A 60,948-nucleotide genomic window follows, 5' to 3' on the forward strand; every position below is an offset into this window, starting at 1 on the left:
TCTGTATTAGCAGCTAAGATTTTACTGTGGAAAGAAAATGTCAACATAAACTTCTGAAACTGAAAAACCAAGAAGAATGACAAAATAATACAACAGAACATCACAAAACTATAGGACAACTACAAAAGATACCAGCGGTGTGTGCTGAGAATAGCTGGAAGAGAGTGAGTGCAGGCAATATTCAAAGCAGCAATTACTGAAGAACTGCTGAGTTGGTGTCAGGTAGTAAGCCGCTGGCACAGGAAGTGGAGAGAACAGCAAACATAATAAATTCCACACAAATAAACAAAACCAGCTAACATGTACACATCATAATGAAGCTGCAGAAAATCAAAATAAAGGGAAAAAAAAAAACAAAAAAGCCGAAAGGGGGGGATGGAGGTCTCCCTACCTACAGAGCAAGAAAGATAAAATTGACATTTACTTTTTGGAAACCATATCAGCAAGTAAGTTAAAATAGTAAAGTGTCGTCGAGGAAAGGCCACAAGAGGGAATTCTGTATTGAATAAAATTGCTTTTCAAACCTAAGGAGAAACAAAAACTTTCTCTAGCAAATAAAACTGAGGAAGTTGGTTGCCAAATGTTTTAGTCAAACTTTCTCTTCTCGGCATAGCATGATTGTCCCATCCCCATCATCACCATCCCTGAGCAGAGAGATATCCTTGCTCCTGGAATCCCTGCAATGAAATAAGCAAAGAGATTCTGTGTAAGGCAATGCCAGTAGACCTTTTGATACCACCTAGGAGAATGACAAAAGCAGAAGGCCTCCACATCCTCACCTGGCATTTCAGCCATTGATGCCCTCTGCCCTCCCTCCACACCCTTCCACTAGTCCTGAAACATGGTAGAATTCATAGGAAGTGGAAGGCTAGCTGAAGGTGGAATTCCATCTGATCAGCTTTGAGGAGGCCATCATATATGCTGGGCTTTTCAGAAGATACAGCTACTGGGAAGTCATCCATCCTCCCGTGAACAATGCTGATGAACTCATTCTTTCACTAAGCCGGACTTGGGTGAGATCATTACTTTGGTCTGCCTTTAGAGCTATATATGGAGTGAATAGACATTTCTTGAAGGTAAACTCAACTTGCCTTGAAAGAAGTGTTAAAAGTAGTTCTTTGGAGCTGGCAAGATGGCTCACTGTGCAAAAGGTGCTTGCCCTTGAGTCTGAAGACCTGAGATAGACCCCGGGAACCATATGGTAAAAGGAAGGTATCAACTTCTGAGAATTGTGTACATGCACATGTGTATACACACACATGCACACATACTCTTCACATATAAAATAAGTACATAAATTAAAAAGTAGTCCTTCAAAGAGAGAAAAACTGTCAAAAATTTAGATTTAGGTTGGAGATGGCACAATAAGAAATGGGATTGTTGCACAAAAGTGTGGGACTGAGTTTGAATCCCTAGAACTCACATAAAGCAAGGATTGGTAGCAAAATATAATCACAGTTCTCAAGTGACAAGATGTGAGGTGGGGACACAAATGTTCATTTATACACATCACATATATATGCACATATTTGCCGCACAAGTGCACATGCAAATAAATGAAAGAAGAGCATGAGAACAGGGACAATCAAATGGGGAAAATAGAGAAAATAGTAAAATTCCCTCAAATAAAAAAGATACCTGCCGCCTCAATTTTGGAATACTTTTGTTCTATTATTTTAAAAGCATGGGCAAATTAAAAAGAGAAAAATGTTAATTTTCTAGCTAATATATTAAGAGAAATAAAAAATAGAAAATAACAGAAGAAGGTAAAACAAAGGAAGGTGGTAGAGAGATAAGGTACATTTATTGCTAGTTGTTTAAGGAACGACCATACATTTTTCCATGATGTTACACTCCCATAGGTGGTCTGAGAGTTCCCCTTTCTCTCCATTTCCACTAGCATGTGGAATATGATGCTCCAAACCATGTGCAAGCATGCATCAATTCATTAATATTCCTTAAAGAGGAAGGAAGGAATGATTATAGCATGCATCAACTTCATGTGCAGATTTTAAGGATCAGAGAAATCCTGTTATCACTTTTCTTCCAATATTATCCAAGGAAGTAAAGTAAGAAAGAGCACAAGGATTGGGAAAAAGAATGAAAAGCTGCTATAATTCAGAGTAGATGCAATAGTTCTTAGAAAATATTCCCCAAATCTATAGGCACATTACAAAATCAGATAACAGAGTTTAGCAAATAATTCTGAAACTATATAAATATAGGAAATTTAATTATGTTCCCATAACTATCAACAGTGAATAAAAAACACAATTACTTTTAAATCACATCAAATAAAATTTGATACTAGATTATGAGTTTCTATAAAAACAGCTAGTTGCAATACCTGCATAGAACAGACATCCTAATAGGTTTCAGTCCTCTTACCCATTAATATGGAGTGACTTCACAAGATTCCTGCTGTGGACAGGATGATGGTACCTCCTTTCAAAATTTATGCTCACACTTGACCCCCAGTGAAACAGTATTAAGAGGTGAAAATTACCCCTCACCCCTTACCATTTAACACAGACAAGTGAGCTGACTCTCCCCCTTATTAGCTGCAATAGTTACGAAAGTGGGCCCTGCTCCTCACCTGAGCAGCACAGTAGAGCTAACCCTGTTAGCAGAGGCCTGGATGAGATACCCTGAGGGTGTGAGAATGGGATAGCTGGCCACATATCCTTCCTCTGCCATGTGGTGGTGAGGGTGTGGGAAAGATACCCTCCCCACCCTTTGATTCTCCCACACTTGAAACAGTATTAAGTGAAACAGTATTAAGAGGTGAAAATTTTCTTACCTCTTGCCCCTTACCACCTGAGACAGACAAGTGAGCTGACCCCCGCCCTTGCCAACTGCAGCACCCCAAAACGGACACTGCGCCTTGCCTAGGCAGCACCATAGAGCTGTTCTTGTTGGTGGAGGTGTGGATGAGCCATCCCTGGTGTTGTGAGCATGGGAGAGCTGTTCCCATTACTCATCTGTCATGTGGAGGCATGAGGTGAGGATGCCCCTCTGCCCACCCTGGCACTGAGGTCATAAAGAGGGAGAGCTGTCCCTGCCCCTCATCAGCTGCAGCACTCCAGAGACTGCACCTTACACCTCACCTGGACAATACAGTAGAGCTGGCCCTGAAGGTGTAGGTATGGGAGAACCAACCCTGAGGACATGAGAGCCAGAGAATTGGCCCCACCCATTGCTCACCCCTGCAAGGGGTGAACTAACCAGGGCAATGCTGGAGAGCTCATGCTGGTGGTGAAGACAGAGGAGAGCTGGCAGGCTAACCAACCCTGCAACTACTCAAGCCCAGAGCCAGGGTTATGTGTTGCACACCTCAACCTCCACGCCAGCTGGGATCTGCTGGAGCAAAGTGAGGGGGTGATTGGTCCTGTGGATTCAGGGCTGCAGGATCTCTATGGCACAAGGCAGCAAGGGGATGTCCAGGAAGAGTCCCAGTGATGGCTCAGCATTAGTGATGTAACGGAGACCAGGGACCTTGAACCAGACCCATAATACTTTGCAATGAACTCCTGTATCACACTGCAGCTTCCATGATGAGACTCTCCCTTTCTTCCCTTTATTCCCCCTTTTTTCTCTTAAGTTTTATTTTGTTTTATTTTGAGAGGAGTGAGATGAGTGGGATTGGTAGTCACAACGTGAAAGACACACACACACACACACACACACACACACACACACACACACACACACACAAAGAAAGTTTTTAAACATGAGGTGAAAACTGAAAGGTGATTAAATTCTGAGGTTTGTACTGTCATAAACATACCTTTACGTGAAGTTAGGTGGCAGACAGTGATCTCTTATTCTTCTGTCATAGAAGAACAACAAGTTTGGCTCCTCTGAGGATACAGCCATCTTAGAGGATGAATCTGGGCCCCCATTATACACCAGACCAAACAGTATCTTGATAGTGGAATTCTATGACTCCAGAACTAGAGAAATGAATTTCTGTTGTTTATAAGTCATTCAAACTGTGGTATTTTGTTATACAAGCATAAATAGACTGAGATACTAACCAGTCCTCTGATTGTTTTGATAAGAACTGGCTTTCAGTTTTAATACCACTAACCTGGAGTTAGCACAGAAACTCCATAGGTTAAGAGTTTGGTGCTACAAGATTGCTTTTGTCAGACACTGAGTACAAGTCACCTATGCTTCTGATGAGCTTGCAAACTGGAGTCCCACAAGTCCCTCTTCATATTTGATAATTTGTTGTGATGTCTCACATACCTCAAGGAAATATTTGTGCATATTTTCCAACTCATTAGAGAAGATGTTACAAGGATGCAGATGGACAAGCAGAAGAGGTGTATAATTTGAGGTCTGGAATAGTCGTGAGGGCAGGAGCTCCTATCCCTATGGAGTTGCATGTGGCACTCCTGACATGGATAATTTTGCGCCTACCTGAATGTTTTCTGAACTCCATCTGTTTGGGATTTTGTGAACATAGACATGATGAATCTAGTCACTGACTTTTGGTGATTTAGCTAATGTGTAATTCATCTCAACAGAGTTCAAGCATGGTTCTAATTGTATCTTGGTCTTTCTGGAGACAAACACCCATCTCGAAGCTACCTAGAAATTCCAGCTACCGGTTATCTCATCAAAATATAGAAGATATTCTAAACATCCCAACAAATTTAAGTGTTAAGAAACAGGAATGTAGCAAACGATGTTTCTAGCATCCCATCATTCAGAAAACCATATGTTTTAGAAATATGTTACTAGGTTCCAGACAATGACCAAAAAGGTATTTTTTCGTGGTTCCACATCAACTGAGTTCTAAACTAAATGACAAATAGTAAAGCAGAAGGATGCAAACCTTCTGAGGGTATTAAAGGCTACCTGTACAACAACATCACAAATGCCTTCAGATAGATTACGAGCCACAAATCTTTGAGACTATTAAAATAGTACTAGTGGTATTTATAGATTATATTACCAAATGTCTCCATTACAAAGCAGATCCCTTGAACATAAAATTTGGGAAGGAACTTTATCAGAGAATGAAGAGGTTCATGGGAACTATCTACAAGGTCAATGGAAACCTATGAAGTCCTTATTCCTTGGGTTTTTATCCATCATCATATTCCACAGCTTTTCTCACAACCATCAGCATCTTGTTCTTCAGATTTCTCAATGTCTTTCATTGCACTCCAGTTCAAAGGTGACTTCTTTCATTGTGATAATCAAGGCACCCTGTAGCATTCTTTCCATGCCCACCACACCAACAAGTCTCTATGCAAATGGCCCCATACTTACTGGTTTCTCTTCTCTGAGTTACAGATGATGCTTCTATTTCTAGCTAAAGTAAGTCCTCTACTTGTTCAATAGGTGCCCACAACTTTTACTCTGCCCCCTGTATCCACCTATCATTTACTCCCACAAACAGATCATTCTCTTGAGCATTCAAGTCATTCAGTAGTCATTTCCCCTACCTTGAAAATATTTTATTGGCTCTATTTAGAATGGACCTCAGTTTTGTTTCCCTTCATAGCAAAGTTGTGTTAGAGAAAACTATTTCTTCCTGTCTCTTGTACTGCCTCCAATTTCTCTTCTCCTTTTTCTTTTCAGCCATCAGATTTAGATATTTACCCTACACACACATACACACACACACAAACACACTGCCAGCAAACCATTATTATATAAGTTGTTTCTACTATGGAGTTCAAGAATGAAACAATATCTAGGAAAGAAGATGGAAAGTGCATCAATGAAGGAGGACAAAAACCGGGAAAGCCTATTATCCTAGAGACCAAGGAAGAAAGTAATTTGAAAGAAAAGAACATGGTAATCTGTTGCATGAATCTTAGAGAGTCTTATTAATAAAATCAAACCTGAGGCAAGTTATTGGGGTGAAATGCTGGATGGTCAGAGAGACTGAACAAGCCACAGTTATCCTCACCTCACCAGATCCTCAGCTGGTCTTGTTTCCTCAGACTGGAAGCTTCTGTGTCCTCATCCCAATGGCTCTCAGCTGAATTGCTGCTCAAAAGCCTGAATGCTTAACCAGGCCAAATGCTTAACCAGGCCAAATGCTTAACCAGGCAAATGCTTCTAGTTTCTGATCCTTTCTGCTTTCTACCACCACTCCCTGGGATTAAAGGCTGCTTTCTGGGATTAAAGGCCTGACTGTTTCCAATTCGGCCTTGAACTCACAGAGATCCAGAGGGATTTCTGTCTCTGGAATGCTATGATTAAAGGCTTGTGCTAACATTTTCTAGCCTAAGTATCTTGTGGCTTTTCTGTTCTCTGATCCCAGATAAGTTTATTAAGGTACACAATATTTTGGAGAACACAATACCACTACAGTAATCTGACTCAAACTGTTGAAGGCAGAATAAATTGAGAACTGGGAAACAACAATGGGATTAAGCATCAAAGGGTTCACTGGGTTCCTTGGCAAGAGTGGATTCCATGGGAGCAGTAGAATAAAAACCTTAATAGAGGCTATCCAAAAGAGATTTGAAAGTGAGGATTGCAGTGTGTGGTTCCTGTGCCCACCTGTTCTTGTCTAAGTCAGTTCTTGTCTAAGAGGCTTTAAGGACTTTCTTGAGTTACACACTACTGTGACTTACTGCACTAAACAGATACACAACTAAATTAACCACATGAAAAGGTACAAAGGGAGAATTGTAGGGCAAATCAGCTGAATGTCTCCAAGCCTTTCCATTTGGGTTCACACAGTACAGGTACTTTTCTGCCACAAGAGGCTGTGAGAAATCCTGCCAATTAGCCAAGCTCATGAGAGCCTCAGAACCCAGGACTTTTACTGGAGCTCAACCATGGAGACAGCTTCTGCCTGATGTGTACAAAGGTTCCAGTCTCTAAGAGTGAAAGAGGAAAAATCACTCAACACCAATCTTACATGTGAACAGTTTAGGTGCAGAGTGCCACTCACACTTTGTGGTGACTCTTTCTGAAGTTTCCCTTCCTTGAGAGAAGGCCTTCAGAAGTCAGGCCTGCTATGCCACCTCTGGGCTGAGGGAGAGGGAATCAGCAAGCAAAGATCATGACTTTCACTAACTTAGCTATAAAGGGAATAAGAGAAATCAGATGACAGGTGGAGGGAATATACTATGTTATTTTTAGTAAGAGTGAGATTACAGGGTGTGTGGATGCTTATATGAATAGCACAGTATGGAGAAAAAAATGTGTCATCTAAGAGAGTGGGAAACTTGAGAGGAAGAGAAGAGTAGAACTCAATGCAGAACAGAAACAAAAATCTGAAAGTGAATATGACCCATCATATGTTGTACTAACAAGAGTTCAGTATGATTAGAGCCAATATTACTAAATATAGAAAAGTCAATGGCTTCCCCATTTCAGAAATACAACACATAGTATCCATGTGAAATATTCTTAGCTCTAAACATATATGAAATATAAAAGATTTTATTGGAAACCACTATAAAATAGACCAGCATAAAATAGACAAGTACAAGAGGAAAAGTACATCAATCAATGTTGTTGGGATAAGGACAAATATTAGTGTTTTCCTGAAAGTAATTTAATCAAGGTTACTTGTTCAAATAAAAACTAATTTTAGAGGGAGGGAATTTAAAAGAATAACTAAAAAAACTTTTTTTAGCTAAAGAATCCCCAAGTTACCTGAATCAAATTAAATTTATTGATTTACACCAAAATCTAATTAGATTTAGCAGTAGTAAAAAAAAATGCAAATAGAATGCTTGCCTAGCATGTTGAAAGCCCTGGGTTAGCTCTCCAACACCACAACAAAATAAAATTAAATAAATAAATTGCAAAGAAAGAATTTAAGTGCTATTTTTCACAATTTTGCTTATTTTCATACACTATAAACATTAATTGTAGGGAATTTTAGAACAAACATAAGAAAAAAATTTAAAAACATAACTGGAACTGTCCAAAGATAGCCATTCACTGTAGATTTTAGAAATGCTCTTCCGTCCTTTTTACACTTAGATTATTTGAGTTGATGAATGTGATGAGCAAAAATTTTACAGAATTTAGTTAGCCTTTGTTCCCCAACAAGGTGATTCAATTTTTAGTTACCAAGTGCTATTAACTGTAATTAAATAAACTACTTTTTTTTTTGCCTCTAGCTCACCCACCATTTACTTTGCTAGTAATACGGGTGTGTGGAGATCTGCAGTGAGTCACTGCTTATTTGTTCCTCAGTTCCCCCACAGACAGCAGACTGGATGACTGTGTTGTTATATTAACTGCTACTGATACTGCATTTTGCAAAAGTCAGAAAGGGAAGGAATGAATTAGCCAACAAAAAAGGTGGTATTTCTGAAGAAAGATGAAGATGTAGTGAGCATGTCCTCTTGAAATAAGATTCAAAAAGAATGTACATTGACTGAGTCTACCAGGTTGATCTCAGTCCGTGGGGAAGGCTTTGCACTGGAGGAGGCGGGAATGAGGGGTGGGCTGGGGGGAAGGTGATGGGGGCAGGAGCGGGGAGAACAAGGGAATCCATGGCTGATATGTAGAACTGAATTGTATTGCAAAAGAAAAAAAAAAAAAGAAACCCCAGTGCTCAGAAATCACATCAGAACTGAGGAGTGGATGGGGAGTAGGGTTGGGGGAAGGTAGGGGATGCGTGGGAAGAGAGGAAGGAGGGGGAACTGTGGTTGGTATGTAAAATGGAAAAAAAAAATTTAAATAAAAATAAAAAAGAAATGGGCATTTTAATATGTATATTCTTTGCTAATCTAATAAGTAAACTTTTTATATTTTTAATTAAATTATTGAACTGAACTGAATTTGTACTGGAGCAGGAAAAGACCATGACCAAATTAAGGTTATCTACTTTAGAGATATTGCTTTATAGAAACAATATTAGAGTCTTACAGAATAGAAAACAGGGGCTATGTGAGAAGTAGGGCAGAGACTCTAGATTCTGTTTTGTCTTAGATGTTCTAGTTCTGTTTTGTCATAGATGTTCAGAAGGTCGTGATAAGCTCTATGCTAAATGTACCTTCAATATTGAAACCCCAGAAAACAAAGTAGGGATTGACAAATACTGACTGAGGAGTGGAATTTATAGCATGTACACATCATACCTGAGAATGGACACTGGAGAGAAAAATGTATAACCAAACAACATAAGTTAAAATAAACAGTAAATCAAACTTATTTCAAAGTCCAAGTTAAAAGTCATGGCTTTAACTCAATAGTACCTTCAAAGTTTAGTAAGGACTTCATAGTTAACTTTATTTTTGGAATGGCATCTTGCTATTTTTGAGATTTGGGTGGCACAGTTTTTAATTTTTTAATCTGAGAAAATTTTAATACTGAGAGAGTATTACATTTTCAATTTTTCTAGGTCCTTAGAAGGTCTGATAAACTCAAATCTTCCATTCCCACAAGGCATCTACAGAAAGGCACAGAACAGTAGCTGCTTCCTTTACAAAGGGCAAACATCACAGACTCCTCCTCTCCTTCATTCAGTATTGCCTGCCTACCCCGTGCTTAAGAAAATAAATCAATCTTGAATTCCCTTAAATTTTATATTACAAGGTGAAAGAAATGAAAGCTCATTATATAACCTGATTAATGTATCAATTATACTTCAAAGGGACAGCAAATAAGTTTATTGTGATCTTCAGACATTTTATTTCAGGAAATGATTTTTTTCCCTTTAGCATTTTTCTACCTAGTTCTTTCTGACTACCTGCCCAAAAGATGATGTAATGCTGAACCATTCTGAGTAAAATCATGATTTAGAAATGGTGTAGATTTCCACAGAATTTTCCATAGCCCTAAAAGAAACACTTCAACAGACATGATCTTGGCAGAAATTGCTTTGTAGCTAAGAATTTAGTCCTTTTTGTCAACCACATGATTTCACTTTTTTCTAAGAAAGTGTGCAAGTTATCCGAAGTCACTCTCAATATTTGTTGACAAATATCAGCTTCTCCTGGGAAAGGTTCTGCACCTCAACTCTAATTGTCAAGTTCGGCTTCAGAATTGACTTATCACTAACTAAAATCTTAAAATGTATGCTTTCAATAAGTGAATATAGTTATAGCCTTTATTCCTTTCTACACGAAAAGTATCAATGAAATTTCTAAAAACGGAAATAAAATCAAGATAAAAACATATATAGCCAAGGTTTGTATATATAGTTTAGTGATAAAGACACTAACTATCTCAGCATGTACAAAGTCCTGGATTCAACCCCCAATAACAAAAATATATTTGTATTACTTATTTTTATGCATCATAATGTTGGGATAAGTATTGTCCTCCAACTATCCACCTTAATCTTGCTAAGATGGGACACTGAAATTCTCAAGCATGTAAGATAGTGTTAGAGCCATGCCAGATTTCCCAGAATTCTCTTTCATCCTTCAGTTTCCATGTACTATTCCTCTATTCCATTGCCTTTATGAAATTCATTTTTTTTGTTGTTGTTGTTCTTTATCCTCTTCTTTATCTCCCTTGTCTTCTCTTTCTTAATGAAATAAAGACAGCATAAATTCATTCCTGTATCTACACACACACACACACACACACACACACACACACACACACACACACACAAACACACATTTCAAGAATTTAAAGTCATAACATTCGTTGTACAAATACCACTAGTAGCAATTATTACAAGCATAAATAAGTCACTTGAGATGGACCCTGGAAGGTTAAACTAGCTTTTGGTTCTAATCTGGTTTCTAATCTGCTTTTGGTCTGGATCAAGAATCCACCACTTCAGATTCCCACAGATCACCATGAGCCAAACTGTCATGTTTTCTCCATTACGGTGAACTAAAACATCTGAAACCAGGAGCTAAAATAAATCCATTGTGCCAATCAGGTATTTTGTCACAGCAATGAAAGAAAATTAACTAATATGGCAAATTGGTACCAAGAGTGGAACCATTGTTATGATTAAGCTGTATCACATTGTTTTTGAGCCTTTGGATTGGTTTTCTGGAAGAATGTAGACGACTTTGAAGAGGTGGACTACATGCCCTATGATGCTATCATCAGAACTTGTTGGGTGACAATGATGGCAGTGACAATGAGAAGACCAAAATGCCAATAGAAATCAAGACAATGAATACTTGGTTCATGAGTTTTCATGTGAGATTAGACCCCCTACAAGAAGCAGGACTAGAGGTCATTCATATTGTATTCTGACAAATAATCTGGCTAATGTTTCCAAGGGAGAAAATCTATCAATGATCATATCTAGCTGTCAAGTTTATGAATCACAGCAGTGATAGGCTTGGCAAGATATTCCCCAATGGTGCAACTGTGGCACTTTTATGTTTGGGGTAAAGAAGAGTTGTCTAATTGAACTTAAGTTCCACCCAAGAAAAGGGAGGCTATACTTGATACTGCAAATGTAGTCAGTGACCTTTAGCTGTAGAGGTCATAGAGCTTAGAGGAGAACCTAAGAATGTTATGGTTTTATTTGAATTTTCCTAAAGCAGTACTGTTCCTGAGTGTGTTCTAAATAGTTACACTTACACCCATAGGTAAGTGTAGCTCTCATTCCTTGCCAAAAACAAAGCACTTCATTTTGCAGCAGATAAGGATTATTATAAAGATCCAAAACTGGTCAAAATGCAGAGAGTAAGTGACCATGGGATCTCCAACCATAATTGGTACATCTACAAAGCAACCCCTATATATGTAACTCATGGAACATTGTGAAAAAAGGGGGCAGAAAGATTGTAAGAGCCACAGGACTGAGCTGCCTGTTTTGAGACAGTGTCTTCTATATAAGACAGAGAAGTTGCATGCATGAAATATCAACAATATGGTTGCTTAAACAAGACCCACATAATCACCACACCAGTCAACATTCCAACATTGATAGGGGAAATTTCACAATGCTCCACCCCAATATGTAACAATAATAATTATAGAAGAAGAGGTCATGAATTTGATAGGGAGTGGAGAAGAGACATGGGAGGAGTTGGGAGAGGGTTTGAAATGGTTTAAACACAGTACTTACGTTTGGAATTCTAAAACATTTTTTAAGTTAAAAAAATTAAGCCAGGTATGGCTATATTCTGTCTATGTTCTTACATTTTTTGAATCCAGGGGCAGAATATTATGGTTTTAATTGAATTCCACTGCCACCCTCACCCCATCCCATACACACACATAGGCTACTCTATTTTCAGGTTATGGTGCTATTTCAAAGACTGTAGAACTCATATGATGTGGAGATTGGTTGGAAAAAGCCAGGTCCTGCAAGCCTTTGAAAGTGCTTCCCAGTGTCATGGGTGGGTTCCGTGCTTCCCACTAATGCAAGCAGAGCCACAGCAAAATGATCACTTATATCTCCTGCATTATGGTAAAGTGAAATTTCTAAAATCCTAAGCCAAGATAAATCTTCCTCCCATCAGTTGCTTCTGTTGGTTATTTTGTTTTAGCAATGTTAGAACAAACCACTAAAGCAGTGGTTTGTTCTCTTCTCCACTTGCTTTTCTGTCTCCTAAGTAAAATTCACCTCTTTAACACTTGTACATGGTTACTCAGTATAGTGTCTGCTTCTATAGTAACCAACCTAAGTTGTTAGGGGAAGTAAAACAAGCAGTCAGTAGCATCTGCTGCACACTGTTAGTAAGACTGCGAGAAGGGTTTCCAGACCCACTACTCTTGCCACCTTTCTGAGGAATGGTCCTGTATAAAGCTAAGAATGGGCATCTGAGTTCTTATCTCATGCTTTCCCAGAGACAGCTGCCCACAGTAAAGTATATAGCCCTACAATCTTGATGGAAGAGCCACTGGGTGTGTGCTGGTTAGTTTTGTCAATTGGACACAAGCTAGTCATGTGAAAAGAATGAGGAAACCTCAATTGAATAAATGCCCCCCATCAAATTAGCCTATAGGCATGTTTGTGTGGCATTTTCTTAATTGTTGATGGATGTGGGAAGACCCAGCCTTTTGTGGTGGTGCCACTCCAGGGCAGGTTGTCCTGGGAGATATAAGAAAGGTAGTTGAGCATGAGCCTGGGAGCAAGTGTGTAAGCAGAAATGCTCCACAGTCTCTGCTTCAGTTCTTGACCCCAAGGTCTTGCCTTCAGTTCCTACTCTGACTTCCTTCAGTGATGGACTGTTACCTGGAAGTATAAGATGAAAAAACCCTTTTTTCTATAAGTTTCCTTTGTTCAATGTTTTCTCATAACAACAGAAACCAAGCTAGGATAAGGAGACAAACACCATTAAACAAAGACAGATATTTGTTCAATGCTGCCCCAGGCATTTTGTAAGAAAATTCTAGAACTCTAATTTTTGAGTCTTATTCATTTTACAAAGATTAGAAAGAGAACAGCATTAGGGCTCCTTCTTATTTTATTTTTTGGTTTTTCGAGACAGGGTTTCTCTGTGTGGCTTGCGCCTTTCCTGGAACTCACTTTGTAGACCAGGCTGACCTCGAACTCACAAAGATCCGCCTGCCCCTGCCTCCCAAGTGCTATGATTAAAGGCATGCACCACCACCACCTGGCCTGGGCTCCTTCTTATTAAGGAAATAAATTCTATTATGACAATGAATGGATACTAGAACAATCTAGACTTAGAATAATACCTCCCAGGTTCATGATAAGAAAGCTTATTAATTAAGTTCAGTTACCCCTTCTCAATTATCTCATAGTGCATTGTGTATTCCTTGACAGAGGTTTTGTTCTAAAATGGTGACTTAGCTCAGCTACTTGTTTACTAATTATCAGACCACTGTGTCTTTATCGTCTTGCCTTAGTCTGCCCAAAGTACCCTGTCAGTGAATAATCATCTGTTGATTGACTTGTATGGTGATAAATTGGATATTTGTTTATGTTCTCAATGTGGGTGAGCAGACCTCTTTCATCCATCAAGCTAATCACAAAGGCCCATGAACATCAGTGAGTGTGTCTGTCATATTTCCCCTTTCCTCCTTAGCTCTCCTGATGTAGCTTAGAATAAAGGACACATCATCTCTTGCTTAAACTTTTACAATACCAAACTCTTACCCACCACTGACTGTTTCCAATGTCAGTCTATTCTCCCCACTCTGGTCTTCTTAACACTCAACTCTGAGCATTCCACTCATTCAAATCCTTGTGTTTACCTTCACACCTCCCTAATATCATTTCCTCTCACACTTATGATTCTATTATATATCCCAACATTAATAAACAATGACTGAATATGACAAGTCTCAGTTTCTTTAATCGTCTACTGTCTCAGTCTGGAATATCCTTCTAACAAATACCAGCCTGACTAAGTAACTCTCATTTATTTCTCACCCTCAATGTATTTCCTCTAAAGCCTCCTATGAAGGCTTAGCATATCATCTCACTTCAACTCCAGTGTATATTGGCTTTGATGTTGGAACAACATTTTATCTTTGCTTTTCTTTACCTCTAAACTGTGAATTTCTCTGAAATTGTATTTCTCTACCACTCTATCTATTCTTTGCATTTCTGAAACTTGATAACAGGTGGAGGAAGCTTTGTGCAGGTAAGTCATCAGTTCATTTAAGTTGAATGCAAGAGTCAAATAGCCATTTCCTTGACAAATTAATTCATTCATTCATTCAATGATGACATGCTTTCTAGATATGGGTACACTACTCTAATGAGCTACTGTAATGGTAAGCCTAGTAAGACTTGAAGCCACCTGTGAGGCCAGAGGCACTGAAAGCCAAGCTCACTCACCTCAGCATTCTGCCTAAAGCCAACCATGTAAACATAATGATAAAAATAATAATGTCATCTCACATATTTATCACTTAACCACTTTTGAAGCACTTATGGGTTTATAATACATATATCAAATTTGAAATCATTATAAAAACTTTGGAGAGTCTCCTGGGTTATAATCATCCCCTAATTATTGACACCAGAGCTGAGGTTTAGGAAGATTAAGTAACTTGCCTGAGATGACCTGCCGCGATAGCACTCGAAAACACCCTGCTTCTTGCCCTTGTCCGTTCCACGCCTCTAGCCATGCACTTTGCTGCGCCTCCCAGTCTGACTGTGTCACCAGCCATGTGACTTGTTTTGGTTAATGGGATGTGAGTGGGTGCAAGACATTGAGAGGCAGGACGAGCCCTTGTACCACAGGACTTGTTCATTCTTGTCCCCATTCTTTACCATTGCTTTGGAAAGGGCCTGTGCAGGCTAGACTGCTACCCCAGAAGCAGGAGAAAGAACCACCTAGAACAGCTACTTGCCACATCTGTCATCCCAGCCAAGGCTTTATAGACAGCTAGGAAGAAAGCATGTAGGAAAATTCAACCAAGAATGGAAAACTTGCCCAACTTAGGCTTGACTAAATTTCCAACCCTCAGACTCATGAGATGACTATATGCTTATTGTCTTAAGTCACTGAATTTAGAAAGTTTTACAGAGTTATTTCAATAAGCTACCAGTGTATAAAATCAAAATTAGATGTAAAGAAGATAATGAGCAAAGTAAAATACATTATTTTTTAATTTATTTATTTATTTTACATCCCCACCTCAATTTCCCCTCCCTCTTCTCCTATTCCCTCCCCCCATCTCCCCTCTGCACACATCCCCCCCAACCACTCCTCCTCCATTTCTGTTCAGAACAGGGCAGGCCTCCCACAGATATCAACAGAACATGGCACATCAAAGTTTCAGTAGGGACTAAGCACCTCCCCTGAGCAAAGTATTGTTCAATTTCTCTTTGTAGTGTAGACATTGGCTAATCTGAGTAGGTGTATTATGCATTAAGCACATACACTAAGCATCAAAAGTTGAACATATTCAACTGCAATTGCTCTCACTTCCATCCATCTTCTGGGGATTGAACATCTTAATAACTGTTACTTATTGAGAGTGCAGAAATGTCCATAATGTTCATCATGTACAGATGAAAGCAACTACTCAAGGGAGGTTAGATGGAAGTTCCTGGGTCAGAAATGGCAGGAGAGAAGAGCTGAATAGCGGAGTCAGAAACAATTAAAAATGATTAGCCACCCCCAAAAAGGTCACAAGGCCAGAGGCAGGAACTAAAATATAGAACTGGATGTAATTTGGCCAACAGATTCAGGGTTTGGGGATAGGAATACAGGAAGATATACTATTTTACAGCTTAAATAACAAATAAAAGTTATAATGACATGAACATGACTCTCATGAAATGTATACAAGGTTTGTACAAGAACAAGCTGATTCCAGTTCATGAGAATGCCCCCTTGGTGTTCTGACACTGAAGAAAGAGATAGAAAGGTACAGGGCTGCATTGAATGCAATTTGATGGGGTCTTACAGATAAAATATAGTCCTTGGTGATGCCAAGACCAGGTGGATCAGAATAATGGGGGCCTTATAAAGTGGAGAGGACAAAAATATTTCATTGACACTAGAATGTACCTGACTTATCTCAAGCTCCTGCCAGGGTCAGACACATTCTTAGCATCAAGGTATGGTCATAAAGCTTCACACACCTCTCTAATTGTTTTGTTTACTTACAGTGTGTTGGCAAACTATATAGGGAAAACTGCCTAGGGTTGCTCAGGAGCAATCATGATAGTGATGATTCAGAATGGCTGTGGTTATGTCAGGCTGAATCCATGCAGGAGTCTTTAGTGGCCTTGCATGTCTTTTAAAACTTTGGGGTATTGGTAAAAATGTCTTTTGGTGTAAAGGTAATATTGAGTCACTGGGCCTCACATTCATTATTCTGAAATATCAATTGCTCTTCTGCTTCATGGGCATCAAATTCTACTGAAGTAAGCAGAGATAATCTCAACACTCTGTAGTCTTTATGGGTAATCTGAAGTAAACAAATGGATTAACTAAGACAGACTGAAGTCCTTGCATTTATATAGGTGGGAGTTGCAAACAGAAAAACTTAAGTGTTTTCTAAAAATCACCATTTAAATTACAGGCTAATGATACCAAGAGACTTAGCTTCCAATTGTTAAAATTAAGATTGAAACAGTCTATCACTAATGATATAATGTCATACATCACAGAATGACCATGATGAAATGACAGATAATACCAAGAATAGATAAGACTAAGGAATAATAAACCTCTGACAATATTATAGGACTGTAAGTTCACCAAAGACTACTGGAGGAAATCAACTAAGGCAGAGTCTATCTCTCATCAAGCACCTCTATTCCTAGATATAAACTCTACAGAAATACATATTTATGTTCACTGCATCAATATTTATAATTGAAAAATAGAAATAAACTGTTCCTGTCAATGATCAAATTGATGATAGTTTTTAAATATCGTATGTGAAATAGTACACAATGATAAACTAAAATATACAATTATGCTCATAAAGTAACAGAGCAAAAGAGACCAAAAAGAGTACACCCCACATGATTTCCTCTATATCTAATTCAAATTCAGGCCAAGTGAATACACACTGTAAGCAGGGAGAGTCTAGGTTCTTCTATGGAAACAGACAGTGGTTTCAAGGGTTGGAGGACACTGCTACTTGACCTGATCACCAGTTTCACAGATGTCTTTAGGGTGTGAAGATTCACTGACTTTTATACTTGCAACTTGTGCACACCTTTCCATGTGTGTCTACTCAATAAGTGTTTTTAAAGTTGAAACTAAACTACAAGTCAAACTACTGTGGTGGGACAAAAATGTAGTTGCCTTACAGTTGATGAACTAGAAAATTCTCCTTTAGTTGTATTTTAAAATGGAGACACAGACACCTCTTTGGTCTCCTTATACAAATGAGTTAAGAAATCAAGTGAGGCAATTGGCCCAAAAGAAACCTTGTAAACTATAAGAATGTACACTTGGAAATATTCCAGGGGAACAAAAACAAGTTTGGTTCTCATCCTAGTTTTTAAATGATTTTGCACTGTTAATGAGTCTCCCTGTGCAAATGATAGTCATTTAAGTGTTTTAGATCAAGTTCTATAAAAGCAGGTTTGTCAATTATATAACGGTCTTTAATGTACCTAGATTGTTGCTTTTGTTTCAGAAAACAGGAAATTGCATGATAGCTTGCAAATGGCACATTTAATTTCACAGGCTAAGGTCTACATACAGTGCAGGAACTCACATTTAATGGCATGAAATGATACATAATTTGATTCGTTCAGCCACAATTTTAGAAATTAATCACTGAGTGTCAGTATCTTTCTATCCTCCATGACTCACTGCGTCAAAAGAAAACTGGTCCTTTTGCCATCATTTTGCTGACTGTAATAGTTCATTCTTTCGATTTAGCATTTCAATCCAGTACCCAGCATCTGGAAACATTTGAAAAGGTCAGGCTGCAACTCCCTTATTCAATAGAGTAAAGTTTCAAAAATCATAATGAGCTTCCTTGTTGTACCTACTAACATGATTAGAATCACCTGTGGAAATCAACGGAAACTTTGTTAGATTAAAAATTGAAAGTTCAGAGGAAATTGGGATGCATGGCCTGGACCATCCTCTTTTCCCATTGATACAGTATCTCTGTACCACAGTTCTTCTAATGGAGCTCCATAGAACTTGAGGGATGTATAATTATTTAAGGAGTGAAGAACAATACTCTGTATTATAAGATGGTTAGCAGTGTGTTAGCTCTGTGTTCTTAAAACGGACACTTATGACAATCAACTTACTAGAAGAAAAGGTTTGTTTGGGTTCACAGTTTTGGAGGTTCTAGGCTGTGATTAGATCATCTGTGAACACTGCAACTCAATTACCTTCAGCCAGAGCCAAATATCAACTTGGAGGCAGGAAGAAAGTGAAACAGTGTAAATTTTCCTTCTGGGTTAGACCATTAAAGAGCTGCTGGCAATTTTGCCTTCAAGACTCCTTCAAGACATCTGTACCATCCTAAAACAGCTTCTAGACTTTTTGGAAAACAGCCTGAATGAAAAGTTTCTTTCACAGAGTGTGCAGCTACAGCCTGGTAATTTGGGCTTGCTGTCACGCAGGCATGAGAGTTGCTATCTGCTGTATGCATCGTTAGAGCATGCCTGCAAGAAGGATTTTGAATTTTGAAAGAAGCAGAGAAGGCCGCAGAAGTAAACATGAGAATGATGATAACCCCTTAAGGGAATGAAGATCATGTTTAGATATGCTTCAGAAGGGACCGGGGGATGTGTCTGTGTCTTCATTTACCCAGGACGTCCTGATGACACTCTGCTCATAGAAGTGCCAGAACATTAGACTTCAATTATGAACTATTGAATTTCATTTACTTTTTCCTGGGCACAGAACCTTGTTCAGCTCATGAACAGGAACTGAAGGAAAGCACTAGGGAAATAGTTTCTCAGAGAACACCCCGAAACATTGATGGATGAGAACCAACGGTTAATGATTCTGCTCTCTTGTGACTTGATCAGCAGGAGGTAGTCAGTAATGATCTATGAATTCTTGGCCCTTCATTGGGATATCTGTGTGTGTGTGTGTGTGTGTGTGTGTGTGTGTGTGTGTGTGTGTGTGTGTGTACTCCATGCCAGCTCCCAGAGTCCCCAGCATACTACAACTCCAGCTGCCTGCAGCCTTACTTGGCTGCTTCTCCTTCATTGTTTCACTTCCCTCCTTTAGCACCAGCTTTCCCATGGACCACTGCCAGACAAACCACTTTCATTTGAATTCTATTTGAGAATTCTATGTGTTTCTGAAGAAAAACAAAGCAAAGGGATCTAGAGGTATATGCTATTTTCCTGCCATATAGGATACTTGGAAGTGAATTTGTGGAGTATTGGAACCATAGGGAGTCTAGTTCTAGTTATCTGGTGGGGAAGACCATCTTCTCCAGCTACACACAAAGAGATTGAGTCTTTTCTTCATCATGCACATGCATAGAGTGGTAAACCTTTTCCAGGTGGTATTTAATTAGTCTATTTTTTGTTACTTACTTATATTGGCACAAAATGTTCCATGGCAACATTTCAAATCTGCATGGAGTGTAATTCACTGGTATAAGGTTTAATGTAGTAACAGATTATTTACAATATTCTATAAGAGTCTGAAACTCAAGAGACACCAAATAAGTTATCCTAGAGAAGAAAACACTTGTTTTCAGCCTTCAACAAAATCTTAGTCATATTGCCAATTGATAAAATACAATGCCGTTTACTGTAATGCTTGGATCTATGTATATCTACCGCAAAACACAAGCAAGAACAGTTTTACATAATGGATTGAGCTATCAATTACAAAGGAGTGCAGAGAAAAACAAAGGTTCAGATGATCAGCAAGCAGACAAAAAGGGTGTGTTGGTCAATGTCACATGCAACACTCCCTATTTAATTATTTTGAAATCAGATTCAGAATTTTGAAAAAATGTACAGCATTTATGGCCTTTCTCGGTATCAAGAAAATTTATGAAGCCTTTGCAGTCTAGTGCATCTCTCTTTGGCTTGCTGATCAAAGATTATATTCATTTTTATTATTTATCCACATAATCATTTTAAGAAGAGGGTTTTTTAAGTATAAAAATGACTAAAATACAAAGAAAAATCCTTTTTTAAAGGGATACAAATAAAATTTGAAGGAGAGATGTAATTTTAAAAAATTGACATTGCAATAGTTATAGTAACATCACAGAGAGAGAGCAATGGAAAGGAACATGACAGAACTAATTAAAAATACACCATTCATATATGCTGTACCTGTAGCCAGGATGCACTGATACCTGACTCCACACCCTTTGGATAGGCTCTTACTGGAATGCTGGTCTCACCCATGGGACTAACTTTGGCCATGAATACAGTGGCAACTTGATGCAGAGTCTTTAAAGTGTGCTTGTGCCTTTGTCTTAGATGGCCTCTTATTGTTAGCACTGTAGCCTAGCTGTGTTCTTGGTTCTGTGGCTGGATTTTAAGATAGACCTCCCAGAGCAGAGCTGAGTGGTCTCATTTAAGGCTTTGCTAGAATCCCTGACCCCCAGCAACCCACCATCCAAGAGGAGTTGTTTGAAAAAGTCCAGAAGCTAGTGGCACCCGACTGACCAACAGACTAGGAAGTTAATAAAAGTTGAGAAAAGACTTCAAATGTTATAGCAATGAGATCATAAATTCTTTAGCCTTGGGATAAATTGAAACATGGGACCATGGTCACTCAGGTCATCCTGACCCAACAGAGTATGCATCTATGAACTCTGTGATGCCATAAAGATAATAAAGAACTTGGATGTGAAAGTCTTTTCCTGTTCATTACATTTCTAACCTGGAATGTGTAGCCTAAGTGACCAAGGATGTCCTGTGCTGTTCTTGCTGACCAATGCTCCTGTACTGTTTCTGCTGTACCATTCCTCCTCCTCCTCCTTCTCCTCCTCCTCTTCCTTCTTTTTCTCCTCCTCCTCCTTCTTTTAATCTATAAAATCCAGGAGCCTTTGGAGCCATTTTGGGAGCACTTATTCTAGACAATGAAAATATTGTTTTCTTCCTGATGGCATTTCTCATTTTTGCATGAATAAACTTTGTTCTTAGACTTGGTATTTTGGTATGTCTTAATTTGCTTATTAGGTTGACAGTGACTGATTTAAAACAAAAGAGTTTTGCCTTCATGAAGATATGAAAAAGACCACCTCCTCCTCTGTAAACAAAATAGTATCACAAACCTGTATTTCTTATTGGCCAGGCACAGTAACACATAGCTGTTACCCCAGTTATTTGAGAGGCTGACACAGAAGCATCACTTGAGCCCAAGAGTTAGAGTACAGGCTGGGAAACATGGCAGGACCCTGCCTCAATAATTAAATACTAATTAAAATAAGATTAAGAATAAATTGTGGTAGAGAAAGAGATTTTCCTTCTGACCAGATCATCTACAGAAGTAGCACTGATCATCAGTTTACATCAAGTGCTAGGATTAAATTGCAACCTAGAATAGACCATGTTACATATGAACCTGGCCACATAAACCAAGCATTGGACTTTATTAGCAAGTATTCTTAAGATATACTAGTGATGCTCATTTACAAAGGGTATTAAATATACTATATTCTTAATATATTTCAGCAGTGTTTTATAATCTGATATTTTTGAATAAATATAAGTAAACTTAAGAACAATTGCTATGCATTTCATACTAACTAAAAATTTAAATTATTTTCAAAATGCATGTAAATGAGATTTTTCTCAATTTTTTTCATATATTAATCACATGAAGAGTTTTTAAAGATCTAAATTCCCAGGTGATATCCAGACCAAATATCCATAATTGTGGGATTATGACACAGACATAAGAAAAATTTTAAATTTTTCAGCTGATAGCAATATGCTTCTGAAAATGGGAACAAAGAACTTAAGCCTGGATCTGTGTTGTGCAATATGATAGCCAAAAGTAACTAGGAAGAACTAGAGATATGGCTAACCTGAATTTAACTAAGCTGTTAAGGAAAGGAACATACCAGATTTCAAAGACATAATATGAAAAGAAGTAAAAATACATGTTTAAAATATTTCCTGCCTGGCTACTGGCCAATCAGCATTTTATTAAACCAATTTGAGTGACAAATCTTTACAGTGAACAAGAGGATTATTCCACAGCAGGTTAATTTTTTAAAGGAACTATAGCTCAATATATAACCTTTTCATTTTATCATTGCTCATACAAAGTAATTCACAAGAATTTAATTTTCATGATTATACTAAATTTAATATTTTAAATATGACACTGATACAAAGTACCTTGGTTCAGGTTTCTATTGCTGTGAAGAGACACCATGGCAACTCTTATAAAGGAAAACATTTAACTGAGGCTGACTTACATACAGTTCAGAGATTTAGTTCATTGTCATCATGACAGCACATAGGCAGACATGGTGCTGGAGAAGGAGTTGAGAGCTCTACATCTGGATTTGCAGGCGGCAAGAAGAGAGGGTGACACTAGGCCTGACTTGAGCTTCTGAAAGCTCAAAGCCCAATCTCTCAGTGACATACTTCCTCCAATGAGGCCACATCTCCAACGAGGCCACATCTCCAATAATGCTACTCCCTGAGTCTATGGTGGCCATTTTCATTCAAACCACCACACAAATTTTAAGTGAAATTTGAGATACAGAAATAATTAAGACATACAAAAGTCATCTTGTTGCTTTTGGGGTATTTTGTTTGTTTTGTTTTGGGGGGGTTGTTTTTCATTTTTTTGAGATGGAGGTTCGGCCATGTAGTCGTCTTGACTTTAAGTCTGGATCCTCTTTTCTCAGCCTCCAAAGTGGTGGGATTATAGGCATGTGTCCCCAATCCTGGTGTCACCTTGTTAAAATACTGCTTCAGTCACATTTATTTGTCAGTAGGATAAAATATTAAAAGAAAAGAGGAAGACTGAATTTGTAATTAATTATTGCTACCATGTTAAATTCTTACCTTTTATTAAATTTTAATCATTTCAAGATCAAATACTCTCACATGAAGAAGCCTCTACAGTATCTTTGTCTGCTAAGTAAAAAGACAACATTTTACTGTAATATGGACCTAGATAATATATTATTTTAATAGAATTAAAATAAAGAAAGGCTGCATGAAAAATAGATGCATTGGGAGCTAGCACATTGTCTAACTTTGTAAGATGCCATTCCAAGGTTCAAAATCTCTGGCTTAGGATATATATTTCCATCTATCTATCTATCTATCTATCTATCTATCTATCTATCTATCTATCTATCTAATTTCATATATATTGTTTATATTTATTGTATATTATATATAATATTTCACAACTTCTATTATCATCAGCATTATTTATCAAATGAAAGTTTTCATCTATATTTTGAGGACATTCCCATCAATTTTATTAAAACTCTTCCATTTTTTGGATAGATTGCCCAGATTAATTTATTTCACAGTTCCTATAAAAAGCTCACAAAATGAAGATATTCACAAATTCTCATAATAAAACACCCCGATGATTTTAAGATTACTAAAATGCCATATATTTTCTCCCTGATCATTTTTTGTTGTTGTTAATTCTGGTGCTGAAGTACTTCACAATGCCAAAAGGAAGAGTGTTACATCAGAATGGGGCTGGCCATAGAACTGAAACAGCAGTCATCATGCTCCACATGCCAATAGCTTCCAACTTCTTGTCCCATTAGCAGCCCAAACCAAAAAATTTTGCTATGGAAGTTTTTATGTACTTTTGTTATAAATTTCCATTATTTCAGGAGAATTATTATTTTATATTTTTGTTGCACAAATCCTAATTGATCTTAATAAAAACCCGGAGTCAGATATCAGGGTGAAAGTTGAAAGGTCAGAGAAGCAGAGCAAGTCACAGCCACCACCTCTTACCTCACCAACTCCTCAGCCTGCAAGAGCCAAAGTTCCTCTCTCCTCCCACCTCATATTCCTTTCTCTGCCCAGCCATATCACTTCCTGTTTTAACCTTCCTAGTGCAAGGATTAAAGATGTGTGATCCTAAGTGCTGGAATTAAAGGTGTGTGACACCACCTGGCTGTTTCTCTTTTAGATTGGAGTAATCTCGTGTAGCCCACTATGGCCTTGAACTCTCAGAAATCCAGATGGATCTCTGCCTCTGCTTCCTGAGTGCTAGGATTAAAGGTGTGTGCCACCACTGCCTGACCTCTATGACTAACTCTGTGGCTGGCTCTGTCCTCTGATCTTCAAGCAAGCTTTATTTCTTAGATTACAAATGTATCACCACATATTTTAATTTAAATTCTCCTTTAAATAAAATAACCAAGACAACGAAAAAAGATAAGTAAGAGTTTTAGGCCTAAAGGAACTGTACTTCTGACATGCCTCACCTTCCAGTGTCCTGTCATCCGAGAATCCAAGGATCAGTGGAATGAGAATGTTAAGTTATCTAATACTTACTAACCTCAAATGAAACCTATTTAAATGTTCTGTCATACGTCATTGGCTTTTACCAAACCAAAATGGAAAGGTAGGAACCATGGTGAGGCCACCATGAGGAAAGAAAGCCGCTGGCATTAACTATCTGATGAAGTATAATAGGCCAAATCATTCATTTCCTCTTAAGGTGCCTGTCACATTCTTCTAAATTATAGTCAGGATTCTTTTTCTTGGATGGTTTAATAAATTCCCTCAAGAGCGAGGCATTGCCTAGAATAACATATTGTGATATTTGTAGAATAAATGGAATATTTTAATCATTTTTGCATACTCCCCTCAGCTATTGGGTTCTCCAATAAAAGAAAGGAATCAAGAAAAATGCTAATATAGACTGAATGCTGCAGCATGCAGCCACTCTGGGAGGTTTAGATTTTTGTCAGAAGTAAGATCCTAGATTCCTCGCATCCTGGCAGCAAAGAGAATAAATAGAACCAGAACAGAAATTAGAATAAAATGTGCAGATGTGGTCTTGTATGTCTGCCTTTGTAAGTTTGGTGTTTTAGCATACACCTAGTATCTATTCCAAATTAGTTTCTATTTAAGACATTTATTTAGAAACAACTAAAATATATACATGTGCCACCTTTTCTGTGTTGTAGCTATGGACACCAACTTTTTTCCTTTTACCTCATAAATCTGGTTTTTACATATTTATTACCCAGTGAACTGAGAAAAGTGCTTTCAAGGCACAAATATCACCCCTCCCTCTTTTTATTTTGTCTTTGGTATTCATTCACAGGTGATAATATTTGACATTTATGCAGTTTCTATTATGTACTGGAGTTTTTCATACTTGAATTAGATTTTTTTGAAGGTAGCAAGTTAAAGATTATGTTGGGTTTTCCAATTGAGAATTAATTTACATTATATTCACAAAGTTACAAGGTATAGTAGTCAGAGTTGTCCCAAGAAACAAAACCAATAGGATGAATATTTTATATATAAACAAAAATTACATATATAAGTCAAAGCACAAGACTTCAAATGAATGTAAAAGATTCCATTGGCTCTTGTTAGTGGTCCATGTACTGAGATGTATCCTTCTCCAGCACCTGCATGCCACCTTGTTCCCTGCCATGATGATAATGGACTAAACCTCTGAAAGTTTAAGTGGCTACCTGTAGCTGATTGATTTCCTAGCTCCCACGTCCTCACAGTCCTGCAGCTGCTCAGACCCAAATGAACACACACAATTATAATATAAAATAATTATATTAATTATGAACTGTATGGCCTATTGGCTCAGGCTTCTTGCTAGCTAGACCTTACATCTTAAATTAACCCATTTCTATAAATCTATACTTTGCCACATGACTCATGGCTTACCAGTATCTTTACATCTTGCTTCTCATGGCAGTGGCTGTCAGCGTCCTGACTCAGCCTTCTGCTTCCCAGAATTCTCCTTGTCTGTTTATCCTGCCTATACTTCCTGCCTGGCTACTGGCCAATCAGCTTTTTATTTATCAACCAATCAGAGCAACACGTTCACAGCATCCACAACATCCCACAGCAGCCAGCTCAGTTAAATGCTTTCCTTTATAAGAGTTGCCATGGTCATGCATCGCTTCACAGCAATAAAACCCTAACTAAGATAACATATAACATTATTACACAGTTTTGTTAGTTTACTAAAATTTGGCCATTATTTTTATCCCTGTTTCTCAAAAGACGTGATCTTATATTTAAAGAACTCTATCTACTTTTGATTTAGTGATGTGGAATTTTTTTATGAATAATTAAACTTTGAATTTCCTGTTTTTCTTTAATGCATATGAATTCATCAATGTTACCTATGCAGCATATATATGTTCATGCTAAATAATGCACATATATACACACATACATATACTCAAGAGTATGATACAGAACAAAAGGAGAAAGAGAGAGAGGGATACTAAGCAGGGTTGTGGTGTCAGTCTGGAAGGTTCGAGAACTTGGGAAGAGTTGCCTAAGGCAGACTGATGGCAAAATTCTTTTTACTTATAGGAACTCAGACTACTTGCATTTATGTTTTCAGCTGATTGGGTAAGACTCACCAACATTGCAAAGTGCTCTTCTCAGAGCTACAGATGTGTTAATGACATCTCAAACATACCTTACCTGAACCATCTAGAATAAAAATCACCAACTAGAAATTATGCCAAGAAAGTCCACATTAAGACTAATCCCTTTCCAGGTAAATATTATGATTCTATATCACAGATGGGCATGGTAAGGCTCAGAGACATTAAGTGGGGCACTAGCAGGTTATTTATTATGGAACATGTTTATTGTATCTAAGGGGTTTTGATTTGGAAAGCTGAAGTGTTTTTCTCATATATATCATTTTTTCATATTAATATTTTTTCAAACACACAGAAACACATTCTCACAGGGCCAAATCTACATTAAAATAAGCATTTAGTGCCTATGGCTGTATGTTTTATTGGTGTCTTTGTCTACTAATGAACTTTTACCAAGGATGATGGTCTAATGCCATGAGGAATATGCCTGCTATGATAAACATCTTTCTACTCCAAAGGAGTACTGAGCAAAGCTGGGAGATATTCTTTCTCTTACAAACTCTGGAATTTCTCAATTCATTCTTTACATTCTTTCTATTTATTTTAATCCTATATTAATTATACATAATAATAGGCATGATATTTTCATATACATACATAATGCCTGTTGATTATATTTGCAATCAAAACCCTTTCTTGGTTAATTGCTCCCCTTGACACACTCTTCCTCTTATCTTGTCTTGTATCGCATGACTTTTTTCTTGTGATCTCTGAAGTTTAGTTAGTTGTTCACAGGAGTATGGGTGAGGGTTGTTATTTACTGGAACAACCTTGTACCGGTGACTAGATTGCTGAAGGAAAGGTCTCTCCATTTCCTAGCAAGCATAATTGCATTCATAACCTCAGGGAGGAGTAAGTCCTGTTGAGCCCTTTCCTGCTCTAAGACAGAAAGTTGATGGCCCCAATCTTGAGCAGGCCTTGTGCTGGTAATCATAGCAACTAGCAGTTCAAGAATGCAAGACTATGCCACATGCTGAAGGAAGGGTTCCACAAATAATTTATTCCTTCCTCTTCCTCTTGTATTCTTTCTGGCTTTACTTCACAATGTTCCCCGAGTCCTGTAGGGGATGATGGATGTTCCATTTAGAGCTCAGCTTTCAACAGTTATTCTCAATGCTTTGAACAGCCGAGTCTCTGCAGTAACTGCTACTCACTAAACAAAACGAACCCTTTGGACTAAAGCTGACAACAGCACTCATCTAGGGACATAAAGAAAGAATATTTAGAAAGCAACTTGACAGGTACATCATATCCAGTTAGCAAAATGACAGCTGTAGCTATCCCCTAAGGCCCATGACCTTCTAGCCATAGGTTTATGACTAAGTCTATAGTACCAGATGAAGATTTCTTCCTGGGAAGCAAGCCTCAAATTAAAAAAAAAAAAAAAAAAGGGTTGGTTATACCCATAACAGATTTGGCATTATTGCACCAGTAAGCTCCTCTTGCCTGGGCAATTAGTAATGTAGCATGCAGGGTCCACAACTAAGACTGTTGATAACAGTTCTCCCCCAGTAGCCTAAACAGCACCTTCTGGTATTGCACAACTTGATTTCTCTGTTTTACAACCAAAGCAGGTGTGGTTTCTTTAGCAATAGTGTCCCTAGTGAGAAAGCAACAGCAACAGCAATAGTCTGTATTGTTTTGTGGGCCACAGGGACCTCTCTGACCAGTATCCCATGGGCCTTGGCTCAACCCAAACTCTCTTAATATTCTTGGGGACTCTACTACTTCTTTCATAGCAGATAGCTAAGCATTTCAGATGTCGTGCCTCAAAAGGCCAACGTGGGATTCCTCTTTCTCCCATTTTAAGCACTTCCCATTTGTTCACTAAATAGAGCTGGAACCTTGGGGAAAGCATGAAAGATTATTTACAGATGAGTTTCAACTACATTTCCAGCTGCCGTTTTAACCCTCCAAACAGCAACCAGGATATTCTTGCCTCTGAGCATTCAGGAGCTCATAGAATCCCTGAGAGCTTTGCTCTTGTGTTTTTCTTCTCCAACAGGTGAGTTTGTCTTCTGACTTCTGCTCTGCCTGTTTTTCCATTTCTCAACTAAGCTCTCATTAGCACTCCAGCCATTCTCCTTTCCTCTGTCACGGAGGGAGGAGTGTAATTAATGTTTGCTCTTTCAAATGCAGAATGATCTCTTATTTATGCATTCCTCTATCAGTCCAAAGGGAGTTCCAAAATCAAAGGCAAAATGTCTACTACCTCAGAAGGTTGCTCTGTATGCAGTCTGCAACATAGATGCTCAATAAATGTTTAATATCTGATGTAATGCGTGAACTAGAGCAGGAAGCCGCAGTTTCTGGGACAAGGACACAGAGGCTCACAGTAATACTCTACTCCTGGAGTTCCTCTTCAGTCTTCCTACCCTTTCGTCCAGAATCTCCGCCCACTCCTCACGGGCCTTGGGAAGGGGAGGGCTCTGCGCATGCCCCGTATCCAGGGCAGCCTCCGGGAGCGCCTCCCGGCCCCTCCTGGCGCTCGGGCGTGCGTTCACGGTCCCGGGGAGCGTGCCCTGCGTGCGGGTGCTCGCCTAGCCCGCCGGGCTCTGGATCCTTGAGTGCCCCGGCCGGGCCTGCGGAGCGGGCACCTGGTCGTCGCCGCGAGCGGCGGTAGCGTCGGAAGCCACGCAAAACGCGGACGGTGAGTGCAGGCGAGTGGCGGTGGCTGCGCGCGTGCGCGGCGTGGGCCCAGGCTGGGACTCGCGCCCGGAGGCGGGAGTGGCCGAGCTGGGGGCGCGGGCGGTGGCGGGCGCGGGGAGGGGGGGGGGGTGCTACGAGCTCACGGAGCTCACGGAGCTTGGGGCGGGGTGCATGGCCGAGGGCCAGGACCAGGGCGGCGGAGGCGACCCCGCTGAGGGCGAGGCGAGCCGGGCCGCGCGCGACCGGGCAGACGCCGCCGTGGGCCACACGACCTCGTTGGGGGGCGGAGGTCCGGGACAGGGTGGCGGCCACCTTGCACCGTGCAGGGCCGTGTCTGCTCTGAGCGTACCGAGAGCACCGAGGGGCCCGAGCAAACTTCCCCTAAGAAACTTATTGGGGCGTGGCCGACGGGTCCCGGACTAGGGATTCTGGGGACCCACGCCTTGCCTTTTCGCCTTGGTCCCCTCAGGTGTGTCTTCGAAGGGGGTCCTGTTGCTGCTGCAGTGCGTCCTCCAAGTTTCGAGTGCCTTGCAGGGCCCATTTGCTCTAACGTAGATGTTGAAGTTTGGTGGCTTGGTTGTTTGCTGTCTTGGGAAGAAAAGACTCTTACTGCCTTTATTTCAAATAAAGTATTGCTGGGGTGTGCTGCATAGTCTGTGTGTCAAGCAATCTATTGTTCCATGTGCTGGTGCAGAAGACTAGCTAATTTTTTTTTTTTTTTTTTTTTTTTTAAGAAGGCCAATGGTATAATTAGGCGTTTTCTTTTTGAAATACTCCCGCCACCTCTGTAACTCCTGCTCTAGGACAGTTCTCAAACTTGTCTGTGCGGGAGATTGGCTGGCGAGTTTTAAAACTTTCCGTGCTCTCGTTGCACTCTAGACAAATTCAGACACAAGGCGTTTATTTGTAAAAGGTCCGCATGTAATTCTAAGAGCTGTAGAATTCAGAGACACTCGGATAAGAGAAGGTCAAGACTGGTTTTAGAAAGTAGTAGCGTTCGATTTGTACTTCCTGGGCTGAAACTCTAGTTTATTCTTCCTTGTCCGGAACACACAACAGTGGTTTGTTTCCCACTGGAAAGTGGGGAAAGCGTCCCTAACGGTCAAACTTGAGCTAAACTTTATGACTCTGGTGTTTTGAATTCCTGTTGGAACTACTAGTGCACCCTTTGGCTCCTTGTTACAGCCGTGAGTCTATCTCATTTTAACCGTTCCTCCCAACCCTCTTCCAGGGCCCCATATTTAATGTACCTCAGTGTCTGGGAGAATATCCCTTGGGCTTACTGGTGTTGAACCTAAAGGGTTACTGTGGGTTCCCATAGCAATGGGTCCCCCAGGGGAAGTGGGCGGGACCTCTTACCATCGGGTCTAAACAGGACTCTTCCAAAGGAAGATTTTAATTTACTTTTGTCAGTTCTTTGACCTCAGTGCAGGTACAGGTTATCCTATTCTAGGCTTTCTTTCTAGGATAATTACAGATTGGCATAGAAGGATACTTCTCAGGGCTACGTTTTCGTCGCGCAGTACTCTAGCCCTCACCCCTTCCCCAAATCCTCCTCTGCCTACACTTGATTTGTTTAGCAAAGTTCCATGTTCCTGACTTTTTTCCTTCCACACACACAAACCTGTGAATTGTAAACTATGTTTTTTTTTAAAGAACTAAGACATTTAATGTTTAGCAGTTTATAAACATGAAATATCCCACAGCCATGCAAAGCAAAAAGGAAACGAAAAAAAAAAGAAAAATAAATCAACATATTGTGAGGGGGAAAAATGCCGCTGTCAGCGTTTTAAGTTGTTTGATTCCTAGAAGGTATTTTCCCAGACTAGTTTCAAAAACTCAAACCCCTTGAGTAATGTCATCCTTTAGAAATGACAAAGGGAGAGACACAGAACTCCTTCCTTCTCCAACATTCAAAGGTCAATTAAAAAACAAACAAACAAAGAACCATGTGAATACAGCAGGACAGATATATGCTGCTTATGCTCTCCAGACATGGTGTTTTGAAATCTTTTAAGCTTCATGGTAAGTAATGAGTGTAGTGGATCCCAGTGTGTCATGAGGCTTGTATTGATTCTGAACATGGATTGGCCATCTTCTCTTGTTTCTGTGTGCAAATTCAGTTTCTGGTCACTTGCCTTCAACCCAATTCTGCAAATTCACCATTGAACTGTGAGAAGGAGTGATGCTGGGGAATCTGTAATCTGGACCTGGGAACCTACCTCATGGTGCTGAAATAAGAGGGTTCTTTTGTTTTTTTCTTTTTATCCATCACATCTTTTTTTCCACTACACAGTGAAAACTACCACCCTAAGTTCAGTCTAGTCCAGTAAAAGATCCTTGAGGATGGGTAGATGGGTATTCATGTGCTGTAATTGATAGATCCTTTTGAAAAGTCTTTTGCAGCTATAGCTGAGAATTTCTGTTGTTTCCAGGGCTTTTTAAGCATCATAAAGCAAACAACAGCATTTACCTTTATTTCAGACTTCTGGGGATTACTGCAACAAATATAAGGAAATTAAAATCATAGTCACATCCCCGGGCGGTCACCATCTGCTAATTGCTTTTCCCTTCCATTTGGCTTTTTGTGTTTCCCTACAGAAACAAAGTTGGCTTTTCAATGTTTTTGTTTGTCTGTGGAAATGGTCTCACTACATAGCCCAGGCCTGTGGAACTCATTGTGTATTTCAACCATCCTCCTGCCTCAGCTTCCTGAGTACTGAGATTAGAGGCATGCACCATCATACCAGGCTTAAGTACTTTTAAAGAGAACCTTTTAATTAGCATTATATCTCAAATGTCTCCTCTGCCATTAAATCATTTGAAAATAAGATTTTTATGATGGATATGCCCATTTGCTTGAGTTTTTTATTTTTTTTTAAAATACTAAACTATTTTCACCATTGAGAATATGCTGTTAGATTCTCAGGTTGCAAAGCCTAGATTGCCCTTGCTAGGTGGCCTTAATTAGTGTTTAAATCTGCTTTCTTGGGATAAGGATAACTGTATTGTAGAGCTGCGGGGAGATGGAATGAACCAAATAGAAGGCGGCCAGCAGGGTGGCAGAGGTCGTGGGCTCAGCAGTCCTAGGAAACAGGCACAGCAGAGGAGGTCCATGCCCTGTGTGAGAAAGTCTTAGTGGCTGTGATTGCTTGGGCTAGATTTACACCCAGGAAACAGGCGCACTCTTCAGTGGTTGCCGAGGCTCGTTAGCTTGTTCCTTCTTTACCCACTCTGTGGTCAGGTGTTCCAGCACTCCAGTGTTTAATCCTCCCTGGTTTTTTTGTAAAGATTTATTAAGTTGTAATATTGAAAATAGTAACTTACTGCTGTGGGAGTTGTTCATGCGAGTACCATTTCTACTTTACTTTTTTTTTTTTTTTTTTTTTTTTTTTTGGTTTTTCGAGACAGGGTTTCTCTGTGTAGCTTTGCGCCTTTCCTGGGACTCACTTGGTAGCCCAGGCTGGCCTCGAACTCACAGAGATCCGCCTGGCTCTGCCTCCCGAGTGCTGGGATTAAAGGCGTGCGCCACCACCGGTTTCTACTTTACTTTTAAATGGTAATTTTCTTAAAAGTGAGTCAAATACATGTTTTTAAAAAATACTGTGAGACTTTCATAGAAATAGTTTTTAAATTGTTTTTTGTTTTGGTTTTGGATTTTTGAAGTCAAGGTGGTATGTATTAAAAACTGCATATGTATTTTCAGAATGAGGTTTAAGAGGAGAGGTGCTCAAGATGGAAAGTTCTATTGGAAGTGTAAATGTGAACTCCTCACAGAAGCGTCAGTCACATTACTCATTAGTAATTTATGCTACAGTGTTTTCCCGACAACAAAATGCTTCCATTTTTTTAAAGTATATTTAACCCATTTTACTCTATATTATAATGTACTGCACATTATTATCACAATTTTATATTTCCATGTTTTTAAGGCCAGTTGTCTCTCTTGTCCTTTATGGTTGATTTTTCCTTATAAATAGTTGTGTTTGACAGGCCCAGCGGTGATGTACATAAAACAAAAATGTTGAAGATTTGAATGTTAGCCCTTCTTTATCTACACACCAATCCCAAAGCTTAATGCCACAGTCTTAGATTTAGAAGACATAGAAAAGTGATAGATCAAGTCACATGATTTAAGAAATGGTTTTATTTACCTGTCCTTTCAGATAAAGATGTTAGATTTAAGTTAATCTGTACAAAGTTTTAAATGTCAGTGGCCTCTTACCCCAGTCCCCTTGTTTGTTTCCCACGTGGTAACTGATGAAAATGAGGACATGACTGCTCCTAGGTGTCCTTGAGAAAGTTTATTGTAGATGTGAGGGAGAGCACAGCCGGGACATCAGGAAGGGTCCACACTGAACTGGGCCATGGGAGGAGTGGGAGGGGAGAGTGAGAGAGGAAAAGAACAGAGAAGACCAGGAAAGCACATGGAGACCAAGAGTGCCAAGAAACAGTGTGGCTAAAATGGCTGAGGCTATATAGGGATCAGAGGCTAGGGGGAGTTGCCACAGTACTGAGTGAGACTTGTCCCAGATCTCTTTGAGACCTAGCATTAACCAGTGGGGGCTGTTGTTGTTCTCCTGTGGATTTCACTGACTACTTGTCAGGGTTTCCTTTTGGACTGGCAAAAATGGTCTTTCAATGTCCTCCACTGAGGAAGGGTCCGGAATTCATGGAGGAATTTGACTGGGTCTCATCATACTCTTTCTGTAGTTACTTGAACTTATGTGTTTGGTTTACTTGTCCCTGGGTTCTGGAACTGTCAGTGTCATACAGTAAGAAGGTGGAGAGGGCATCTAGGCAGTTCAGGGTTTCTTAATCAGTCTTCAACTCTTTGTCAGAGTGAATCACAGCTCTTCTTGATGTTTCTCATTGCTGGTCCCTCTCAGGTTGGCTAAGATGGTTGGTTGTCCTGTCTCCATCTGCCTTCCACTGTGTTGATTTCATTTTGGTCTGTGCTGCAGCCATTTTAAGTCTGTGGGTCTCTGTGCCATGTAGAAAGGTCTCTCTACTGTTATTTTAGTGGAATACATGGAAAGTTTGTGATTGGATATTAAAGACTGTGAACATGAATCTTTAGAATCACTGCTGCATTTGGCAAGCACTACTCTCTTGTAGGGTGGTCAGTGTTCCTGTTGGGAGAGAGGAAATGTTCTTCAGACCTCCTGTCTGGCTCAGCAGCACTCACTTCCTTCAGCAAGGCCCTAACTTTGTCTGCTGGGGTTCTTCCTATGGATTTATGTTTTTGTTGCTTTTGTACTTTGTTTATCAGATTGACTTGCCAAGCTGAGGGATGGTGGTTTTGTGTATTTATTTTATGACTGCCTCTTACTCTAAGAGCATTGCAACTTACTGTCTTTGGTTTCCTACTTAATAAGCATTTGCAGATAATGATACTTATATTTACTTCCTTGTAGTAATTACATTTTAAATTTTGGCTTTATGGCAAGTTGCACTAGAGTTAGCTTTTGCAATCATGTAAAATGCTTCTGGAACATTATCAATAAGAGTGTTACTGTAAGAACTTGTGTTTTATTTTGATAGACAAAAGAGGAGTACAGATTGTCTTTTGGTTTGTCATGGTCCCATGTCAGGACAAGAGAAATTTATCCTTTCATTTACATATAAGACTAAGAATTTTTAATATTTTAGAGGATGATATTTGAATGTTAGGAAATGGCCATTGGCATCTGTCCCTTATCACTGGTCTTAAAGTAGCAAACTGATTTGAGTATCAGTTACCAGTTGAATCAAGCCCGACTTTGGATAATTCTTTAGAAGGTTAAATTCACCATAAGACTGAAATATAACATTTTCAATCACAATCATGTTTTCTTTGATATGGGATATGAGTCAGTCACTGGGGGTTATTTGGAAGAAAACATTCCTGGTTAGTAAATTCTCGCCTTATCTATTGACAGCTTTTGAAACAATTGGCTATCTCTTCTTGAATCAGTTCTGCAGTTGATTTATGTAGTTACTCCACATCTTCATTTCCTCTTACACCATTGGTCTTTTGGTTTTTCTCATTCAGATTTTTAATGTATGCTAATTTTTTACTAACCTACTACTTTGGAATGGGCCAAGGCTCGCTTCCTACCAGCCTCAATGCAAATACTCATAATGCTTTAATACATTACAGTGCACCTCTATGCAATTTCCAAATGTATGTTGTTACCTGCTCAGACAGCTCCAAGTACTTTTTTGACTTAATTGCCTTAAATAAGGCAGTCTTAACAAGTCCAATATTAGAAAAGCTTTCTCTATAAACCTGTTCTATCCACATCTCATTTCCTTTCCAGGTCTATTCATTCTAAAACCATTGATGTTATCTTGAGTTTTCTTTCCTGCCCTATTCTGGGGTATCCACTACTACTGTCTTCAGGATTCTGTTCAGAGTTCTGCCGTTAACCAAAACCAGAATGGAGCTCCTTTTCTCCCCTCTCCTATCAGCATTTTTTCTCTCTCCTATCAAATCTTTTTTTTAAATTTTATTTTATTTAATTAACGTTTTTTCATTTATTTTACATAGCCACCACAGTTTCTCCTCCCTCTTCTCCTGTCTCCCCCACACACTCCCATCTACCCCTCTCCCCATCCATTTCCCCCTCTGTCTCCACTCAGAAAGGGGCAGGCCTCCCATGCACTTGAACAAAGCATGACACATCAAGTTGAGGCAGGATCAAGCTCCTCCCCCTGCATCAAGGCTGGGTGAGGTAATCCAGCATGGGGAACAGGTTCCCAGAGCCAGCTAAGTGCCAGAGACAGGTCCTGATCTCACTGCTAGGAGCCTTACAAACAGCCCAGGCTACACAGCTGTCACACACATGCAGAGGGCTCTTGCTGGTACTATTGCAATGGCTTTCCAAGGTCAGGTCCCCTTTTGTTAACTTGTCTTTATGAACATAACTACCAGAAGGATTTCTTCTGTCCTCTCTGCCCCTCATCTCCTCTACTTCTCCTCTTTGGTGAAGGTTGTATATGGGGCTTTGCACATGCTAGGAAACCGTTCCACCTCCGATCACAACCTGAACCCCAAAATGATCTTTTACAAATTTGAATCAGCCTAGGCGTAAAAATCTCCAGAGGCCTCTGTGTCACGCAGGCCAGATTCTCTATGATTGACGTTGCTTTCACAACCCGGTTCCCACTGACCCTGACCCCTTCTCCCGTTTCTCCTCTCACACTGTCCACTCCAGCTGTTCAGCCTTCTCTGCTAACCCTTGAACACAGTAGGTACATTCCTTTCCCTCTGCTTATACTACTCTGCGCACCCTTGTCCAGAGGTTCCCAGAGACGAGGGCCTTGCTGTCCGCCTTACTTCAGTCACCCTGGTTGTCATTTTAGTTTGTTGGATTGTACCTCAGTTTGGGTTCTCCAAATCGAAGACTGTCATAAAAACTCGCCCTCTTTCCTTTTTATATGACAAGACAGTGTCCTCTGACCTTCACATTCATACTGTGAAACACACACACACACACACACACACACACACACACACACACACACACTAAATTAAATGTCATATAGATTTTAAATCATGACGTGGTGCTCTCTACACATACATGAACCCAGTAGCTGTTATATAAATCCAAAGTTAAAGATTTTTTTTCTATTCTTTATTTTTTTCCTCAAGATGTATTTAATTCCTTATAGGTATGAAGGCTTAATTTTTCTATGGATTTTATGGGTAGGAGTAATCTGCATATTCAGATAGATAGCAAAAATATTTTAGCCACGATTTTTATGTACAGAAACAGCATGCTAGAGCAACATTGTTTTGATGAATTTGCCTTGTCTTTGAAACTCCGACCAGATCTACATTTTGTTATTAGGAAAACTTAACATGGTTACAACTCATTTCATATTGAGTTCTCAGTAGTCAGTACTATTGGCCAAAACGGACAGGAGAGATCTCTCTGATGATGACTCACGTTTCCTGTAGGTTCAGCCGTTAATGGGTCATCCAGTTGGAAAATAGTCCTTGTTGTTCCAGGTCTATATTCTGTTAAGGGTCTCCTGCAGGTAATTGCTGCCCTTGTGGACAGTTGTATTTTTGTATTTTTTTGTACGGGGGGTGGGGGTGGGGGTGGGGGTGGGGTGGAACAGTCTCCTGCTTGCTGTGCAAGCACTCTGCTACTGTACTGAGCACTCTCTTCAGCTTTGTGCACATTGTTGGCATTACTGTTTTTTTATATACTTACTTATTTTATTATTTTGTCTGTTTGTTTTGAATTGCCACCTCATTTCTCTGTATCTGCTGTTTTTGGTTTTTATAAGTAATGTTCTTGTTCATTAGCGAGGGACTACTTTGGCCCTTGGCTGCTATTATATTTTAAATCTCTGCATAGAGAAGGGCTTCTGATGCCAACCACTACCTATTTTTCAAGTTTGTTAGTGGAAAATATAAGCAGTTTAAAGTCAAGATACATTAAATGTGACTTGGGATGATCTACATGCCCAGTAGAAATCCATTAAGTTCTTAATTGGGAATACAGTGGACAACTCTCCCCAGAGCTTACTGTCAACATTAGAAATGCTGACAAGGTTCCCAGAAGCACCTTTAAAGAAGGAGGGTTCTCTGCTGGCAGCTGGCCGCATCTCATACAGGGTCCTTCCCAGTTTCCTGCCCTGTCTCTGTAGACTGGGAATTGTGCACAGTGCCTCCTCTTTCACTCACCCTCTCTGGTAGCTTAGGGCTGTAAGACTCCTTTGTGCCTGAAGCTGGAGAGTGTGTTGGAAAGTGGACTGTTCTGAACGTGGCCAGCAATGGAAAGAGTGTAGTCAAGGCACCCTAACAGTTCCTCCAGATGACATCCACAGATAATTAATAAATGTTTATAGCTCCTTTACTTGAATAGAAGTTCCAGTTAATTTACTACTTACCATTCAATAAGTGTTTCTGTGGAATCCATTCTTATATCCCTGAAGTTTTTATCTCTTTTCTTTTATGGTGTCATGAAAATCCCCCTGCAGCTTGCATCAGCCCTGAGCTCCCATTAGCAAGTGGCTCAGGCTGGCTCTACCTGACTATGTGAAAGGGTCATTTTTTTTTTAATTGCCATGTAGAGTTCCAAAAAGTGTTGATGAACTTTTTGTACCTCTGTCATACTAAGTTATTAGATTTTCTTGTACTTTGGATGAATCTTTTATCAGTGTATGGTTTTGTTGATAGATATCCCTTTTTTAACCTGTACTTGTGGTTAGAAAACTGATTCACTGACTCATGTAAATCTTTTAGATGTTGGCACTTTTTATTATATACTTTCAAGAAATCATATAATACTACAGCTGCTTTCACTGTAATAGTGTTAAGTGCTGGGAAGTTTTCAGACTCTTGGTGCCATAATCATGGTTTCCAAAATTCTGATTTTTGCCCAGAGGCTTGAATTTTACCATCAACAATAAATATTGTCAGTTTTTTTTTTCTTGCAGTGCCAGGCTTACTTCTTTTGAGAAATTATCTCCCAGAGTCTTGCTTGATAAGCACACCTTACTTACTCCCAAGTGACACTGGCTAGCAAATGATGCAGGTTTGACTTACCCAAGTTTCACAAATGCTTCACTCAAGGTCACCATTCTGGTTCGGTTTCATCAGCAATGCCTTGTGCAGGCTTTAAAAAGGTGTATACTCAAGCGTTGGATTTATTAAGTGGAGTGGTTTTTTTTTTTACCATGGCTTCTCTCGTGTTTCCCCATGAAATGTTACTTTGATGATAGCTAAGGAATGTAGAGTTGTGCTGATCTTCATTCACGCAGGCTGTTCACCAATTGCCCAAATACCCCATTATTGGTATGGCTCAGGAGAATGAGGAAGGTAAAGTGATTTACTATGTCCTTCTTCAGTATATCTTCCCTTTTTCATTTTAGGGTCCACTGGGGTGACTTTCCACAGGCTTTGCATGATAGTGAAAAGAATCAGGCTGTAGACCAGTCCTCTCCTTTGGAGTTCTCTGTCTTTTCTGTCTGTGACAGATAGTTCTCCTGTGGAGACTTTCAGTTCTGCATCACTACTGCCAGATGTTGCTCTGGGACTCTGTTGCTGGTGGCCACTTCCGACACTTTCCTAAGTAGTGCAGCCCACAAGTCTTTAAGATACTTGGTACTTTTAATAAAACAGGTGCATTCAGAATATATTTACCTTCTACCACCTCCCAGAAATATATTTTTATAGCCAGGAGAACTCTCTGTGGGAAAGTTGAAATAGCATTACATTTCTTTTTTTTGCCGTACTAAAGTTTCTGTTACCCCAGTATTGTGAGGGAATGTGTAGACTGGAGCTGAGCTGCACGCTCGCCTGCCTTCTCTTCCTTTCAAACCCCCTACTGCTTGACACCAGTGCTTAGAGCAAGACCCAGATGGAAGCACTGTCCTTTTCGGCTTGTGTTAGGAGGTCGTCTGAGATGAGATACTGTGAGGGTGCTTGTTTGCTGCGGAGGTCTGAGTTTTTGGACTGCCCTGTTCACACAGCCCATTTTATTGCTTTGTTTGAAGATTTGTTTGAAGATTGGGTGTGTCTAATGTAGTGGAAATTCATTCATTCAATGTTAAATACAGATGAAACACATTTCAGAGCCACAAAAAGTCTTTTTAATTATCATTTTTTGGGATTATTCATATGATTGCTTTCCTCCTTTCATGTGAATCACAGAATTTATCATCCTTTCCAGTTCATTAAATCACTAAAATTCTCTACTGGTGCTATAAATAAATATACTCGACCATGAATTGGGCTTGACTGAAAGCAGCTTGTGCCAGTAAGGGTTCTTGCCCCTGGTTAACTCACATTTCTCTGTGAATGTCTACAGTGCATTAATTGTTGGGCTTCCAATGAACCAGAGCCTTACTTTAAGCGCGTGTTGGGGCTTGCGTTAGGTTGAGCTTTATTATTTTCAGTTGCATTAGCTACAAGCTGAATGTGGTATTATAAGCTGCATTTGTGCTTGGACATGTTTGGGAGAGCCTCGGGATACATTTAATAGCTCTCTATTCTTTACCACTGTGCCTAGCTTAAGCTTGCAACACAGACAGTTGGAAACACTTAGACCGAAGTCTGAGGCCATTTTACCACAAGATCAGTTGCTCTGCACCAATTTAATATAGAGTGCTAATTGACTTGGACATGTTAGGCATGAACTTTGCTCTTATGTAACCAGAGAATGCCAGGTGTGTAGGTGTGGCCTCTTAGCTCTAGATAGAGATGTGAGCTGCAGCCCTAGAGAATGAATTCTCTAATCTCAGGAGGGGAAATACCAAGGAGACCTGGACTTGAGGTGTCCTCTGGACCACAAGGTGAAGGATGGGGTAAGTCTCTGATCCGTTCATAGAAAAATAGGGCTGTGAGGATGACAGGATGCAGCAGTCATTTGTACTGTGAAGAAGGAAAAGAACAAGTCAAAGGAGTTATAATGAGTGAGTCAGAGTTGTGTCATAGAGATCCAGAGCACACTGCAAGTCGTGCGGCCTTTTCCTGATTGCGAGAAGCAGGATATGGTTTCCTTTGCCTGGCTAGATGCTTGCTGTGTTCTCCTGGTGTGCAGGAGAGTCCTTTCTCACTGTGTCTTTTTATGAAGACCGTCTCAGTGCAGCTGAGATTTGGCCACCTGCCATTTAATAAACATCTCGTTTTGTCTCCATTGTTGATGTTATTTTAAATTTTACCAGAGGATATTAGTGTAAGCAAATAGCGAATCCTTAGTAGTTCCATGACGTGCCTACAGCTGCCTGAGCAAAGAGAGCTAGCTGACTTAGATAGAAATTTTGTTGTCTTTAGAGCCTAAGCTTGGCTTTGGTCTGACTCCAGTTGTCACTACACTGACATGAATCTCCTATGAGACCATGCAGCTGTAAACTACGGTAAAATGTTTCTCCGTGTGTTATTAAGAAAAATTAAGAGTTGCTGTCTTTGAAGATGTACGTTAACTTCAGTGGCAGTTAAGGGCCACAGTACATGCTTCTGCCTGAGGGTTTTGTGATGTTGATTGGGGAAACCCAGACTTAAGAACAGGTTCTTGACCTTTTAAAGTAAGACATATTTTAAGAGCAATTAGATTATGTTATCTTTAGCTCTGTGTAGCTTGAGTTTTCCTGCCTGGCCCACAGTCAGGACAAATCTCTCTCACCCGCCAGTCCCACAGCCGTCAGACCCAACCAAGTAAACACAGAGACTTATATTGCTTACAAACTGTATGGCTGTGGCAGGCTTCTTGCTAACTGTTCTTATAGCTTAAATTAATCCATTTCCATTAATCTATACCTTGCCACATGGCTCGTGGCTTACCGGCATCTTCACATGCTGTTTCTCATCATGGTGGTTGTATTGTACTTTTGTATATAGTTTTTCTTTTGTTAGTTATAATCTTTTTCTTTTTTTTCCTTTTTATTAAAATAGAAAAGGGGAAATGTGGTGGTATTTTACTTGTACTGAAATGTGATTTTAATTGTATGTTAATAAATAAAGTTGTCTGGGGGTCAGAGCTATTAGAGCCATAGCAAGTGCGTGGCGGCGGTGGCGCACGCCTTTAAGGACCTGGAGGGCGGTACATTCAGGCAGTGACGAGGCAGTCACATGTTTGGGTTTACAACCAATGAGAAGGCAGAACAGGAAGACTTTAAAGACAGACACACAGGAAGTAGGTCCTTTTTTCGGAGAGCTCTCTTGGCTGGAGAGGATCCCTGAATCAGGAAGAGTGAGGCTCTTAGCTCTGACCTCTTGGCTTTCTTCTCTGAATTGGCTCTGTGTTTCTTATTTAATAAGACCGTTGGTTACATCTACAGCTCTGTGTAGTACAAGCACTGATTCACTTAAATAGTATCCTTATCACAAAAAACAAAACTTATTGAGTATATTATTAGAATTGAACTTTTGTTTCAAATACCTTATTTTCTTGTTCTAATGTATGAAATCGAGTTAAGTATAGAAGAAACTCCTCAGCAGTTTACAACAGCTAGTGAGTTGGGAGCCGCGAAGGGATGCTTTACCAGTGCCACCTTATTTCCTGTGGCAAATGCAGGGTCTCTGAATGTTTCTTGGTGTTGATGTCATTAAGGTTACATAAACATTTACAGTACACTGTCCCTTCATAACATATCTTTAACAATACACCTAAGGAATTGCACACTTTAAAGCTAATTAAAAAACCGTCAGGGCAGGGGAGATGCCTTAGCAGTTAAGTGAGGTCATTGCTTTTGCAGCTCCCTGCAACCACATGGCAACTTAGAACTAGCTGTGACTTCAGTTCCAGAAGATCCAGTGCCACCTTCCGCAGTCTGTGGGTACTTGCATGCGTGTGGTACACATAAACTCATACAGGGGCGTGTGCCGTGCACACACACACACACACACACACACACACACACACAGAGAGAGAGAGAGAGAGAGAGAGAGAGAGAGAGAGAGAGGGGAAATCTTAAAAGTAATTAAAACTGAGAGAGAGAGAGAGAGAGAGAGAGAGAGAGAGAGAGAGAGGGAAATCTTAAAAGTAATTAAAACTATCGTAAGCCACTTTTAATTTGAACTTAGAAGAGATTTTACTTTGAGCTTTTGCTGGAAGTTGGTTACTACAGTATCCCCATCATAGGCTTCTTTTGGTAATGCATACATACATCTTCTTTATTTCATTTGAACGTGTGTATTTCAGCGAAGGTATGGTAGAACCATGCGCAGGGGTGTAAGCCTCAGATCCTACTACACAGAAGACTGAGGCAAGAGGATTGCTCTGAATTTGAGGCCAACCAGAACCGTAGAGCAAGACGCTGTTCATTTAAAAACAAAAACAAAAACACCCTCCCCCTCCAAAAAAAAAAACCAAAACCACTACCAGGAAAGAAACAGCCAAGGCTGTGAGGGTGCTTTTCCATCTCTGTTACTGTTGTTTTCTAGTCGTGTTTCCTGGACTTCCCCGAGTAACTGACATCTCCGTTTTGTAGCATTATCATTTACCAGAAATGATATTTTATTCTGACCATATATATTATAACAATGAAGGGAGAAACATCATTAAGTACTAGTTAATTGACACTATGTGGATGTGTGTGTAGTGGTGATCCAATCACAGAATTTTAACCAGTCCTTCCTATGTGGTTTGCTAAAAAATAAAATTTAAAAGGTCTTCCTGGCATTGCTTCAAATACTGTAAAGTTTAAGATAATTTTTATTGATCAGGTGTTTTTGAGTGACGGGAGAGGGTAAATTGAAGGGTTAGAATGCCCCTTATTTCTGTGCTTGAAGTGAGTAGGGGAACAGCACACATTCGGGTAACTTTGTTTTTAGGATTCTCCTGTTTTAGGAGTTTTTCATTAAGAGTGAAATTTGTCTATGATAGATTTGGAATTCCACTATTAGTCAAGACTAGCCCAAAATAAATATCCAGTGGTTCAGGAATCATCTGCATTCCTTGTTACCATTCCATATGCTCAGTGGAGCAGGGTGACTTTCCCAATGCAGTCAGATGTTCTTTGTTTAGGTTGTGAGTGACGTGGGCTTCAGTCACGATCAGATCTGGTTGTGATGTTCTTGGTGATTCTCCTCCTAATACAGGGTGGAGATTAAGTCAGCCAAAGTAAACAACCATCTTTGCGATATACTTGCTTTTTTTTTTCTTTCTTTTTTTAATTGACCAAAACACATTATTTTCCTTCTCTGTCATCTAAAGCAAACAGGTGACCCGGAAAAGGCCACAGCAAAGGTTGTGTGGAGTTTTTCCGTTGTTACCATTCCCAGTAGAGTTAGAGTTTCCTATTGGATCAGAGATTTTCAAAGAGATCTCAGGCCCTGGAATTTCTTTGGATAAATTGTTTTCAAGTACGTGGTAAGAGTCATATGGGGGAGGGGTATATGGTCATTATACTGTTTCTCACTTTTAAATTAACTTGTTAATACAGAGTCTATTTATCTGAATATATACAGCATCTTTTAAGGACTCATTTCACCCCCAGTTTTTACTTTATACAGTTGTTAATCTTCAATTGATAAATATCTCTAACAGTTACTACCCAGTGAGTCATTGGTTTCTACTAATTTCTTACATGCAGGGATGCTTTACCATTCCTGGCAATGGAAGTTCTCATTTCAGGATTCCATCTACGTTTTCCGCTATATCAGCGGTTGTCATAGTAGCAATCTCAATTGAGAGTTGTGATTATATACTTTATTAAATGCCTGCATGATGAAAGCGCAGTTATTCTAAGCAGGTCAGCCAGAATTCTTAAGCCATCATCCTGTCTGTTTAAGGGCATAGTTAAGCAACCTAGAGAAAAGATTACTTTCTTTCTGTTGAGTTGTATAAATGTTATGTTATTTCACTGACTTCAGGGTACCATGAGTTATAAGATATGTTATTATTTGATCGAGTACAAGAAAAAAGGCCTAGTGGTTATAATCATTAGATGCTATCTTATAATCATTAGAATCTAGATTAAAGTATATATATGTTTGTGGAAAAACTTAATAAAACATTGCACATATATTTACACATAATTTTATTGTAATAAATAAGCAAAAAGGAAACTATAGTAAGTAAATAATTTCTGCCATATATAAACTTTTTACTTACGTGCATATCAATCTATCTATATCTATCTATCTATCTATCTATCTATCTATCTATCTATCTATCTATCTCTCTATCTATCTATCCACATGTCTTTATAGGTTCCTGTAGATGCCAGAAATGGGTATCAGATCCCCTGGAACCACTCTAAAGTATGTGCTGGGAATCAAAATCTAGTCCTCTTCAAGAGTACTGCATGCTCTTAGCTGCTAAGCAATTTCTCAATAAGTTGATTTTTTTTTTTTAAATTCTAGAAATCTAGAGAGGAAATTATCTATATAAGGTCATTTAGAGTATGTAAAGCTTGGTGATAGATTACCTTTCTATCAAAATATCTTAACCTTTACAAAATAATGATTGATGATATTCCTTTAAATAGCTATCTATAGAGTTATATAATGCATCTTAAATACTAGTTTTCAAGATTATTTCACTTCATGTATGACTAAGTAATTTCAGATTTAAATGAGTTGTTTAGTATTATAAAGAAGGGGTGGACTGTGATACAGTATGTTTCAGGGCTTTAATTATCGGTTATGTTAAATGCTGTATAGGATTTTTAAACGAATTGTTTGTTTTCTGAGAATTGATGCATTCTAACTTGGATGCTTCCCCTTCAGATTCCAAGGTTAACTGGAGTTCTTTCTGGTAAATGAGGTGACTTAGTAAACTGACCATATGTCTGTCTCACTCTATAATTCTAGACAACTAAGGCATGCTTTGTGCAAAGGCACCCTTGGTGCTGGTGTTCAAAGTGGCTCATTGAGGGAGTCCAGTTTGAGTTGGTTAGTGTGGGCATTGTCAGGTGGCTAATGGCTTCTTGCAGCTTCAGGCTTTGTTGTAGATACAGTAGGGCACTAGCCACCACTTGCCTCCTGAATGTTTGAAGTCCAGCAGACATGTTGCCTGCAGTGTTGGCTCCAGGTACAGATTTGGCAATAACAGTGCAGGATTCTGACATTGCTGTGGCTCTGTTTAAGCTGCATGGTTCAGAGACTTGAAGAATCAGCAAGCTGCAAAGTAACTTGGGACTTGTGTGGTCCACAGATGGGGGCAGAGCATGCCTGGAGAGGTGCAGTATCAGCAGCCATGCTGCTGGAAGATGGTGCAAGGATGGGAAGGCAGAGTGCCATTGCCTTTGTGTTTTGGTTGAGTTCATCATAAATGATGTTTTCTGCTTGAGTCCAATTGCTACTCATAGTGCGAGCTTACCTTTGTAGACCATTTTCAACATTTATCAAAGTGCTCTCACAAACATATAATTTTGACTTCACAGTAAACGTGAGAGGGTTGAGCTGTATGTAATTATTCTGTTTGGCAGATGAGGAAAATGAGGCTCTCAGATGCTAAAAAACCAACCTTGAAGTCACTTGTTACTAGCTCTTGCCTTTTTCACTATACATGCTGTGCTGTTCGCCTCTTCATTTATCTCCAAATTTAGAAAGCATGTAGCGTGTTTTCCAGCAGCTGCTGCTGTCTTTAGGAGTCCCAGCATTTTGTCACCTATCTCTCTACCTCCTAGGTCACAAGCATAACATTTGCTTGATGCTGAAAGGAAAAATAAGCAAAACCTAAACAGCATTGTATCACAACTCACAGGTTGAACTGTTTTCCTGTTATGTTCTGTGACTTGGGGTTAGAAGTGACTCTTTCAGTCTACCTTGCTGCCATGGTTTTTTAGGTGTCTTGTAGTAAGCCATATACAAGTCTAGACAAGGAGACTAGAGATAGAACAAGCTAAACAAGAGTTGCCAGCATTGTTGTTGCAGCCACAGAACTCCATGTTAACCAGGAATAGCTGGTTTTCTGACTTCAGATTTACTTGGAGAGCCTCCTGGATTGCAGCAACCTCTCAATGGCTGTTCCTTCCCACCAGAGCACTTTCTAGATCCTGTCCTCTGAGCATTCTTTCCTGAAATGCCTCAGCAGGGGTTTGGACCATGTATGTTCATGGCTGTTGTCTTTGTGAACTTTGCACATATATTTTTCTTTTATAGTAGATTAGAAATATAAATAGAGGATTATGGGTGGTGTGAGTGTTGTGAATGATACACTAGACTGAGTGGGATGAATAGAACTGGCAAGCAGACCTGCCTCCCAGTTCATGTGTCACCCTGCTGTTTTACTGTGGACTTTTCTTCATAAACCCCTCACGCTTCCGACAAGTAGCCTCGCAACGAGGCTACTGGTTTTCAGACTTCCAGGATTTCCTTCCTCACACTGCCTATATACGTTGTGATGCAACTTTCTGAAAATTATAAAATCAATAAAAGCCCACTGTTGCTAGCCAGCTTTGGGACCGTGGCTCCTGCTCCTCCCTGTTGCATGCCCAGCACCTAGCACCCCACAGGCTCTGCACAGTGTATTTGGGGAATGCTGTCTTTAAAGGTTGAAGGCCTTCTTGGCCCAGTTACCTCATTCAAAAACCTCTGAAGTTGAGGAAGTCTAGGAGCAAGTGAGAAAATGCTAGTTGGGAGGAGGTTTTAGGTGATCTTCCCAAACAGTAGGTGCTATGTCTAGATTGGAGAGTGAGTAGATGAAATTCTGTTTATATTTAAATAAAGGGGGGGGGGTACTGTATTTAATGTAGTAAAGTAGAAACAAAAACAGAGAATAAATACATTAATTACTTAAATTAATACCAGGTTTGTTTATTTTCCATAATATTTACTCTACCAGTTTTCAACCTGTGTAGCAAGACCCTTTTGGGGGGTCAAATGACCCTTTCACAGAGGTCACTCACCTAAGACCATCAGAAAACACAGATGTATACATTACAATTCCTAACAGTAGCAAAATTACTATTATAAAGTGGCAACAAAAAAATGTTATGATTGGGGGTCACCACAACATGAGGAACTGTATTAAAGAGTAGCAGCATTAGGAAGGTTGAGAATCACTGCTTTACTGTGTTCTGGATAATGTATTACTCAGAGAGACAGATGAAAGCTATTGTTACTCTTTCCAGAAACATCATTGCACACTGCCAGTTGTGCATACAATTTGAGTGATTTCATGTGCACTCTGTAAGTAAGGGGGGGTCTTACCTTTTCATCTGATAGTCCCTAGTCGAAGTACTTGATGGAAAAGAACCTTGGATGTTAAACTTTTGGTGCCTTACAAAATAATCAGTTGTTTCTTAAGCTAGTCATCAGTACAATTGACTGTATCAAGAGCAACATCAAAATAAATAGAAAACATCAGCTTGAGCTTTATGTTTATACTCTTCGGATATGTGTGCTCTGTTCAAAGTCAGACTATAACATGTAATTTTAACTGGATTAAGCGTCAGTTGGAGAAATGCCCTTCCAAACAACCTCACTGTTGCGCTGAGAAAACTGAGTCCCTTAGAGACTGACTTGATTTCAAAGCCCCACCCACCCACCACTTAGTTGAGTGACTTAACCGAAAGGGAACTGATACTTGGTTATTGATGTTGACAATGTACTCATCTAGCTTTTTTAGATTGTGGAATTGATTGGTTAAGGTTTGACTGGTTCATCTGCTTGGTATTTTTGAATCCTTGCTGTTGACTTCTGAGAATCTGGACTAGAGCTGCTTTCCCAGAGAACCACACATCTTAGGCATTTTGATTTGCCTGGCTGCTCACCTGGATCCTAGAATCACACCATTAATCAGAACAGAATTTCAGAACAAGATATAAGAGGTTAAGTACTTGATCCAAACTAAATTAAATTATCTTGAGTTGTTTGCTCATTCAATTGAATTGAAGGGAACATGTGCTGGTGGATGTTGAACCTGGATCTTTGGAGAAGGAAGTTTTTCTCAAACTTCAATGCCATACACCCTGTGGGAAAGTCCTTGTTAAAATTCTGGTTTGGTCCAGTTGAGATTCTGCATTCCCTAAAGGCTCCTGGCGCCTGCTGCTGGCCCAGGGACTTCAGGTTTAGCAGCACGGTTTGGCCTGCCTTGTCACTAGAGCAGGAAAGGCAGCTGTGTGTGCCTTTCCCATTGTCTGCCTTTTAACAGCCACTTGAGTGGCCTCTGTGCCTGAGTGACAGAATGGCCTTATGCAGCAAGTGCTGTCCTAGCGAGTCTACACTCAGTCCTCCTTCACTTAGCTTGAAAATTTCAAGCTTTTCTACAAAGCTTGATTTTCCAAATACCTGGGATCTTTAATTTCAAAAAGAGTATTTTCTAAAACGTTACATACTGTCCTTTCTCAAACTGCGATTGCATGCACTTTTCCTCTTCTTGAGGTCAAAGCCGTGGTTTTGGAGGCTTTCTTTGGGATGGATGTTGAGCTAGCTGTATGTACAATGAATAATGACCACAAAGCCTCCCATGTTGTTCTTTTGTTTCGCCTCTTTTCTCTTTTTCAGTTGACAACTAATAAGGATTGTCTCAAAGCGGCTGGTTTCTCTTTCCATTTTAATTGATTAGTTCTGACCTGAGAAGCCAAATACTGGGTTGTTAGAAGTATGTTTGGGCTTTATGCTCAGAAGGACCTGCCCTTCAGAAGGGCTTTCTAGGCAGACGTGAGTGAGAAGTTAGTAGCTGCAGTAGAGAAACCCTCTTGTTTCAACCTACTCCTGATAGGCAGCTCATGCAGGAGCTACTTGTTTGCCTAGTGCCTTTTCCTTAGTGTCCTGTGAGTGTGTGAGTGTGTCTGTGAGTGCGTGTGTATGTATATTGTGTGGTGAGTATATATGGTATGAGATACTTGTGTGTCTGTGGTGTGGTGTATGTGTGGTGGTTATGGGTATTGGTATGTGTATTCTTTTATGTTTTGTGGTATGTGTGTTGCAAATGTGTATAATGTGTGGGATGTTTTGTGTGTCTGTTGTATGATGTGTATGGTGGATATGGGTGTTTGTGTGTGTTGTGATGAGTGAGTATGATATATGGAGTGTTTGTGTGGTGGTGGTGGTGTGTGTGTGTGTGTGTGTGTGTGTGTGTGTGTAGTGGGTGTAGGTGTTTTTGTGTCTATGTATAGTGGGTGTGAGTGTTTGTGTGTGGTATATGTTTGTGTGGTGATATGTGTGTGGTGTATATTATGTGTATGTTTATGTGTGTGTGTTTAACTGTGTAGGCCAGAGTTTGACACAGCATGTCTCCTATCGCTCTCTGCCTTATTTTTTGAGAGAGTTTGTTCATTTAACTGTAGCTCACCAATTGGCTAGGCTAGCTGGCTGGTGAGGCCTCACTTAACCCCCTCACCCCACTGCTAGAGCTAGTGATACAGGTGCATGCTATTGTGCATAGCTTTGCCTGCCCCCCCCCCCCCCTGCCTATGTGTGTGTGTGTGTGTGTGTACTACAGATCCAAACTCAGGTGTCCATACATGGCAGGTACTTTTCTCCCCAGCCCTTCTAGATACTTTTCAACAGGTTGTTATATCTAACATTATGCTTAAAGTACAGCTGAAATAAGGTACTGACACATGGTGTTTTAGCCCTGATAATATAATAGTTGTGATAAATTAGCATCTCTCAGGCTCCACCTAGAATGGGGATAAGTAACCTTGTCTGTCTCTTACACACTGTGCCTGCAGTGGATTTGCAAATGAGTTTTAATAATAATGACAACGCCAAGGATGGTCTTTGGACTGACTTAGTGATGAGGATGCTAGGGATTGAAAGACCCATTCCTGGTGTGTAATACTATCAGTTACGGTAGCAACTAGTTCTCCTTTGCTGAGCCCTCACATTGCCCAGGAGTCACTGTGCACGCAGGACTATGGCCCTGAAGCATACTTTATGGAGGGGCAGCAAATAGCCGCTGTGCTTTGAGCAAATGAGAGTAATCCTGCAGATAGGAGTGAGAGTCACTCTACTCACTAGTCCCTCTTTACAAATAAGCAAGCGTGTTTAGCAGCTCCAGTAGATGCTGTTTACTAGAAGCTGCTGGGGGAGCCGTCTTCCCGTCTGAAGCAGAGAGCCCTTTTGCCGTTTAACTAGGTAATAGCAGACTTTGATCATTTTAAATGGCCCTATTACTGGTACTGTGTTAGAGCTTGTGGATTATTTTATTTAAAATTTGTATGACAAGATTAAGTTTAGTAGTAAGAGTTGAGTGGATTTTGAGATCTGAACAGGGCCCCCTCTGACATACTTTTAGTGAATTACAGTGTCTAACTGATTACCAGATACGTCTCGTTTGAATGCTATTTTCGTATCTAGAATTTGTCCTATGCTTCAGCTCAGCTAAGTGTGTTGGTATAAGCTCGTTGTAATTAACAGTGTTTTGTGACCTGGGACTCCTGTCCAAGATCATGGCAGAACTAGAAAACATTGGAAAGTAAGCTAAATGCATGGCCTTAGTAAAACATTCAGAAAGACTGGAAAAAGACCTCCCCATGCCTGCAAAACTATACTTAAATGTGTTTGCTTTGGTTTTAGTACATTGATTCCCGTTGGCTTTAGACACCAGAGGATCCTGTTCAAAATAGTTGCAAGTAAATGCTGCTAGGAGGAAGATTTTTGCCAGAAAGAGAGATTAGACATATGTGTTCCCATTCTTTGTTAATGGGTTTTGCTTGTTTGGGCTGAAATGAAAATACTCCCATACTAAAGAAAAATAAATCCCTCCCTTCCTGTTTGCCAATGTATTTCATTTGCTGTTTGTCTTACTTAAATATACAGTAGGAAAGAGAATGTGACTGCTGTTCCTTTAATATCAGAGCTGTGCATGCTACAATAGGTGTCACTGTTTGGCTTGGTCCAATCCTGATTGGTGGCTTCAGCTATTGGCTCGGAGCGCTGGCTGTCTGACTCCGTCTGCAGGGCTGTAATACCTACTCTCCTCTCTCCGATCCATTCACCACACAACTTCGCCGGCCGAACAGACTCGCTGGGCTCGGCAAGTCTTGCTAACCTAATTCAGAAAGCAAGCGCTACAGCACTCTGCCTGCCTCCTTTGCTCAGCATAGCTTTTTCAGGTGATCCAGAAAACGGCTGTTTTTATGAGCAAATAAGAAAAACAGGAATCATGATGGGAATGTATTTAACAGATCCGGTCCTGGATAAAACTTAAAGCCAGTTCCTCTTCAACATAGTGAAAAGGTCACCTTGCCTGGCTGAGAAAAGCAGCAAAATACCAGCGTGTCGGTTTCTGTTAACATCCTAGCCCTGGCTAGCCTCTCTGCCTAGATGTTCGAGCAAATTTGGGATATCTAGCTCTAAAGAGAGAGACATCCTGTACTCATGGTAGATGATAAAGAAAAGAACATGAAATGTCTCACCTTCTTCTTGATGCTTCCAGAGACAGTAAAGAACAGGTCCAAGAAAGGTTCAAAGAAAGCAAACAGCAGCAGCAGCGGCGGCGGCGGCGGTGGCGGTGGCGGCAGTGGCAGCGGTGGCGGCAGTAAGTTGCCCCCAGTTTGTTATGAAATAATTACCTTGAAGACTAAAAAGAAGAAAAAGATGGCTGCTGATATATTCCCCCGAAAGAAACCAGCCAGCTCCAGCAGCACCACTGTCCAGCAGCACCACCAGCACAATCTCTGTAACAACAACCTCATCCCGGCCCCCAACTGGCAGGGTCTTTATCCCACCATCAGAGAAAGGTAAGTGCCCCTGGCCAGGATTTACTTTTGAAGTTTGTCAGTCAGTGCTGAAGTTTCTTTTTGCATGACCTTTAATGCATTTGAACGTGAATCTCTGTTTCCTCTTTTCCCAGAAGCTTTACTGGTAATGGAAAGCCACCTTGTATCTTTTCCAAAACAGTCCAGCTGTTTTCCTCTTAGATAAAAAATACTTTTGCAAGCTGTAACGTTTAAGTGGCAGGGTTGTGTCTGTGGAGCCCAGAAGAGAAACCCTTCATTTGTCCTAAGCCATGTGAAAGTTTGGCTAACTTTGAAAACTTTACTATTTCCCGTGTGTCTGCAGTGATTTTAGACAGTTGTGTAGTTGGACCCTTTATTTGCTCTTTCGCTGTGAAGTCACTGAACTGTTGTTGCTTAGCTTGAATAGCTTCTTTTAAGTTTTGCATGTTAGGGAAGGGGGTGGTAAGAATACAGGCTGCTGTGAATTAATGAATTGCCTCTGTTTGTAGAAATGCGGTGATGTTCAATAATGACTTGATGGCAGATGTCCATTTTGTGGTTGGGCCACCAGGTGGGACTCAGCGGTTGCCAGGACACAAAGTAAGCAACAGCTGCATTACCGGTTTAGTCTTGAGATTTATATAGAGGGACCCTCTCAACCCGGAGCTTGGTGTGGGCAGCTTGCTGATGGCAGGCAGTGCATGTTTTACCGGATTACAGAGAAAGCAGACCCTTTCCAAGGGCTTTGGCCACGCTTAATTTTGTCTTTGTTTCCTTCTACACGCTTGTATATACCACACAGAAACATGCCCTCTTCACTCCCCAGTGATAGGAAGGAAGCATTGTAACAGGTTTGGAAAGTCCACTGTTTACTGTTCTTATAGAAATCAGATAAATAAGCTTTGGTTTACTTATATCACAGTGGGGGGTGTACATTAATGTTAAAGCTTAGTGATATTGATAGAGATCTTGTCCTATGTGACAATCTTACGCTCCCCTGTCAGGGTACACTGTACCCTGGCTGTTTCAAAGAAGCAGGTTAGGTACTTTACATCCCCCTACCCCTGATTTGCTAGTTGTTTTTTGGGATCGACTTGCTGAAAATGCTTTCAGTTTAGTGCGTGAAATGAGATTTCCCTTTCTCCACAGTACGTCTTAGCTGTTGGGAGCTCAGTGTTCCATGCAATGTTTTATGGAGAACTTGCTGAGGACAAAGATGAAATCCGAATACCAGACGTCGAACCTGCTGCTTTCCTCGCCATGCTGAAGTAAGCATTGTTCGTGTGTTTGGAAAGAGTTCGCTTGTGCTGTATTTGTGCTCTGCTGGCTTCCAAGTCTGTGTCAGAGGAAAGATTCTAAAGAGAGAGGGTGCTGCCTGCCTTGTAAATGGTTTTGGAGGAAATTACTCTTTATCTTTCCTTGGAAGTCGTATGGAATGTTGCAGGCATTCAGAGTCCTGTCAGCCTAGAGCCTAGGGGCAAATAGCTTATGTAGTGAGCTGCTTTTTAGCGACCTTTCAGAAGAAAAATAGCTTCCTTGTATAGGTGTTATTTAATAGGCATGTTCTCCTGAAAGCAGTGTGTGTTAAGAAGGCTTCAGAGAAATGCCCCTTCACTTCACAGTTGTAGAAGTTATGTACCTTGTTTAGTTAGCAACATTGGGAAGACCCGTGTCTTCTGAGTTGTCTCGTGCCACCAGAAGTGGAACTTATCTGATTTTTGCCCACATATATTTCACCCACAAAATTGGACATGCTTATGGTGATGAGGAGATTTTTGAATGGTAGTTTCCTATGTCTTCAGTTAGTAATATAGAAGTGTAAATGGATTAGAGAGGCTAGTTACATAGTTAATGTAAAAAGTTTCATATCTTATAGGTCCTTTGCAGACTCTGTTGCCTGTTAATCAGGTACCAATGTCTGATGCTATGGATAGTCTACCACATGATTAAGCCCAGTTACTGTAAGCTGTATTTAGAAGGTTTTTCTTAAACTGTATTTTCAACACTAACCTAGGGGCTCAAGGTTATCTGCTGGTCCAGGGATTTAAATTCACTGAAATAAATTAAACAATACTTTTTGAAGAAAAACTGCACAGTGACAATATTCTCACAAATTGTTAAAACAATTATTATTTACTGCTTACTGAAAAATAAGTTATAGTCAGTTCTAAAGTTTGTAAGTATTTAATTCCTTGTTCCTGTTATAGCTTTGAAATCTGATTGAACTAGAACTTTCCCAGTGGGAAGCAGGGGGATTAAAGGCAAGTGAGCATGTGAAGTACCATAACATTAACTGCTTCATCACTTTTGAACCTGCGGAATCCATTAGTACAATCATCCAAAAACCTTTCACCTGCTCGAATCCTTGCCCTTCATCACTGCATGTGAAGCCAGCTCTATGTATGTGACAGTGCCATCTGTTGTCGACTGGAATGCCACCCTAGTTAACATTTTGGCCTCACTGAAGTCAAGGAAGAGTGTTGTATCCTAGACACGTGCACAGTCAGGAACATGAGCAAGAATGGCAGAAAGTTACATCCTTCCCAAGTCATTTGAGTTATCATTTGCCAGGTGTCTTCCCTTATAGTTGTATCGCCTAGAGCATACTAGTACTGTTTTTTAAAATGACCCATGGAATCAGGTGGAGTGTTAAGAATAGACTGCGGTGAGGTTCATTTGCCTTGCTGCTGTGCTGTAGTTGAGGCAGGGACTGAGGTTTCCTCCTTCTGCATCCTGGGTGAGTAGCTGTCCATTGAGAAAAGGAGTGTTAGCTCCCAGGAGTTCCAGGGTGAGACTACAAATCCAGCCCATGTTCTGGATGCTTCCCTAGTCCTAGCCTCTGGGCAAAGCGCAACTGTACTACAGCTGTGTTGTCGAGTGGTCTTGCCAGTGTAACCGGCTTAGCCTATTAGAGAAGAGTTTCCTGGAAGCAGAAGGCCCTTCTGTGTGTGACTGTGGAAACTTTGGCTTGCATGTGTGTTTACATCTTTTTCTTGCAAAAGCTATTCTTGATTTCTTAACTTAGGTATGCTTTACAAACAAGGAATAAAATAACTATAAAAAAATCAGATAAAGTACTCTATGCTTTAGCTGGAAAGGTTGAAAGGATAAATTTTTTCAGTGTTGTTCACTAGTAGAGTTCTCATTGGCTATTCTTTTGTCCTGTAATATAAGATAGCAGGCGGTTTCCACCTTTATAGACTGTTTGGAGAAATTGCCACCATCCTGTAAACACCATGAAGTATTTCATCTCTTAAGATAGGTACAGCTCACAGAAGCTCAGAATCAATGTGCTTTTAAGCTCTTTGCTTTGTCTTTTAATAGATGCATGTGAAAATAATGTGCTCTTCAGTTCTGAAAGTAGGAGGAATATGTGGGGGACACATACAAGTTTAGAAATTGTGAAGTTAACTGAAAAGGTAGTGTTGAAGTTTGAATTTGATGATTTACTGAACTTGGAACCACTTCAGAAATATTTAATATCAGGTTTTATTTTACATTTAAAAGAAGTCCAAAATCATTAAAATGTAATTTTTGACCTTAATGTCAAAAGACATTTGAATGTGCAGAAACTAAACACTGCATAAAGCAGTGTGCTGTACTTTCACTGTACTTCAGCTGGGCTGAAGAGGGAGCTCGGCGGTTAGGAGTGCTGCTCTTGCAGGGGACCAGAGTTTAGGTTCTAGACCCTGTCAGATAGCTCACCACTGCCTGTGACTCCAGTTTCAGGGGATCTAGTGCCCTCTTCTGGTCTCCAGAAGTATTCAGGTGCACAAATACACACCTGTACACACACATGAATATATCATAAATACTGTTTTAAACTGTGGGATTGGGGATATCAGTGCTTTAACTTAATAGAGTATAATAGAATTTTGCTGTGTTTTCATAATCTTATCTCTGATATACAGTCATCTTTTAGATAGTTGCAGTATGTCCTGTTTTGCTGAAAATGTATAGGATAGAAGATGAATGATAACACAGTTAATCCCTTTAATTATATAAGCTTACTGCTGAGCTGAAATATTAGCACCTCATGAATATATTTCAGATGTTTTTCTAACATGTTTGTAGTAACTGTCACATGAAATTATATTCTTGGACAGGCTTGAAGGCAGTGGCTTCCTTCCTTGCTTCACATGCTCATTTGGTGGAAATCCGCTTACATGTTGGATGCTTTCTTTCAGATACATCTATTGTGATGAAATTGACTTGGCTGCGGACACAGTGCTGGCCACGCTGTATGCTGCCAAAAAGTACATAGTTCCTCACCTTGCCAGAGCCTGTGTCAATTTCCTGGAGACCAGCCTGAGCGCCAAGAACGCCTGTGTGCTCCTGTCTCAGAGCTGCCTGTTTGAGGAGCCAGACCTCACACAGCGTTGCTGGGAGGTGATTGATGCTCAAGCCGAGTTAGCACTCAAGTCGGAGGGGTTCTGCGACATCGACTTCCAGACGCTCGAAAGTATCCTACGCAGGGAAACGCTGAATGCCAAAGAAATAGTGGTTTTTGAGGCAGCCCTGAACTGGGCTGAAGTCGAATGCCAGCGGCAGGATCTGGCCTTGAGCATTGAAAATAAGCGCAAGGTCCTAGGAAAGGCCCTGTACTTGATCCGCATCCCCACCATGGCCCTGGATGACTTTGCAAATGGTGCTGCGCAGTCTGGGGTATTAACTCTCAACGAGACTAATGACATCTTCCTCTGGTACACTGCGTCCAAAAAACCAGAACTGCAGTTTGTGAGTAAAGCCCGAAAGGGCCTAGTCCCCCAGCGCTGTCACCGATTCCAGTCATGTGCCTATCGGAGCAACCAGTGGCGCTATCGGGGTCGCTGTGACAGCATCCAGTTTGCAGTTGATAAGAGAGTGTTCATCGCAGGCTTTGGGCTGTATGGCTCCAGCTGTGGCTCTGCAGAGTACAGTGCCAAGATTGAACTCAAACGGCAGGGCGTTGTCCTGGGCCAGAACTTGAGCAAGTACTTTTCCGACGGATCCAGCAATACCTTCCCTGTGTGGTTTGAATATCCGGTGCAGATTGAGCCAGACACCTTCTATACAGCCAGTGTGGTGCTGGATGGCAATGAACTCAGCTACTTTGGGCAAGAAGGCATGACCGAAGTTCAGTGTGGCAAGGTGACTGTCCAATTTCAGTGCTCCTCGGATAGCACCAATGGCACTGGGGTACAGGGAGGGCAGATCCCAGAACTCATATTCTATGCTTGAACCTTCCTTTGCTTACGCATCATGAGGCACCCACATGGGCCATCCTTGCCTGACGCTTAGCTCGTCTCCAGATATGTGGTCAGCACAGGTAATTTGTAATGAATGAAGCAGTAGGCAGTTTCTAATGTCTTTGAACCTTTTAATTATGTACAGGCTAAAATGCAACATTCCGCTTTTAACTATATGCTTAGAAGAGCCAAGTTCTTACTCAGGCTTTGTGGTTTTAGAGTTGCGTCTGTATGCCTAGGGAGATCACGTGCTTTTCCAAGTGCCCACCAACCTCCCACTTTTGTACCTCTGAAGATGATTTTGAATTGACTTGAATTTCCTTTGATGAATGGAAGTATGTATCCTAAAGTAATATCAAGTTATTTTTAAACGGAACCCCTCCTTTCCTCTCAAAATAAATAAAAACAAAAAACAGGTGAACCTCAGTGTACAATTTTGAAAGAATATTTGCTTTGTAAAAAGTAAATTTAGAAAGTAAACAGTAGGCCAGTCGTCATGTTTGACTCTCTTCTTTTACATTTGTTGCTTCTGGGCCTTGCTTTTATATTCTTTGTATCTTAAGTTCATATCTGTGTTTCCTACTAAACAATTCATACTGTGGTGTAAGGAATCAGATGTTTGTTTATGCCACGACTTCTGCTACAAAGCAGACTTATGTTCTTTCAGTTTAGAAGACAAGATACCAGAGTGCAGATACTTCTTTCAGAATTGGTGAAGTTAGAAAATTTTATTGTCAATAGAAAAAAAGTTGCAAACCTGCTAATTTATACTACAACAGGTAAAAGGGAAGTCTGAAAATGCCCTATACAATGAATCGTTCAATTTATCAGTGAGAAGCATACACAATTTGGAAAAGCCACTCTTGCTGGTAGTTTTGGACACCCCCCCAACTCTCTCTCTCTGTCTCTCTGTCTCTCACTCTCTCTTTCTTTCTGTCTCTGCCTCTCTCTCTCTTTCTCTCTGCTTGTTCTTAAGTCTTACTGCATAGGACTTGAGTTCCCCCCCACTCCCCTGTTAGCAGAGGACCAAACAGTGGAGGTATGGAGTAATGGTAGCACTACTTGTCAGTGTGATAACGTACTTTTTATGCTTTTTTTTTTTTAATTGAAACATTCTTTATCTGATCTTTGACCATAGACGATCTTATTTGTTGATTATGAACAAGTTTCTGGACTGCTAGAACCTGGCCTCTGGCCATCTTAAAGTGCCAATATATGCCTGCAGGGTTTTTGAAAAATGGTTCGGAGTGACACTGGGTTATACCGAGTATTCACCTCATCAGCATCACATGCAGCTCTCATTTGTCCATGGTAGCATAAGCAAAGAGGGAAAAGCTCACAGACAACTTCTCCTTCCATGATGGCTCGTGTTGGCTTAGTGCCTGTGACCCTGGTAGTGTCCAGTGTGGTCACTTGAAACTGAAATATCCATGTGTTTCTGGGCAGCTTTTCTGCCCAGTGTGATCCTGAGATGGCTCCCCGCCACCCAGAGTGTGGTCCCTGGCCGCCTCCTTCTCCTGCTCTGTAAGCCAAAGTTGGCTTCCCTGGAGCAGGGGCTAGTCCTGGGGTGTGTGTGTCTGTGTGCGCAATATGCGCATGAGAGAGTGCTTGCCAACTCAGGAACTGCCTCCTCCCTGCCTGGCTACTGGTGGGTGTGTCAGAAAGACCTCCCACCCCCCTGCTGGTGCCAGCAAGGCCCACTGAGTGACTGCTTCCACACTCACTGTGCTTCTGGGCCACTTCTTCCCCTACAGATATGGGCTTGTGGCCTTTGACCAGCATCCCTGGTGGAGGAGAGCACTGGATTATGGGAAATGTTTTAATCATTTTGCCATTACTTACATCTGTTAACATAAGTGACCAAAAACTCTTATTGGTGACTAGAACAACTTTAAAAATAATCTCTCAATTGCTTCTTAATAAAGAAGATGACAGGTTGCAGTTTTGGCAAAACATACATAAAATAAAGGTACATTGTCAATTAAAATTACTTCTACAAAGGCTTTTGTTTTAAAATTATGGTTAAACATTTCAGTAACTCATAGCTACCATACAAATTGGTAAGCTTGACTAGAAGGCACTTACTTTTAAGCCAGAGGAGAAGGAATTTTGTTTAGCACTGATTGAGTCCTGTCAGATAGTCGAGGTGGGTGTGATAGCCTTAAAGGGGCAGCATCCACCCCCTACTCATTCTTACTGTGACTTAGCTGCCCTCTATGTGGCTAGGCAAGTGCAGTTCACTGAGGATGGGATAACATAACTATATTAATTATTACTATATTTCAAAAAAAGATACACCCACTTTCTGATTGGCCTATGCCAAGAACTGTGGGTAAGATTGGAAAGCTGTACCTAAAATAAGAAATTTTATGTTCTGAACCTATTCTCTCTGCATTTTCAGCAAAACAAAAGATAATGTGCTTGCTTTGGTTTACTTTGGTAGTTTTGAACTTTGTAGCTTATAAGAATAGAAACCATTGTTCTGACAGGGCTGACAGCTCTAGTGTATAAACACAACTTTATTAAGCAGAAAACGCTGTAGATGCTTTTCCCAGCATACCTGGCAATCTTCATCATTGTTCATACTGGGGATAAGGGTAACTAGGCTAGCAGTTCTAATGCAACATTCTTAATCTTATCGTAAGATAGTATTTAAGTAAATGGTCTCATTTCTACATAATTATTGCACTGAACTGTTTTTTTTTAAGGTGTTTAAATAAGCTCAGCTAATTCAGTACACTGTAGGCAACTATGCATCAGTGTGCTTGACTTTAGCAGCTTACAGCATTATTTATGAAGGAAAATATATAAATATGAAGTACCTCATGTTGAATGTTATTGTACTGTATTTTTAATGTAACAGTGCAGATCTTGTTAGACACATGAATGTGTAATCATGTTAAATGCAAATAAAATAAACCTGGTTCATAGATTTGCTTTCTTAGCATTTTTGTTGCTCCCTTGAAATAGTAACAAGTTAATTCTGTCACTTTTGGTGCCACTGCTTTTTAGAATGATGATTTCACAGGGGCATTTATTTGTGAAGTATTCAGTATCTTTGATTCCTAAAGAAGGTGAAATTTGAGGTAAAAGCCTAAGAGAACAATGAATATGTTAATCATTTGCATTGTTCAAAGCCTGACTGTTCACTTAATGAGAGTGA

At 40.1% G+C, this 60,948-nt stretch overlaps 1 protein-coding gene across 2 annotated transcripts; it reads left to right on the forward strand.

The window, feature by feature from the left end:
- Positions 1-29,319: 29,319 nt before the first annotated feature.
- Positions 29,320-60,717, forward strand: Btbd3 (BTB domain containing 3). 2 transcript variants are annotated; one of them, XM_052722743.1, is made up of 5 exons: positions 29,320-29,500; positions 52,275-52,578; positions 53,067-53,157; positions 53,707-53,825; positions 56,745-60,717. In XM_052722743.1, exons 2-5 carry the CDS (start codon positions 52,436-52,438, stop codon positions 57,775-57,777), a joined length of 1,386 nt encoding a protein of 461 aa, XP_052578703.1. In that variant the 5' UTR covers positions 29,320-29,500; positions 52,275-52,435; the 3' UTR covers positions 57,778-60,717. The 2 variants fall into 2 exon arrangements, with proteins under 2 accessions (XP_052578703.1, XP_052578702.1); XM_052722742.1 differs by lacking the exon at positions 29,320-29,500 and having other exon boundaries at positions 51,763-52,578.
- Positions 60,718-60,948: the final 231 nt, after the last annotated feature.

Source organism: Peromyscus californicus, unplaced genomic scaffold (genome assembly GCF_007827085.1).
Source record: "Peromyscus californicus insignis strain IS unplaced genomic scaffold, ASM782708v3 Scaffold_7__1_contigs__length_154581171, whole genome shotgun sequence".
NCBI classification, from domain to species: Eukaryota; Metazoa; Chordata; class Mammalia; order Rodentia; family Cricetidae; genus Peromyscus; species Peromyscus californicus.

Coding starts and splice junctions, on each gene's coding strand:
- Btbd3 (XM_052722742.1), top strand. CDS start 52,217: ATGGTAGATGATAAAGAAAAGAACATGAAATGTCTCACCTTCTTCTTG. Junction 52,579..53,066: donor TATCCCACCATCAGAGAAAG/GTAAGTGCCCCT, acceptor CTCTGTTTGTAG/AAATGCGGTGATGTTCAATA. Junction 53,158..53,706: donor AGCGGTTGCCAGGACACAAA/GTAAGCAACAGC, acceptor CTTTCTCCACAG/TACGTCTTAGCTGTTGGGAG.